Raw genomic sequence first — 72089 nt, 5'->3', positions numbered from 1 at the left:
TACCAAAACACTAAGTTGTGATCCCAAGAAGCCGGCTGAACCGGATTTCCCATATCCATTCCTATGGTAGATATGACCAGTTTGCTACCCGTTTTGATTTTGTTTTAGCTTAGATATATTGATATTGATAAATATGAACCACCAGCCACTGGACTGGTAGTAGCAAAAACTTTCAATGTAAATAGTTTCACCAGTTGTGCAAACTACCAGAGTAATACTGCAACACAGTCTTTAGAAGAGGACCCTTATTCTGCATCACAGTCTATCGAAGAGGAGACCTGGGACGCTGGGTAGTAGGTGGCAGGAGGGGTGCCTCATGTTTACATGTTTTATTTTACTGAAACGTTTAAGAAAAATGTCTCCCTTGCAATAGAAGGAAATTTCTAAGTTTTCTGCATATTAAAAAAATATGGTATTTTGTTTGTTTATGTCTGCAGCTCGAGGACGGGCTGAGATTTACCAAGGGGGAATGTGGTGCCCCTGAGGTGTCAGGTGCCACAGGATATTGCATGCAGTAACAGGTGCAGTACTAACCCCGGGTTCCTGGAAGACCAGTGCCAGGAAATACCATTCAAACACACACACCCATGCCCTATTTCCCAGACTGGGTAACAGGCTAGAGATGTATCTGATGGATGGCCACCTATTGGTAGGAACTTATCCAATCTGCTAGTCAGAAAGGTCGTAGGTGTTTGAGTATACGATCACATCATCCAGGTAGAGCAGTACTATCTCGAAGTTGCGGTGTCCCAGACAACATTCCATTAACCTTTGAAACGTTCAAGGTGCGTTGCAGAGTCCAATTGGCATGCTGTTAAATTCGCACAGTCCCATCGGGGTGGCAAAGGCAGTTTTCTCTCGATCCTCTTCTGTGACAGAGACTTGCCAATAGCCACTGGTGAGATCAAGGGTAGAAAAGTAGTTAGCAGCCTTCATTGCAGCCAGGGATTCCTCTATGCGGGGTAGTGGATAGGCATCTTTGTGTGTTATCTGGTTGATCTGCCTATAGTCCACGCACATCCTCATGGTGCCATCCTTCTTCTTTACTAGAACCAATGGAGCTGCCCAGGGGCTACAACTGTCTCTGATAACCCCAGCATCCTTCATGTTCTTCAACATCTCTTTGGCACACTGGTAATGCTTAGGTGGTATAGGTCTGTACCTTTCTTTAATAGGAAGGTGATCCCCTGTGGGTATGTGATGGTGTGCCCCTTTGATTCTCCCAAAATCTAGTCGATGTTTACTGAAGACCTGCTCGTATTCCTGTACTACCCTGTAAACCCCGTGTTTCTGGTGTGTAGGGGTGGAATCAGTACCTATATGCAATTCCTGACACCAATCCTCTAACTGCTTTTGGGGGTTGTCAACCTCCACTTGTTCTGGTGGGACCAGGAATTCCACTGTCTGGACGGAGTCGTCTGTTACTATAAACAATTTGGCAATGGTGGCATACCTGGGCAATTTAGTTTCCTCCTCCCCACAATTTAACACTCGCACGGGTCCTCTTCCCTGGCAAACATCAACCACTCTCCTGGCTGTCAGGACGGTGGACCAATTTTCTGAAAAGATGGGCTCCACTATTGCCTGGTAGTCCTGCCCTCTTAAGCTTATGGCCACCCAACACCAGATCATTGTTTCACTTCTGGGAGGTTTCATAATGGGACCGGAGTCTATCATCCGTACATTACCAATTTCTCCACCAGACAGGGTTACCTGTTGTTTCTGCAGGAGGGCTCGGATTTCTCTTTGCAGGACCCTCTGCTGCCCAGCACCTGCAGTTTCAGCAATCTGTGGTTGTAAAAACAACACTTCCCCCAAACAGTTTTCAATCACATTGGTACCCAAAATCACCTGCGGATTCCTGTCATATACATCAGTTTCGACTACAATTAAGCCTTGGCCCTTTAACTCTACCCTCCCAACTTTTATGGTAACTTCCTTAATCCCAACCTGAGTTACTGGTAGTCCATTCACAGCTTAAATAGTGAGGCCCGAGTCTGGATGGGTAAGTTTAGCATCTGACCAAAACCTTTTGTAAAGTACATATGGTATGGTGGTTACCTGGGAGCCGGTGTCCAGAAATGCAAAAGTGGGGATTTCCGTCCAGGGTGATGGACAGAATTGGTCATCCTCTTACATACTGGTCTGATGGGCCTTGTCGTCTTAATCCTGGGGTTTGGCCCTTGGCCCCAGGGTTTGCCGGTTTAAAGGACACCTGTGTGCAAAATGACCGGCCTTGTTCCAACGACGGCAGATGGGTTGTCCAGATGAGTCATAGCGGTCGCTGCTCCTCCCTCTGGATTCTCTGATTCTCCTACTTATCATCCATGGGACGTCCACAGGGCAGTCGGCTAGCAGGATCTTCTCCACTGGCTTGGATTCCGGCTTGATCTGCATCACTTTCAGGATCATAGCAACATCCTTGATCAGCTGCTGTACCTTGGAACATAAGTCAGTTGGAACACCAGGGGGCGCAGCCTGCTCATTAGCTGCTGCCACAGTTGAGGAAGGGGGTTTCATCCTCACAGGCAAGGTGCTCACTTGCCAGGACTGGGAAACAGAGTCTGTGGTTGCAGGGGATTGCAGGGCTTTTATGGCTCGGTCTATTAAAACATCAAAGTCCAAGTTCGGGTGTTCTAGGACCCACAGGCGCAGTTGTTTATGGTCCTTCACGGATTGTAACCCCTGCAGGAATAGTTTAACCATCTTTTATTCACTGCAAGATCACCAATGGGGTTTACGTGTTTCAAGGCCCGCAGTGCTGCTTGCAATCATAACGCATAGTCTCTGATGCTATCGTGGGGTCTCTGCCTGCAGTTATAAAATCCCATCCTCAGCTCTGCTTCTGTACGGGTCTCAAAAGCAATCTTTAATTTATCAAAGATGGTAGTTACTGACTCCCGCTCCACATCTGACCAGGTTTCTACTTCCAGCACTGCTGCACCCGTTAACTGTCCCTTCACAATAGAAGTTCGTTGCTTGCCAGTCCAACATGATGCATATTTTCTTTTTAAACTCGGGTAAGGCATCTGGTTTGCCATCATACTGGGGCAGCCATGTCGCGCCTGGGGCATACGGCAGGGTGATCGGCATGATCGGTGTCCCCTCACTGGCTCTGGGCGCTGCCGCTTGCCCTACCAGAGCAGACCCTGCTGCATTCCCGCTATCAGGCGCCTGCATTTTTCCGTTCCCCCTTGGTGTTTCTCATTACTCTCTCGCGGGACTGGAGCACCTCGGGAATTTCCGGGTGAGGTTTCTGCCCCCTTCCACCCGCGTTTATAGGAGTCATGGGCGGGGTTTCTTTTCGCGCCTTTCTCAATGTTGTGACGCAGTTACTTTTTACACCAAAATGGCGGCGGTTTTTCAAGCAATAAAACACAGTCCATAAAACACAGTCTTTAAGGCACATGTCACCCGGTTTGACGGTGTCCAGTTCAATCCTGTTCGTGATGCCAGGAAAAAGCTGTGTCCCCCAGGAATATGGGGTACTCAGTCCCGGGTGGTGTATAACTGGGGAATGTCTCTTTGTTGGCCATTGCACAGTTCCGTGCCCTGGGTGCTTTTTGAAAAGGGGAATATTTACAGGGGATTGTTGAATAAACTTTATACGTGACGCCACTTGCGTTTTGCGGCTATGTGGATGGAGCCACCGCTGCACAATGTTCACTACTGGGGCTGGTGTTAATGGCAGCCTGAATGTTAGATCCTCCACAACCAGGGCCAGGAACCCAGAGGATAGGTGATGTAATGGGTGTTGAAAGAAGGTAGGCCACAACGGGAGTTTCAGTGTAACTGGTTCTTTTTACTCACTGCAAGCTGGTAACTGGTCACCCGAGGCTGGCTGGTTTTAACCACAGTTCCCCGTAGTCCCAGTGCCGGGTTAGTGACCTGGTGGCTTCTTTCCCCTGCACCTGTCTTTGGTTCATGGGTCCCCGTAGCGTAGAGCAGCTGGGGGTCCCCTCTAGGTTGTCTTCTTCAGCAGTCCATGAGATGGTAGTGTGGCGCCCTGGACAAGCCAGGACGTCACAGGTACTGCAACAACACACCCCACACCCCGGCTAGGCACATCAAGGTCATACAAAAATCCTTGTAGCCTCCCTCCAGGGGCTGATGTCCACACCAGGGGGTGGAGCCAGGCAGTTGGCCCCACCCACCGAGGAGTTCACATTCCTGGAGGCGGGAAAAGGAAGAGAGAGTGTAGAAGAAAAAAGAGGAGTAGTGGAGTGAAGTGGTAGCGGAGGAGACTGACGGTGTCCGGGTGCGTGGCCCGGGCACATACAGCAAGGTTGGCAGACGGTGGTGACCGTCTGCAGGAGAGGCTGATTGACGTGAACCGTAAGGACTGGGGACGGGCGGTGGCCCGCCGGTACCGGATGGGGGAACGAAGAGAAGCCAGCACCATTCGGCAGGGCCTACGGACCCCAACCAGGCTTGGAGTCGCCGTAAAACCGGTCAAGTCCGTTAGTGAAGGGAACCTCCGGGGTTTCCCAGCAGTCAAGACCCGATTGAAGGCAACCGCTCAAACCGTGAAGGGAAATACAGTCACCGCCAAGGCTACAGTTCCCAGGGCCAGAGCCTGCGGGCAAAAGGGGCTCCCTCAGCCTCCATCCAAGCTGGGGAGCGGGTTACCGGTGGGAAGCCACCAGAACCGAGAACATAACACAGGTGCAGGGAAAGGCAGTCACCGCCAACCTACCGGGAGAAGAACCACCGCAGCCGTCTGTGGGACCCGTCCATCCAGCCGTTTGTTTTACCGGAGACTTTGAATTCATCATTGGCTGAGTGAGCACTGCCCCCGCGACCCTGCACCTCACCAGGCCCCGTAACCCGCCTGCCATCCCTCCCTCACCGGGCCCCGGGACAACCAACCCCCCTACCCACAGAGGGGAAAAACAACATCCAAGCTGCTCCCTGTCATCGCTCCCGGGATCCCTGTCCAGAGCAGCGGTGGTGTCACAACCTCACCACAACCGTGGGTGGCGTCACGGACAATATCCCTAAACCAAACCACCCCTTTCACTCACGGGCGAGGAGCGCCGCTCGAGTTCCCGGATCTGGCCCACCGCTCGAGCCACCGAGCAGCAAGCGAAGCAGCGCCGGACCCGAGCGTGGTGAGCGCAGCGTCCCCTCCCCGCCCGCGACAGTAGCGTGAACCCTGTGGGGTTGTAGTCTCTGGTCCTGTCCCAGGTTCTCCCTTTGCTACTGAGTCCCGAACTTCAAGGTCAGTGAGGTCCTTGATGGTCCCCTCACTGTGCAGATGTTATCAAGTCTGCTTGGAGTTGTTTCCTGATCTAGGATTCTGTACAGTTCCGGGAGTACTCCACCGCACTCCACCGGCAACTAACTTCAGGTCACTGTTCACTCCTGTCAGTCCAACTGCTCACTTGCACTATCTGTGCTAGACTCCTCACTCTCCACTGTCTGACTGTCCACTGTCTGCCCCTCCCACCTGGTTGTCTAGTGGACTGGAGTGGCTCCACCTCTAAGCGGCCATCCATTGGTCCAACCCTAGCCTTGTACCATTCTATGGGGGATGTTAGGGAAAGCAGGGATTACCTGGAGTGTTTGTGTGTGACCGGCACTGTTCTTCTGGGTCCCTAGGGGGTAGGCCCTACAGCCTGGTGGGGATGCAGTACCTTGTAGCTCCCTGATGGCTTCATGGGTGCTATATTAACAAACCAGTAAAGATGAGTGCCTGAGACCAACCCCAAGAAATTAGGCTAAGCAACCATGTAAGAGGAGGGAAGAAGAGAGTCCTCATGCATATCAACACGCACAATGGCGGCTTCACAGGGGGGATGGGGTGTGTGTGGTACAGAGGAGAGTAATAATTTTCTGAATATAAAAGAGGTTTTAAAATGTGGTTAAAAAATGTGATGCATGTAGTTGTATCACACATAGGCATAAAAACTCTTTTGTAACAATTTTTTTGTTATACACAACAGTGATTTTCATAGCCTGAAAATTACTCTCCCATTGAACAGAGTGCCATATTCCTTCTCTTGATTTAGAAATCTATTTAGAAGGGAAATGGTCTGGATCTTTGGTTCCTGGGGCTCATGAGAGTTTGTAAAGTCACACATGCCCTGTGCCCAATCACCGCTGGATTCTCTCACCCCGCCTTCAATTGTTGAGTGATCAACGAGAAGTGAGAGCAGCGGCTGGCCACTCATTTCATGTTACTTATATGTCAGAAGGCGGGGAGAGAAAAGCTGATTGGGTGCGAGGTTCACGTGACATCACAAACTTATGTGAGCCTCAGGAACACAAGTGCCGACATCACTGAAATTGCGCCGGAACAGAGTGCATGTATTTAATTTAAGGGCAAAAATGGGGAATGGGAATTGTTGCTTGGATTTCTCTGACTGCAGAGTGTGTGGATCTTTCCGACTGTAGGGTATGTGGTTTAGTTTAGTTTATTGAGGAGAGGCAGCGATCATATGTGCATAGAAGTTTGTTTCTGGTGAAAAATTTCACATGCATGAGGCGGGGTTAAAAGTTGCTCGCTCCCACCACAGAGTAAGTGTTACTATTTATTTTAAGTTGGGATACAGTTTGATCCATATTTTGGCTGTGTCTGCTGGTGCTCCTTTTTCCATTTTAGCTGGGAATTCGGTGTAAAGGGTTCTTTACACGAGACGAGCTATCGTGCGATGCATCGTCGTGACGCACATCTGGCATCGTTCATGACGTCGTCTCATGTGACACCTCTGAGCGACGCAGTATCGCTGACAAATCATGAGTCATGTACTCGTCGCTCAGTTTTAAAAAATTGTTTAATTAAAATGGCGCCGGTTGTTCATTGTACCCGGGGTAGCACACATTGCTCCGTGTGACACCCCGGGAATGATGAACACAGCTTACCTGCATCCCGCGGCTCCCGGCGGCTATGCGGAGGAAAGGAGGTGGGCGGGATGTTTACGTCCCGCTCATCTCCGCCCGTCCGTTTCCATTGGCCGGCGGCTGTTTGACGTCGCTCTGACGACGAACGTCCCTCCCCCTTTAGGAAGAGGATGTTCGCCGCCCCCCGAGGACGCTCAGCAGGTAAGTACGTGTGATGGGGGTTTCACGACTTTGAGCATCACGGGCAGCGATTTGCCCGTGACGCACAAACGACGGGGGCGGGGACGATCGATCGTGAAATCGCACAACCGGTCGTCTCGTGTAAAGCAGGCATAAGGCATTGAAAGTCTAGAACAACCGGGTTGGATGCAGCAGGCTGATTTCAGAATGGTTTTATAATCTATTGGAGTGTCAGACAACACCACTCACAAACTTTAAGTCCCCCTTATTGATTAATAGTTATTTATTGTTTTCATTTCCACTGCCTGATCAGAAGCACTCCAGTGTTTTTTTTCTGTGTTGTTTTAGTACTTTATAGATGTAATTTTTCCTGATCAGTTAACCCACATATATATTTTACATTCTTTAGATTATTGCATTCTAACAATACCAAAACATAATGCAAGAAACCTGCCAGACATAATTTTGCCATTTATGCCGGTATTAGAATTACAGCACTATGTGACTTAATGAATTGTTTAATAGATAATATGAATATTTAACTCATTTCTAAACTGATTTGTTGAACACAAAACACAGACATTTTCTATGCCTCAATAATGTGAGTATGGTCAAATGGTTTATTGAAATTGCCATATAGACATCTATGAGGACATTAACCTTCTGGCAAATGTGAATTTAAATGTTATATCTTGTTGTGCTCACTTAATTCTGCATCCAGCCATAAAGCAAGTCTGCACTATTAGCAGGAAAGCTTTGGTATAGTTCATTGGAAGCTTTTCAAAGACATTCTATTTAAAATTAACCTAATCTAATTTATGCTTAATTTTACTTATCATGCGACAAGCGTTTTCTAATATGTAACATATTTTGAACCTCTTATCTGTATCTTCATTATACTGCCATATTTAGTCTGATTTAAAAGCAGAAAACTAAAAATGTTGAAGAGCTGGATCCATCACAGAAAGGGCCCTAGTGGGTCCTGTTAAAGTAAGTAAAGATTGTTCAGGGGTTGTGGCTTAGCTGGGTGGTGCTGGGAGTGTCTTTCCTTATTATGCAGTTATGTATTCTACTATTTGCTATCATGTAAGGACCGCCTAAATTTTTGCATATATAGTAATATAAAAAGGCTGACCAGTACATCCACTAGGTATGAACAGGTGCACTCTGGAATTCAACAAAGTTATAAAATATGAACAGCAGCACTCTGAAAAGATAAAATATGTAAACATTAATACACAAAAAACCCAAGGCGCATGATTCTATGCAAAAATAGGGTCTGTGCCGAAAAATGTGGAAACAGCACCCAAAGACTACTCCATAAACAATATTGAGAAACAACAAGGAGTTTTTTTAGGTAAAAAATATTATTTTTTTTTTTAATGAAATTGAAAAAACTGACACGTACGGTCCAAGGACCTTATACCTGTGAACATATAGTGAAACACAATGACAGGATATACAGTGAGTACAGCAAAGAGGCAAACAATGTATGTTAGGTCTCAGTTATGTAATTTCCCCAGTCTGATCACCTATAATATATTACAGGCAAATAGTTGCATATTTTACCGACAAAGACTCACAAGAGATAATTTACATATAGCAGGGGTAAAACAAAATAGAACAGGGCACAGGGAGGCATATACAATGTTCATGGTCACACTCCCATGACATGCTATCAATTGCATATAAAGCAGAACCCAAGTGGTTCAATAGTGCAGCCTATAAATAATGCGACCTTAGCATCATAATTCCTAAAGTGCCAATGCTGTGATCAGGACAAAGACCCTCTGTATAGAGACCCCTGCCTCCTAAAGTGCCAGTGCTGCAAAGGTTGAGGGGGTGAATACCCTCTGTGTAAAGGCCTCAAATGCGTGTTTCGCGTGACTTTTTACGGCTTAAGGTGGCTTTACACGCTACGACATCGCTAAAGCGATTTTGTGACGCATATCCGGCCGCGTTAGCGATGTCGTTGCGTGTGACACCTATTAGCGATTTTGAATCATTGCAAAAACGTTCAAAATCGCTAATTGGCGACATCCCCCCCTAATCTCAATTATCGTTGCTGCTGCAGTAACGATATTGTTCGTCGTTCCTGTGACAGCACACATCGATACGTGTGACACCGCAGGAACGAGGAACCTCTCCTTACCTGCGTCCTGCCCGCAATGATCAAGGAAGGAGGTGGGCGGGATGTTCGTCCTGCTCATCTCCACCCCTCCGCTTTGATTGGGCGGCCGCTTAGGGACGTCGCTGTGACGCCGCGGTGACACCGAACGCACCTCCCCCTTGAGGGAGGGATTGTTCGGCAGTCACAGCGACATCGCAGAACAGGTATGTGCGTGTGATGCTGCCGTAGCGATAATGTTCGGTACGGCAGCGATCACCACATATCGGACGAACAACGGGGCGGGTGCTATTGTGCTTGACATCGCTAGCAATTGCTAGTGATGTCGTAGCATGTAAAGCGGCCCTTATTCATACACTTAGTTTACAAATTGGCCAATTCGTGTAAATGTCCCATCCTGGTCCCCTATTCTATCATTCCACACATGCACAAACGCACACAAACATGTACAAACACACACAAACTCACACAAACACATACAAACACACAAGCACGCACACACATGCACATATTATATGCTCACCTTACCTTCCGTTCCATCGCCGGTCTCCTGGGACTTGCTGTTCTGCGGTGCGGGCCGTGTATCAGGTAACCATAACGACGAGGGTGGAACTTCCTGCCAGAGCGCTGACGTCAAAGGCAGAGCTGCTTGCCTCTGATTGGCCAGCGCGCTGCCTTTCACAAGCGGTGACAGGAACCAGGAAGTTCCTGCTTCGTTGCTATGGATGCCGATGCCTGGAGTGGAGCGGAGCAGAGCGGCGCAGCACAGCGCACTACAGGACCCAGGAGGCCGGCGATGAAACAGAAAGTACAGATATTATATGCTCACCTTACGTTCCGTTCCACCGCAGGTCTCATGGTACTTGTAGTTCGCCGCGATGCACCCGGGAACTACAAGAACCAAGAGACCGACGGTGGAATGGAAGGTAAGGTGAGCATAATACTGTATGTGTGTGAGTGCGTGTTTGTTTGTGTGTGTGTTTGTGAGTACATGTGTGTGTTTGTGTGGACTGCAAGTGCGGGTTAGAGTGCGGTGGATGGACGGAACCGGAAGTGTCTGAGGTGAGGATTTCGCTCGTACAGCAAAGCTTTCTCGTAAAGCGGGTTACAAATTTACAGAAAGCTTTGCTTGTTAAGCGAAATTCTCATTAAGAGGGTTACTCGTTAAGCGAGGTACCACTGTATTTCTAAGGAATTTAAAAGATCTGATTGTCATTAAAATCATTTGGAGAGTTTTGGAAATTACATGCCTGTGTATTTCCTTTTATTCTCACTAGTGCCGTAGAATGAATCCCAGAAACTTTTAATTGGAGTAAGAGCTACTTCAACAGTTTGGGGGCTCATATGAGATCTTCAGAAAACCTAAAAGAACTGAAAAAAAGGATGTTTTTTGGAGATGAAGAGACATAGGACATCGCTGTTGGTAAGCCTTTGTCTTACATGTACTCGCCTTCTCCAGGAAACTTTTCCCCATTCAGGTTTTGGAGGTTAGTACAGATATTTAAGCTAAAATGTTCTGGGATCCATGCATGTATACATATATGTGATTAATTGACTATATGAATGTTAAAGTATTAAGACAGTGTCTTGTCTTGTCTCATTGTGAGTGTTCTGTTATTGTAATGCATAAATGTAATGCAATAATGTTATTGTAATGCATTTCCTGACCAATCAAGAAGTGATATATTTGCATCTGTAGAAAATCTTTGAACTAGTTTTTCTGTTTTTGTTGATAAAGTCTGAAGTCTTTTTCTTCCATAAAGGGTAGTGATCTTTGGACATCTGGCCTTGACCCCCCCAGTCACCCTCCTTCCTCCTGGAAGTGATTTATTGCCGCTAGATATAAGGTCCAGTCACATATAACGAGATCGTTAACGAGATCGTTACTACGTCACAGTTTCCGGATTGTTGTTAAATCGTTGGTGAGATCGTTGGTGAGATGTTACACAGTCATATTCCCAACGACTTTAGTGACGATGCAGCGACCTGTATAACGATCTCGTTGGTTGTTGGGACCCTGTCACACATCAGCTATGTAACAATTCCAACCTCGAATAGGGACATAGTGTTTGCCGCTGTAAGCCATGTAGGCGTGCATTTGCATCGCCTTTTCCACACCCCTCTGCTCCGATTGGTGGCCAATACTGTGTTCTGATTAGGCGGCCGGCCTGGAAGGCAACTTTGTATCGCTTCATCCTTTGTCCCTTTTTTGAGGCTTGCCTTGAGGATAGAACCTGCGACTCCACCTGGATTCATTCGTACTTTGTTCCCGGTTGCTTGCTTGCTTTTCAAATCAAAGCTGCATCTGCACCCAGATTCATCCCTCCTTCGTTCCCGAGTGTTTGCTTACTGTTCTCAGCGCCAACAAATCGGTGCAGAGGGGGGCGCGGAAAAGGTGACGCAACTACACGCCTACGTGTCACACTTTAAGTTCTCATCTAGGTTGTTAATGAGATCATTGGTAGGTGTCAAACATACAGATCCATCCTGCCCAGCAGGACTCCAACGAGCCAAAAATGGCCCAGGACATTCAGCAATGACCAACGATCTCACAGCAGAGGGTGGATCGTTGCTACGTGTCAAACATAACGAGATCACTGGTGAAGTCGCTATTTCGTCACAGAAACTGTGACGTAGCAACGATGTCGTTAGCGATCTCGTTATGTGTGAAGTGGCCTATAGACTAGGAAAAGGAATGCAGCTGCAGACAAGACAGGGTAGATAGAATGTATGCTGTATTTACACCATGATAGTTTAAAGTTTATGAAGCTAGGATGAAAAAGAAATATGAAAATTAAGTGAATGAAGCTATTACTATTTTAGAAAGGTTCTAAAATTAGGTGAGTGGACTAAAGATTGTGTTTTCAAATTTTTGTTCAAATTGTCTCTCAGCTTGGTTTGTCAGTCTCTGCAAGGTGAAAAGTTTTCCCCTTAGACTCCATATTTTTGTTTGCACACTACATGTGATCATGCTGTTGTTAACCCCAGTATGAACCATTCAAACACTGCAAGTGGCTCACACAGGGCTGAGCACCAAGTGTACCTTAGCACAGCGTTGCTCATGTGAGTTAAGTTCGCACTTAAATCATCCGAGCCCCAAGCCCTATGTTTTAAGTTGGTGCTCGGTTCGAAAACCGAACCTCAGGTTTGCTCATCTCTATTTGATATGCCTGAATTGTATTATTCAATGTATGACTTAACAAAAGAGTTACAATTTCACAAGTAATAAGAGCATATGAAAAGAAATAGATTAATGAGAATGTGATAGTTTGTGATGAGTGAAATTAATGTTATTATAAAAAGAATTGTAATGAAATGTATAAATGGGATAATATGATATCATTTTCATAATGTGAATTAATCTGTATGTTGTAAGGAATATAAACAACAAATATCTAACATTAGTATATGGGTTACAAAGTGTTCAAAAGGTCATACTGTATGTTATGCATATATAGATTGCTAGGGGATATTGATACACCAGGAGGATTTTGTGATCATTTTTAGAGAAATTATGAGGATTTATTGACGTTATTAAGTAATTGTTGCAAAAAAATAAAAAATATAGAATATGTTTAAAAAGTTGCAGGAAAATAGTTTTCATTTATCAGTTCAGGAGACTAGTAAAAGAGGTTATGTCACCCATCTTTCCATGGAATCTTGAAAGGAAAGAAAAGACTTGTTACATCTACCGTATGTGACTGTGAGTATTTAGGCCGACAACTGTTTAATGTGTAGTATGTTGGAAACTATTAGTATTGTTTCTTATGACATATTATTTAACAAAGTGACTCACTATTAAGATAGTCTTGTCCTTATTTTATTTGGGTTATTACAGAAGTAGATTCTTACTAAATATTTTGTGAATAAATTATATTGGTGCATTGAATAATTGTTCAAAAGATAAGAATAAATCACCATAAGACTCTCTTTGATCTGAGTTATAAATAGATATTGATAGCTAATTCCCATCTCTGCATGTGTTGTAGTCTCTTATGTACTGAATATTGAATGCAGCTACATTATTATTGCTGGGCTCAAGAGAGGGGACAGAGGAATGGGCAGAGAATGAATGGGGACAGAAATGGAGGATGGCCTATCAATCATTTCAAACATTTTCTGATGATGATAATGGTTTGGTACTAATGAAAACTGAGATGAGAACTTGAGGAACCTAAATTGCTATTGCAAGTTCAGAGCTTTGTGTAGATGGCTCCAGGTATTACCATAATGTCGTGGAAACCCCTTTCCTGGGAGAGCTAATTTAGGGTGAGATGCAAAGTGATCTCCAGATCTGCCAATGTTGGTCCAATTAATAGCGATGCATCGGAGACAAACACAAGAACACAGTCAATGTCCGTGTACCAGGCTTTGTCTGAATCTCAGATGCCCAAACAGTAGTTTATTAAAACCACAAAAGATAAGGGGACAGCTTAGTACATGACCAAAAATGGAATGAAAGTTGGAAATAACAAAATCGTAAATTATGGATCCTGCTGAATTCCTTAAAACCAGATCTGTCCAGTTTTCTGGATCTTCAGTAACAAAGAAACTTTAGACAAAGGCCTCTTTAAAGAGACTACACCCAGTGCTATTGCTTTTATGAATAACACTTATAAAACTAATACAAAAATACAAAATTATTAAACATATATAAATTGCTTAAATGATAATCAAAACTTAATATAAAATATTAACCATAACAATTCCTCCCTTTTTATTATTTACAGACAATTTATCCATCAGCTATATCCCCATGCTATGACAGCATGGAGGGGCCAACCCCGTTCACCGATAGATATCTTGTTTGTAAATTTCATCATATATATATTTACTAAGGGAGCACTGAGGTATTTTTCACATGTGGTAACTGACGGCCTGTGATACTTGATCTTACATGTCTCTTTTCATAGTGTTGTCATTACAAATATACCAATTCTAGCAGCTACATACACTAATAGTACCAATATTCCCATCTGTAGAATGCCCATCAGCCACCCAGTGATACCTGAGAACCAAATTGTCGGAGACATTTGTCTGCAGCTCGGTTATATAGGGAATGTTTGGATAAAGCACTTATATCTAGAACACCATGAGGAAATATGAAGGTAGCGGCATAAGTCGTGCAGAGGTGTCGATCCCCTCTGCGCCCCGGGGAAGTCATTTATAGGCCTGGTGACCACATACTAGATATAAATCCTTAGGAATTGTGCAGTGTATTATGTCAGTGGTTCTCCCAACACAACACATATAAGTCAAACGTCCTTTGCCTCGAAGGTTTGGCACACCAATTTCAGCAGTTTTTGAGACAGACCTCATTCCTTCAGAATGTCTTAGACTCAAAATGTTAGTTAAATTGGTTAAGTTGTTCACAAGTCTACACAGAATGTGTAAACCACAGTTCACTATTGCTCAAAACATCCATGGTCACTTTTCTGGAAACAACTATCATTACAAATAATCACGAGTAATTGAAGTACTCTCACAGTTTTTCCAGTCCTAAGAGTTGGAGCATCACAGGCTTAACTTATAGTCCTCATATAGGGTCAGGGGATCTGCAAGATATGGCGTAGAATTAGAAGATATTGGGCTCGGAGTGCATACCCAACAGTTCTTAGTGCTTTAGAGTCCATATCTTGGAACAGAACTTGGTGATGCTTTATCAGTTTGTTATCACAGTCCTCTTTTAGTGCCTCATTGATAGGACAAGAGGTACAGTTGCCATCAGCATAATCCAAAAGGCAGAGTGGTTATCTTTGTATCTTTGCCTTGGATCTTGACAGAAGTGGCAGTGGTTAGCATCACTCGAACCTGGATCTAGGCTCCAATGGTCTCCTTATGTGTCTCTTGACCACGACCCAGTCACCTGGTGCCGGTGTATGTGTGCCGCTTATAAACATGGGGTCTGGGATGGAGGAAAGAACACAGTTATGAGTAACAGTGAGATGTTTGTGCAACTCAGGGACATATTCAGTGAGAAAAGCATACGAGGCCTGCAATTGCTGTGGGAAATATAATTCTGTCTCAGGAATACTACCAAACATTAATTCATATGGGGACAGCTTCTTTATACCTCTTCGGGCAGTTCTCACTGAAAGCAATGTGATGGGCAAGCAATCTACCCAGGACAAGTGTGTTTACTCCATGGACTTTAATTTAAGAGTACCGTTAAAGCGTTCCACCTTCCCACTACTTTGTGGGTCATAGGGAACGTGGAAAGCATGTTCTATTCCCAAAGCAGCCATGATCTGTTTCATTTAATTCTCCATTGAAGTAAGCACCTCTGTTACTTTCTATAGTTTTGGGAAACCCATATCTGCAAACCACCTTACTTATTACTTTCTTGATGGTAATTGTGGTCTTTGTATTATCTTTCATCACGGTCTAAGCTTCAGACATACCAGGACATATTCATAAGTACCCACCTTAGGCAGCAGTATGTAGTCCACCTGCAGTCTCTGAAATGAATAATCTGGTTTTGGTGCTGAATTTCTGCGGAACTCAAATAGGCCTACCGGGGCTGTGTTTTGCACAAACAAGACATACTTTGCAGCCATATTCGGGAACCATGGGGCACATCAGTTTTGCAGCACTACCACACACGTCACACCTTTGCACTGGGGAATGTGCCAGGGCAACCATCATGGGGAACAGGCAGCGAGGGAGGCAAATCCGGGTGTTTACCTGCCATACCACTGACTCTGACTGTACAGCGCATTGCATTCTGTTCGTTTGAGGGGGCCTGGGTCTGGAAGACCTGAAACAGTTCACGATCAACGGCCACTGGGGCCGGTACGGTGCCAGCCTCCTTTGCTGAAAGGTGGCGCCCCGCACTCTCGGTCACTAAGCTCCCTTAGAGGGCTATGTCTGTTATGGCCAGTATTCCTGTCAAAGGTAGTCTTGCTGCTTCTTTAGCCGGCTTGTCGGCCAATGCATTCCCTACTGCAAGGGGAGTTTGTTCCCGTGCGTGTGCCGATACTTTGACTATGGCTGCCCTTTGGGGAATGGTGAGTGCTGTGAGTAGCTGCTCTACCTCCTGCGCATACTTTATGGGTTTGCCAAGAGAGGTCAGGAAATTACGGCTCCGCCAAATGACGCCAAAGTCGTGTGCTACCCCAAAAGCGTATTGTGAGTCAGAAAATACATTACTCTTCTTACCGTTTCCCAGACTACACATTACAGCGAATGCCTTCAGCTCAACCTCTTGCGCAGAGTAGCTCGAAGGGAATGGTTCTTACTGCCTTACCATTGTGGACTACTGCATACCCGGTGATGAACAGTCCTTGATCATTCTCCAAAGCTCTGGAACCATCTATAAAATACTCAGCAGAGGGGTTAGTGAGTGGTACATCAGTGATATTTGCCAAGTCCTTTGTTTCTGCCTCCACCAATGCCTGACAGTCATGTGTCATATCAAACTGAACTTCTTCATCTGCTAGTTTAAAAAACAGGGGCAAGTCTTGTCTCACGGTCCCTCCCACAGGGACATGTCTTGTCTCACGGTCTCTCCCACAGGGACATGTCTTGTCTCATGGTCCCTCCCTCAGGGGCAGGTCTTGGCTCACGGTCCCTCCCACTTCCCCATCCAAATATTCTCCTCTCTTTTCTACAATCTACTGTTAATCATGCAGCTGGATTTAGACCATTACAGTTTGAGAGCATTATGGGGGAATGTAAAGAGGGAAAAACGTAATATTTGTCCAGCCTTTATACTGAAGGATGGTGGGTCTGAGCCTGTTGTAGTCTTTCAGATACAGCATGAGGAGCTTGGAGTGAGGGGGAAGTTTAACACTATGTCCTCTGTCTTTCTAATAGAGTCCTGAAACAGCTGCCCAGCTCTTACACAAGCAGGGGTCACTGTAATAACTGAATGTAGTATCCCAGAGTAATACTCTGGAGGGTGCTGTCTGCCACCGTGTTCTTGGGTGAGGACGCCGGCTATATATCCAACCTGCTTGTGGCGGTAAAGGGTTAAAGGTTTTTCCCACGTCTATTTTGCTTATGTGACCACAACTCTCTGGGTTTATTCTCGAGTCAAACAACTAGCTTTGGGAATTGTCAGTCAGGATTCGGAGACTACACAGGGTGCCTTCTTTTAAGGGGGGTGTCACCTTGGGCCCAATTAGGGTAAATTCTATGCAGGTCCCAATTTTCTGCAACACGTCTGTCCTTAAATTAATAACTGAATATGAGAAAACTAAAACCTGGGTCACAAAATAGGAACAGTGAATGTAGTCCCCGGGTGATGACAATGGGGTTGTGGGAGACATCTGAATTGTCAGTTTCCTATGGTGGTGGGGGTCACGATAGTAGTTGTTGCCTTTTTGTCCCCTCAAAAAAACAAAAAAAAACCTTTTTGCCCACAAGCCCAACCTTTTACATTGCTGTAGTCTAAGCCTTTAAAGCCTCTAGGGCTGCGACAACCCCACACCCTGATGAAGGTGACACTAATCACAAAACCACACATTGGTTCTGGACATCACACACCAACAAGATGTCCGTAGCGAGGTACTATCCTCTCACACATTGTGTTATCTTCCTATGCAGCATGGCTGACATACCTTCAGTCTTTTTAGCTGACACATTTACCATTGCTACTGCTTGCACATTTTCTCATTATATTTTGGTGGGTTTTTTTTTTAAGCACCTTACATTTACACCATTTACTTTTGTATGGTTCTTCATACATTGCTGCTGTAATATACTTCACCATCATTCCATTCTGTTCTATAAACTCATTGCCTTACATACACACGCAGCATGTTACTTTTTATAACTCATGCTGCTTTTTGTATCATTATAGGTCAATACGGGTCTATTCACATTGCTGCTTGTGGTCATCATTATAAACATTCCTTTATAATCCAACATTATAAATATTCCTTTTACATATTTTGATTATTGTGATGCCGCCCTTTCTCGGTTGTACCCACTGCACCATTTTACTTGTTATCAATAAAAATTATTGTGTTATTTCTCCTCTATAATGGTTACATATAGGCTATTTTTTTCTCTTCACTCTTTTGTGTATTCCTGTAGTTTAGTCTCTTATCTCCTTCTTGTGGTGGATTCCCCCTCTACCCCTCCCTTTTCTTCTACTTGGCTGCAGGGGGGCCAAATTAACGCTTTCCTTTCTAGTTCAGCTCCCCAGGGGATATTTCCCTCAAATACATCCATTTCATATTGCTCCACTTTGGGAGACTGGTACAGCGCCCTGGACTGTAGGTCTATGGGCATTTATAACACACCGCAGCAATAGTCCATGATTCTTATCATTATGTTCATACCCAAAACTGAGTATGGTCCTATGCTACAATCTGCAACAGATCTTGTCGCTTATTCTGCCTAAAACCAGTGTCTAATCCTCTGTTAAACTCCATTCTCTGGAAAGTTACCAAGATTAGGTTTTTCTATGTGGCCAGATATACCTCCTGAATACCCTGGAGATATGTTCTAAATGTAAGGGTAATTTTACAGGAGATTCAGGATCTAGGTAGCAAGGACAATATGCCTGGGCATGGGGAAACACAGGACACGCAGTATTAGCTCCAGAGGGACTGTGTTGGCCACAGTGTCTGCAGGTCTATCCTAATGATCCTGCATATGGCAGGGGTGCTGAAGGGGGGAGGCAGCGCAGGTTTTACATCACTTATAGAGACTGCAGGGTTCCCTGGGCCTTTATACTATCATAGATTACATATACATCACCATGAATGGTTTAATCTGATTTATGGTCACTCAGTGAGAGACGCTTGGATACTTTACCACATTCTAACCTGTTTGTTTTTATCTTTCAAACAGTCTTCACATTTGCAGAAAAACGTCTCCCAAAACAAAAAAAATTCCAATAACATGTTGCATCAATCCATTGCTTCATTCCCTTTTCGTCTTTCTTCTATATCCTTTGTAGGGACATGGGTGGTACCTCTGAGGCTGATTACTTCCTATAGCTGCCAGTCCTCTGACTGCAACTTCAATGCCCGCAGTTAACCGTAGAACTGAAATGGGCCATAGAGTCTTAACCGCAGAAGACTCTACTCTTCTCCCAGCACCAATTTGCTCTCAAGAGAAGGATTTCTACTCCCAGAACCACTGTTCTCGCAAGAGAAGAATTTCTAGGAAGCATGAGGTTACCAGCCCTTTGTACCCATACAATTCTGAGACAGAACCAAACAAATAACAATTCATAAACTCTACTACCAACAGTTATTGGGATTACTTCTACTTCTCAATATAATATATCATGGGAGACTAAGCTAATTTCCTACAAAATCTCCATCTACCTCTGACTCAAACAGATTACATCAAACACAAAAGAGACAGTGTATCCAGACCAGAGCATATCAGATTTCAACTACTCAAACAAGATCCCTTTCTTGTCCTGTAGAGGGCGCAGCTCCAAAAATAAAATCTACAATAAGTTTTCCCTCTCTGGCTATATGTTTCTTTGTCTGGATAAACTGGATGATTAAAAACTACAACTCCTATTAAGCCAATTCCTATCTTAAATGCAAATGCAAGAGAACATAAACGCCAGCACAATGGTTTATCAGATTTTTACAATACATCCGTCACTCAAAGATCAATCAGTCCCACATTAAAGGATCCTCATAACTTAAAATATAATTCCAGACATAACAGTCATATAGAAAACACAGGACAACATATAATCTTTCAACTGCTGAGATGATATACTCTTCATTCAATTTCCTTCAACAATCATTCGCACATTTAAAAACACATTGAAACATATAACAGATCACAGATGGCATATCTCTATTATTTCAATCATACACACAAAATCCAAACACTGGCAGAGGTTTGATAAGAATGGTCTTGTTGGACCACTACATACCCGTCTCGGACCTCCAGAAAGCACTGAAACATTTGTAACACAATGGGTTACTCACCGCGGATTTTGTTCAGTGGTTCCTGGGAAGGTCTTTGTAGTCGGGTCACAGAGAGGTCCAGTTAACCATCCCGGGTTTCTGAACCATGTTCTGTCGTGGAAACCCCTTTCCTGGGAGAGCTAATTTAGGGTGAGATGCAAAGTGATCTCCAGATCTGCCAATGTTGGTCCAATTAATAGCGATGCATCGGAGACAAACACAAGAACACAGTCAATGTCCGTGTACCAGACTTTGTCTGAATCTCAGATGCCCAAACAGTAGTTTATTAAAACCACAAAAGATAAGGGGACAGCTTAGTACATGACCAAAAATGGAATGAAAGTTGGAAATAACAAAATCGTAAATTATGGATCCTGCTGAATTCCTTAAAACCAGATCTGTCCAGTTTTCTGGACCTTCAGTAACAAAGAAACTTTAGACAAAGGCCTCTTTAAAGAGACTACACCCAGTGCTATTGCTTTTATGAATAACACTTATAAAGCTAATACAAAAATACAAAATTATTAAACATATATAAATTGCTTAAATGATAATCAAAACGTAATATAAAATATTAACCATAACAATAATAAGTGTTCATGCAGTCCATATACAGTGACTACTTGGTGGAAGATTTGTCAATACGAAAACCACTCTTACCCTCTGAATCAGCACAGGAGACATAGCTGAAGGTACTTGCTATAGTGTGTACAGTGGCAAAAGATCAACAGTGTTCATTTTCAGAGTGGCACATGACTATAGCTCACCTGGAGGAGCAACAGGAAGTTCATTCAGTCCTCAGATATAATTACATGTAATGGGTGAAAGTATCAGGCAGTTCAATAGAGCTTTGGAGCTACCTAAACAGTGGTTATTATGAAAGTCCAGGCACATACAAAGTAAACAAGACCATGGTAAAGCCCTTGCAGAAACCGCTGTTAAATCAGGTGCCATTATGACACTACCAGAGAACTTTGTGTGTAGTGTGCAGCAGGATACACCTGTGGACTTTGATCTGTTAGGTAAGATGCAGCAATAGTTCTCACTTAAGGAGAAATAAAATTGGAAAAGTAAGGGAGCAACATGTGTGTGTGTATGTGTGTGTGTGTGTGTGTGTGTGTGTGTGTGTGTGTGTGTGTGTAGAGATCAGGTGAGAGGTGCTGTTTTCCCAGGTCAGTCTTCCCTACAATGATCTATTCGATGCATGGTCCAAATGAATGAGCTAATGGAGCAATAGTAAGTCTGTTGAGTTAACACCAAGCTAGGGTTTAATCAGGATGCTGCTGTATATGCTTATGTATTGTTTTGTATTGTCTGTGCACTCCACAACGTAGAAAAAACTGCGAGAAACCTGTAAGAACACAGAATATTTCCATTGTACTAATTTCAACAACTGCAGAATGATTTCATATAGATACCAAAAGTGGGCACATTTGAGTATGTCCTTATCTGTGTGGATCTATTTTCAGAATGTTTGACCCTGTGTAAAAGTACCAAAAAGAAAAGTAGTAATCAGAAAGCTGATGTCAGAAATGATATATTGATAAGAGATAACAGAAAGTAACAAAGGACATATTTCACAGGAGAGGTATTGAGGAATATTTAGAGACTACAGCAGTCATTGCACAGCCCATACCATCTTGAGAAGCTGAGTGGGACACAGAAATAAAAGATTCAGAATTGATTGCTCAAACAAGAAAATGGTGGACTGCATGTCTGCCAATAGTATTATTTTCACTCAGAACTAAACCCATTGGAAAGACACTATAAGATTCTTTTTAGGAGTCCTGTTAACACAGGCTGTTACTTTTGTCAGCAATTACAGCACTCATACAGAGAACATGACACGATAAGTCAGTGCACTACAACAGACACTGCCATAAATGTATTTTTTTGTTTATATCAGATACAAAAGACTTAAATGACTAGAAAAGCAATGTGGACACTGGAAGAAGCATAGGGAAAAGTTAGAAAACTAAAGTTGAAGGGACATTCTAAATCCAATTAATAACCCCACCTTAGTTAAATTGGAAAGAAAGCTATCTTGTATACACACCTCTCATTGTAAAAACGTTTCAGTAATGACTAAGGGGTACTTCTCACATAGCGAGATCGCTGCTGAGTCACAGGTTTTGTGACATACCAGTGACCTCATCAGCGATCTCGCTGTGTGTGACACTAAGCAGCGACCTGGCCCCTGCTGTGAAATTGCTGATCATTACACACTGTTCTGGTTCATTTTTTGCTTGTTGGTCTCCCGCTGTGCAGCACACATCGGCGTGTTTGACGGCAGGAGACCAACGACCACCGACTCTGTGTAAGCAGCGTACGCTGGTAACCAGGGTAAATAATGGGTAACTAAGCAAACCGCTTTGCTTGGTTACCCGATATTTATCCTGGTTACCAGCGTACACCGCTTAGCGCTGGCTTCCTGCACACGTAGCCAGGGTAAATATCGGGTAACTAAGCAAAGCGCTCTGCTTGCTTACCCAATATTTACCCTGGCTACGTGTGCAGGGAGCCAGCGCTAAGCAGTGTACGCTGGTAACCAGGGTAAATATCGGGTAACAAAGCAAAGCGTTTTGCTTAGTTACCCATTATTTACCCTGGTTTCCAAGCGCAGAGTCGCTGGTGGCTGGTGAGATCTGCCTGATTGACAGCTCACCAGCGACCATGTAGCGACGTACCAGCGATCCTGACCAGGTCATATCATGGTCGGAATCGCTGGTACGTCGTTTAGTGAGGCGGTACCCTAACTCAAATTAAACCTCATCTCTACATGAGCTTTGATAATTGCTTTTGTATTAGTTATGAACATCATTCAGTACATGCTAAAATACATTCAAGATGAGTGGTTTTAATAGAAAAAAAGGGTACAAATTATAAGACATCTGTGGTGGTGGAATATTGTGGATTGTGTACCATTTTGTGTGGGTTAATGTTTGGGCGTTGTTTACTGTTCATTCTGTGTTCCTTGTGTGTACATTGTCCCATTTGCAGGTTTATTCCTCCCCTGCCAGGCTTTTGTTCCTAAGTCGGGGGAGGGGGCGTGAGATCCACCTAAACTCTCTGTTTACCTGAAGAATTTGGGCAGTCTGTTTGAGAACTTCAAGAGTGAAGCAGGAAGATTGAACCTCTGGGAGAAACTGGCTTCTGAGAGAGACCTGGATATTTAGCGGTTACCGGACTATATTTGTGTTACTGGACTAATTTTACCCTCTGTTTTGTGGATTATGTTATGGACCATTTAATTTGCTTGGAATAAATGCTCTTTGGATTGTACCGCCATCTCTTGCTCTGTTGATTGTGTGACATGGGAGAAGGACCCCTTGACAACATCCATCAGGTTATAGTTGACCTAACTAATAGCCACTTAAATGCCCTACCTAGACAGCTTTTGGGTGTAAAGGGACTTTGTACGTAACTGGTAGAACATGTAGAACTGAATTCAGGGGTTACTACACTTAGAAACATAGTAGTATCACCCCCAGTGGTGAGTGGGTGAAGAATTATCTTGACTGAATCCAACTAATTGGTTTAACAAAGAGGTTGATTTTCAGGAATATCACCGTTGGTAGTAGTAACGTTCACTTATATAGTTATGTATGTAGTGATATGCATAATAAAGATCTGTGTACTAGCGTGTGCAAAAATAAAAAGATTAAGCTAATCTTTAAAAAGATGTAATGCTATATTTTATGTTCAAGCAAAGAGAGTTTGTACTTCTGATTTTCGGCATCGTGACCAACTGGCCAGCACTGTAGCAGCATCTCCACTACATTTTACAAATAGATGTCACAGCTGCAGTGAGCCAACTCCCAAAATGTCACAGAATGCATATGTTATTTTATGTAAAATTCAAAGTTAGGACAGGGAAAGGGATGGGGGTGGTGATGCGCACCCTGAATAGTGTACCAATGTGGTTAAGGACCTATCCCTTTTCTGCAGGAAGAAAAAAGAACAGAGGTGCTTCCATGTGTGATGGAGAAAAAAGGGAAAATCGCGTGCACCTCACAAGCCCTGGAGTACACTGAATCAGGTGAGCTGAAATCTTTTTTTGCTTCTGCTACCATGTGTGAGCCTGCTCAGACTGTAGTAATGGAGCCAGATGATGGAAGGCTCACCTGAGAGAGTTGTGCAATCACAGGCACAACTCTCATAAAAGTAGACTGCTGCACTAACCAAGCAAGGTGTCATGGTTTTGTCTCCCCTCAGCCTTTCCCTGGGCCTGATTTCCGGTGCCTGGACCCTTTAAATGGGATCATCTCTGGTGAACCGATGCCAGCTATAAGCTGAGCTCTGCTCTGCTGTGATTGCTGGTCCCTGTAAGTGTTTGATAGTGATCCGTTTGCCCTGTGCTCCCATCCTCTGTCTGTGTCTTGTCCCCTTGATGTCCGTGTGTCTCCCCTGACATACTTTCGTTCCTTCCTGCCCGCTTCTTGTCCTCTCCCCCTCCTACCTCCCCTCCTCGGTTGCTTTCTCTGGTAATGACCTCGGCCTGACCACGACCTTTCTCCTGCGCGTCCCTCTGATCTTCTTCTGCTTCTCCTGTGTTCGACCCGGCCTGTCTGACCATCCTCCACACACCTCGTGGCATCTGCTCCCCCTGCTGGTGCTGTAAGGTATTGCATCAGCCCACACTGTGCTTCAGCTCCCCGACTGATGTTTGCACAGTACTGTTTTTATCCATCAGGACTCCAGCTCCACCTACTGGTGTCCTGACACAGGAATAGGAAATCCAAAGGAAGTGAACAGAAAATTGACAATGTAAAGGCGATGTCACTCCACTCCAATTAAAATCGATATTCAGTGTTTAAAATGATGTGTTTCTAGAGTGGACTGTTCTCTTCATCTTGTACAATTGCAGTGGGTGAGCAGACCCCCTGCAAAAGGGAGCATAGTTAACCCGGAAATGTTATTAATAAAAATGTTTTATTTGTATGTGCATGTGTATTGTGTTAGGGTACCCCTAGTGGCCGGGTGGGACGGCTGTCACCACAGTGGGGAGGAGGAGCCGGCAGAGACAAGGGGAGGAGAGAGCAAGGGTGTGAGGAAAAGATTAGATCAAGGGAGCAGTCGTCTCGGGGACAGGAGCGGAGCAGCAGAGCCGGGGCAGAGTGTGGGAGCTGGAAATCAGGGAAGCCGGTGAGAAAAGGAGCGGGCGGAACCTCATAGTGTGAAGCAGTCCGGTGTGGGTCCGGGCTGTGGGTAGCCAGAAGTGGGAGCCGGGCGAAGTGGAGTAGCCAGGCACATCCCCACTGGAGGGGACGCAAGGACAGGCTTCCCCCAGCTAAGAAAGCGTATCATCACCTTTATTGCTTTGTTTGGGACTTTGTGAAGAATAAAAGCATGTTTGTTCATTGCATCGAACCCTGCCTGAAGAGTGTTTGTGCGCCGGATAACATCTGCATCACCACCACACTCTGCCCCACCAAGTCATCTCCTGTCCCCATAGTGACGGTGGAACCAGGGGTAAGCCTGATTGCAAGGGCCACGACTACAAGGCCAGAGGCACCCCTGGCACCCCGTTACATGTGGCGTAGTCGGCAGGATGCGATTCCCCTGCCAGGAACCCAGGAGGCTGGAGATCGGGTCGTGCCTGAAGCACAGGATCCGGACCGTGATACAGGATTTCCAGTCCCGTGGTGGGGAGAGAACCTAGTACCCGTAGCGTTGGACCGGGTACAAGATGGCGGCAAGGAGGCCGTTATCTGTGAGGAAGAAAAGGCGCGGAAAGTTGGCGCCGAAAGAAGAGCCTGGGGCTGGCCGGTGCCGAAGAGAAAGCATGGAGTACTCCGCCCAAAGAGGGGAGGCGCCAGCTCCAGGGCATGGAAGAAGAAGAAAAAGAAGTACCTCAGCGGAGGAGTCAAGATGATGCGTGGGGCTGGGGGTGGAGTCTGTTTAAGAGCGGGAAACGAGGACCCGCCTCCACTCTACCCAGTCTCAGCATTGACACCGCCGCCGTTACCAGCAAGATTGTCAGGGGCAGCGACGCCTTCACCACCGAGAGGAGCTGCAGCAGCTGCGCCTGTGGAGCCACCCTACGCCCCTGCGTCCTTCCAGAGGATCCGTCGGCAGCCGGGACAATCCCTGGGGGCATACATCCAGGCCCAAGCAGAGGAATGGAAGAGGGTCTGACCCCCAGAGTAAGTCACCACTGCTGATCTGTTGTTTAAGTCCGGCGCCGTTTAGCCGGCAGAAGTTCTTTTAAAGTTTCACGGGACGAGCTCCCTTCTGTGTGTTTGTACGGGCAGTCGCCCCATCTAAGACCGGGAGCGCTGTTGCCAAGCCTCCGGGCGCCCATCTAAGACCGGGAGCGCTGTTGAGCCTCCGGGCGCTAGTTGAAAGAAGGACCGGGAGCGCTGCAGAAACCGCCGGGCGCGGGACTGGTGGCCGTCCAGAAGAGGAGAACTGGGCACACTGGTGGCCGTCCAGAGGAGGAGAGCTGCGCACACTGGTGGCCGTCCAGAGGAGGAGAGCTGCGCGGGACTGGTGGCCGTCCAGAGGAGGAGAACTGGGCACACTGCTGGCCGTCCAGAGGAGGAGAGCTGCGCACACTGGTGGCCGTCCAGAGGAGGAGAGCTGCGCACACTGGTGGCCGTCCAGAGGAGGAGAACTGGGCACACTGGAGCCCTCTGTGTGGGTGCTGCACCTATTGTGGACGGTATTGCAGACTTTACGTGCTTCTGTGTGTTTTAAGTAAGAGCCGTGCCGGGAGGCTCGGGTTTTAAGAGGGGAGGTATGCAGTGGGTGAGCAGACCCCCTGCAAAAGGGAGCATAGTTAACCCGGAAATGTTATTAATAAAAATGTTTTATTTGTATGTGCATGTGTATTGTGTTAGGGTACCCCTAGTGGCCGGGTGGGACGGCTGTCACCACAGTGGGGAGGAGGAGCCGGCAGAGACAAGGGGAGGAGAGAGCAAGGGTGTGAGGAAAAGATTAGATCAAGGGAGCAGTCGTCTCGGGGACAGGAGCGGAGCAGCAGAGCCGGGGCAGAGTGTGGGAGCTGGAAATCAGGGAAGCCGGTGAGAAAAGGAGCGGGCGGAACCTCATAGTGTGAAGCAGTCCGGTGTGGGTCCGGGCTGTGGGTAGCCAGAAGTGGGAGCCGGGCGAAGTGGAGTAGCCAGGCACATCCCCACTGGAGGGGACGCAAGGACAGGCTTCCCCCAGCTAAGAAAGCGTATCATCACCTTTATTGCTTTGTTTGGGACTTTGTGAAGAATAAAAGCATGTTTGTTCATTGCATCGAACCCTGCCTGAAGAGTGTTTGTGCGCCGGATAACATCTGCATCACCACCACACTCTGCCCCACCAAGTCATCTCCTGTCCCCATAGTGACGGTGGAACCAGGGGTAAGCCTGATTGCAAGGGCCACGACTACAAGGCCAGAGGCACCCCTGGCACCCCGTTACACAATAAAAACACATATTACACTGAGACCTACATTGCACTTTTATAAAGCCATAAACAAGGTGTGGATAATCAGTTCACTAATTAATTCATTAACCTCTTCCACTACCTGTAATCTTACTCCACTTAATATCACATATGAGAGGTTTGTGGTATTAAATTGTGTCCAAATGCAGGTAGTGAAAGAGAGCGGTTCGCTCTGGAAATGAGTTGTTTTAAACAATAAATGTTGATTTTCTATTCACATCCTTTGGTATCCCTTTTCTCTGTGACATAGGGCTCGGTTAACAAACCTCATCTATTAGGAAGGGATAAACATTTTTTGACAGGCATAAAGAATAACAGGGAAATGTTAAAATAAGAAAGGAGTTAATGTCTTCAAGCATGCCAAAAAGTTCTTAGGGTGTGGGATTTTACTTTTGGAACAAAGACTTGTTCTGGGGATGTGGCTTAACTTGGTGGAAGCTGGGAGTGTCTTTAATTATTATGCAGTTATGTATTCTACTATTTCTTATCACGTAAGGAATGCCTACATTTATGATTGGTATGCCTATATTTCAGAGGACTATAAAAGATCTAATTCTCATTAAAATAATTTGGAGAACTTTGGAAATTACATGGCTATGTATTTCTTTAATTCTCACTGGCGCCGTAGAATGAATCCCAGAAACTATTAATTGGAGTAAGAGCTACTTCAACAGTCCAGATAAAACATTTGTTTTACAGAATAATTAGTGCTGTAGATTTTGCTTTCTCCCCCCCTAGAAATGTGTTCAAGTGTACAATGAAGAGTCTCAGTGGTTGAAGACAGCCTTATTGGGATACAGATCTATAAAGTTACAGTATCTCCTATAGATAATAATGGCTGTAATAGATATTTAATTGAAAAAAAATAAAGAAAACAAAAATCAAAACTAAACTCTACTCAGCTCATCTACAATGATCCTGTGTATTAAGGATACATTGTCAAGGAACCATAAAATGTAACTTCAACTACCATTACTTAGAGTTTAGGTCAATAACTGATAGTTTAAAGCTCTTTTTTGTTTTTGCTCCTCTTCACGCAACCATTGCAAGAAATGATAAAATTCTACCTCCCTGATGCAGCCATTAGCATGAGCTGATGTGTTTTCTGCATACAAATGTGTTTTTTGAACAGTAATAATTCACATGCAAAGGCATTCCATTAAAGAAGACTTGTCACTTACTTAAAAATCAGTAATCACCGTTAAGTCCACAATAAGATAAAATCTCCCCAAGTAACAAACAACGTATTAAATAAACTGTATCAAAGATGATAATCTAAGAAAAAATGCTACTGAGAGAGAAAATGAATAAAAAAAACTAGTTTATTGAAATATTGTATTAAAAGAATATAATTAAAAATATAAAAGCTAAACTACAATAATAGGGACTATCGCTACTATACCATAATGACGAAAGTCTTGACCAGCAGTGTGTCATAGAAAAATAATGCCTAGAAATAAAAGTATACAAATTATAAATAGCTTGGGCAATTACGGTAGTCGCCATACAAGTTGTTGAAATGTATCAAAACAATTATGCTAAGATAATTGCTTTATGTCCTAGTATAAAGTGCCACATGAATAAATGAAGAGTAACCTCTAAAAAAAGCTGCACAAGAGTACTGAGGATGATGAAGAAAAGTCTGACTATAACGTATGTGAAGGATTTATTGCATAAAGCCCAAATGTTTTGGAGTGACCATCACAAAGGCCTGATTTCAATCCTATTGAAAATTTATGGGCAAAACTGAAGAGGCAGGTGCGAGCAAGGCGACCTACAGACATGGCTCAGTTACATGAGTTCTGTCAGGAGGAATGGGCCCAAATTCCTACAAATTATTGTGAGAAGCTTGTGGAAGGATATCCAAAACGTTTACCTCAAGTCATACAGTTTAAGGGCAATGGTACCAAATACCAATGAAATGTATGTAAACTTTTGACTTTGCAGAAAGTAATAAAAATGCATTAAAACATTCTTTGTCACTCATTATTCTGGCATTTGGCAAATATAAATAATTTTTATAATCCTAATTGACCTAAAATGGGAAAGGTTTATTCGGATTTCATGTCAGATAGTGAGAAAAACATGCATATGTGTCTTTTTAGATAGTGTATGTAAACTTCTGGTTTCAACTGTATGGAAGCACATATATAAGGTATTTTGACGTTATAATCAAGAAAAAATAGTATAAGGTGCTATGCAGTGACATAGTCAATGCAAAATTAGTATCAATGCACTGTAATAGTGCTATATGGTGCCATACTGTACATCTGTGAAGTACATAGTTTGCAAGTTGTTTCTCTGAGATCTATGATCAGCATAGGTGGACGCGGGCATCGACCCACAGGCTTAGGCAGACTAGCAAGAGTTTCTTTCCTGGGCTGCTTGTTTGGCTCACCAACAACATGTGATCAAAGAGACTATCACGTTTGCTCCCCTCCTATAAATGCTGACTGGACTATTTCATTAATTATCTATTTTACTAGCTATTGTTTACTTATACTGGTCTGGTAAGGTGTTGTGATCCAAACTTACTGGCGGTTGTTGTGCATTATTGCTGTGAGCAGTTGTGGTGATAACCTTTGTTGTCTTTTTCTTGCTACTTTCTTGCTCTTGCTATTTTCCTTAGTTTCTTACTGTTTGTTCCTGTGAGTTTGCAGTGTGTCTGATTTTTGATTTTCTCCATCTATCAATCTGTTACCATCATACTCCTGCCCCTTCCTTTCCTGGGTTGGTAACAGATAGATCATTAGGGGTAACCCTGAGGTTAGGGATAGCCTAGGGTCCCCTAGCATGAGACTATAGGAGGCCCCTGTCTCTCCATGTCTTGCCGTCACATCATGCCACACATACTGTCAATCACAGCTCAGTATCCTTGAGACTGACAAACTACTACATTCAATACCAAGCTGTGATTGGCAGTATCTGGGAGAGGTGAAAGCGCTCACAACCAAAGAAAACTGAAGAAACGCCTAATTAAACTACAAGCAGAGTCCACATAGTACACTCCAGAAGAAATAGAGAGAAAATGCAAAACAGAATGATGCTGCACACATTGTAGTTGGTGATGAGTGAGTGTAATCCTTACTAGTTGCAACTCGCAAGAATAGTATGATATTCGGGGTACTCGTTATATTGTGAGTTTTTGTGTACTTGCCTCGGTATATTTGTATGTCCCGCCCTGCAGGTTTGGCGCCTGATTTTCAGCCACTAAACATGCTGGGATTCTTAACCAATCACAGTAATGATGTAACCATCTTGGTTGTGGCATTACTGTGATTGGCTGGTCACCAGCGTCATAGGGTCTATAAAAACCCTTTCACCGCCATTTTGCGCATATTGCATCCGGAGCCAGCACGTTGTATCACTATAGGGACAGAGTGAGTAGCTGCTAGGGAGAGTGTTAGGCCTCTTAATAACATAAAAGCCCTTTTCAGGGCTACCTGCAGTGTATAGGTCAGTGTAGTGTAGGGAGGGACAAATTTTTGAGCAGGGACAGAGTTTAAAGGAGTGTGTCACTACCTCCATAGTACCGTCCAGTGTAGAATACAATAGCTCTTTTAAGAGCTGAAACCACTGTACAAGGTCACAGTAGGGAGGGCGAGATTGTGGATTAGGTAGGGAATCGGGACCCATATCCACAATATTTAGTGGTTCACAGCCTGGCTTGTGGCGTCCACATCAGCCACATTAATACATTGTTACTGGCCTTTGCAAATACAAAGCAGTTCTCTAGCATTTAGTGCTGCCTGATGCACTAAAGGCACCGGTCCTGTTTCCACAATATTTAGGGGTTCATAGTCTGGCTTGTGGCGTCCACATCAGTCACATTAATACGTTGCTAGTGGCCTTTGCAAATATAAAGCAGTACTTTAGCATTTAGTGCTGCCTGATACACTAAATGCACCGGCCCTGCTTCCACAATATTTAGGGGTTCACAGCCTGGTTTGTGCCGTCTATCCACATTAGCCACATTAATATTAGTGCTAGTGTGCTAGTGTGCTTTGCAAATACAAAGCAGTACTCTAGTATTTTGTGCTGCATGGTACAAAGTACTCACTTGATCTTTTTCCAGAATATTTTTGGGGTCAAAGTTGCTTGGCTTGGGCCATCAACATCTGCAAATATGGCACCAAAACCCAAAATGACAAAAAAGCCAGTTGTTGAGGGACAGGGACGTGGATGTGGGCATGGCATTGTCAGTGGTGGCTAACAAGGCACTGAGTCTGTGACAGATCAGAAGAAGCTTGGTGCATCCACTATGTTTCTTGCCAAATCTCCCACTCTGGAACATAAACGTATCTGGAAGCCAGAAGAGCGAGAGCAGATTCTGCCTTCAAAGGCTGAAAACAAGGTCTCTTCGCATTTCTCAAGCAACAACAAATCTTCCACGTCTACACAGTCTACTGTGGAGACACAGAAGGCTGGCCCATCCAATCCTCAACTTGGTCCTCCTTCTTTCCCCATCATCAGTCACAGGAGACATATGACCCCAAGCTTGGCTACTCTCAGGATCTGTTTTGTATGTATCTTTTGGTTGGCTCTGGCCTCTCACTGTGCAGCATTGAAGAGGGATGTGGGAGGTGGCATGCGCTGATGCGCAAGTATTTGAGGACCTACGGCCAGAAGAAAGCCAGTTTGAGGAACCTGATTTACTGTTTCCAGAGGTGGAGGCTGATGATGATGAGACACAGTTGCCGTTAGGTCAGCCTACAGTCTCAACTGGGAAGGAGGATGAGATGGAAGACGAGGTGGTCGATGATGAGTCCACTGATCCGACCTGGTCCGTTGACATACATAGCCAGGACAGCGATAGAGAGGAAGATGGATATGTAGCACCAACACAGGAACCAAGGGGTAGTGGTTTGCCCAGAGTGAGAACTGGGTGAACTGTTCCGAAGACCACCCCCATTTTAGCCCAAGTCAAGGCAAGGGGGCATTCAGCCGCTGTCTGGAAGTTTTTTTTCTGAAAGTCCTTCAGAGAAAAACATTGTAATCTGTAGCATCTGCCATACCAAGTTGAGCAGAGGCCAGAGCAAAGGCAACCCGAGCACCACCAGTATGTGTAACCATATGGCAGCCAAGTCTCCCAGTAGGTGGGCAGAACACCAGGGTACCAAATTTTTGTCTACGGGTCAAACAACTGCCATGTTGCCTGTGCTACATCCTTAACAATTTGCTGTCCAGGAAGCAGACGCTCATACATCCTGCCCACAAGTTGCAATTACAGATACACCGCAAACATCAACCACATCCACTTCCTTGTCCCAGCGAAGCGTTCAGGTGTCCATGCCTGAGAGCTTGGAAATGAAGCGTAAATACCCAGCCACGCACGCATAGGCACAAAACCTAAATTCGCACATTGCCAAGTTGCTAGCCATGGAGATGTTGCCGTTTAGGCTTGTGGAAACACAGTGTTTCCGTGATCTCTTGGCTGTTGCTGCCCCACGATACAGTGTTCGTAGCCACCACTATTTTGACCGGTGTGCTGTCCCCGCTTTACATAAGCACGTGTTAAGAAATCTCATCCATGCTCTGACCAATGGTGTAACCAGGGAGGTCCACCTAACAACAGACATGTGGACAGGTTGTTGTGGACAGGGATGATACATATCTGTCACGGCACACTGGGTGAACCTGGTGGGACAAACTTGCAAACTGGAACATCACACATACTACCCACGCTAAGAATAGCGGGCCCAACTACTATTACAGTTTCCGCATCATCAGATGCCACTTCCTGTATCCCCACCTCCTCCTCCTGCTCCTCATCCTCTGTTTAATTACACTCACCATCATTGCCAAGCTGTGAGATGTGAAGAAGTGCATCAGCAAAGCGGCAACACGCTCTGCTGAAGCTGATCTGTTTAGGTCAGAAACCACACACTGCAGCAGAGCTGTGGCAAGGTATAAAAGAACAGACCAATCAGTGGCTCTCCCCTCTGCACCTCCAAGCTGTTCTGGTCGTCTGCGATAATGGGCATAAACCTGGTGGCAGCTTTAAAGGTCGGCAAGCTGGTACACATGCCATGCATGGCTCACGTGCTGGACCTAGTTGTTCATAAATTTCTCAAAACATATGCTGACTTGTCATACCTACTTGAGGAAGTGCACCGTATTAGTGCCCATTTCAGCCATTCCTCTACCACTTTTGCTGGTCTTACAGCTCTGCAAAAGCACTTGAATTTGCCAAGTCATCGACTCATGTGCGACCTGCCCATGCGATAGATCTCTACATATCATATGTTGTCGAGGATTACTGAACAGCAGAGGGCAGTAGCTGAATAGCAGCTTTAACATGTCCGTCAGACTGAGAGCCAGCCACCACACATAACAACTGTCGAGTGGGTGTGGATCGCTGAAATTTCTGAGGTTCTTGAGAACTTTGAGTACTGCTCCAAGCTCGTGAGCGATGATCAGGCTATTATCAGCTTAACCATTCCACTGCTTTGTCTGCTGAAACAATCATTGAATACTCTCAAAGAGGAAGCTTTGAGTGCCTAGCATGTGGCTATGAAGCCAGATTTCCCAATGGGTGATACTATCCAGCCCAGCCAATATTCTGAGGCAACATTCGGTGATGATGATGGGGAGGATGAGGAGGATGGGGAGGGAGAGGACTTGTTATTCTGTGCTATCGAGGGGACTCCCAATGCTACAGAGGGGACTCTCAACCTCAGCTTCATGTCTGTCCAACATGGATGGGCTGGAGAGGAGGAGGCGATTCAGCATGAGGAGAGGATGGGTATTGTTCCTCATGGTGGGATACAGAATCTTTGCCTGTTTGCAGCTTGGCTCAGTTCATGTGTAAAGGGCTGTGGGAACACCCTCGCGTGATAGACATTTTATCCAACAACCTTTACTGGTTGGCCACCTTTCTGGACCTACAGTACAAGGAGAAATTTCCTTCTCTCTTTTTGGAGTCAGCAAAGGGTTGCACAATGGTATACTTCAAGAGAGTCGTTGTAGATCAGTTGCTGAAAACATCACCCTCAGACAACGCTAGGAGCGAATTACCGGCCCTTTTCAACACCAACTATTAATGGAGAGAGATACGAACACCAGGTTTAACAGAGGTGGGGGGAAAATGTGCGCAAACTGAGCCATTTTCAATAAGCCAGCACATCAGCAAGGGCTATTTGTGCCTGTAACAATGCCAAGAAGGGAGAAGTTGCACAACATGGTCAAGGGGTATTTAAGTGACCATACCTGCCTCCATTATGACACTTCAGTTGCCTTTAATTATTTTGTGTCCAAGCTGAACACTTGGCCTGACCTCTCCTTATACACCTTGGAGGTGCTGGCCTGCCCGGCTGCTAGTGTGATGGCAAAGCGTGTTTTTAGTTTTGCTGGGGCTATCATCACTGATAGGCGCTCACGCCTCTCCACAGGAAATGCAGACAGACTTACTCTGATTAAATTTAACAAGGACTGGACTTCTCCACAGTTTCTAATCCCTTCAGATGAGAGAAAGCCAAACTAAAATCCCCCAAAATGTTGATTTTGACTACTGCCGTTAACGTCCACCCCTTCCAATATAAAGCCGTTTCCTTCCTGCATCAACCATAATTCAGGCCATAGGGCTAATTTTTGTAAACACTATGCACATTGTGAAGTAGACAAACCAGGACAGTACTCCTACTCCAGCCTAACTACTATTTGTCATTGGAGGCCCTTGTGATGGTGACTCCCTGCATCAAACATGACTCAGACCATAGGGCTAATTTTTGTAAAGACTAAACACATTGTGCAGTGGACAAACCAGGACAGTACTATTATTCCAGCCTAACTACTATTTGTCATTGGAGGCCCTTGTGATGGTGACTCCCTGTGTCAACTATGACTCAGGCCATAGGTCTAATTTTTGTAAACATTGCACATTGTGCACTGGACAAACCAGGGCAGTAGTCCTACCAAATTAATATTTGTCATTGGAGACCCTTGTCACGGGTTGTCCACATTGTGACTGAGATAGGGGATACATATTCAATAAAAATCTACTGTCAGACAGTCACCATAACTGGCAAAAAAACATCTCTGAGATAGGGAATACATATTTGATAGTAATTTACAATGACTGTTGACAAACAACTGATGGCCCCCCTGAAAACTTGAATTGAGGGCCATTTATGACACAGCCCCCAGGAGTAATTTTTAGAAATCCAATGCACATTCTGCACTGGACCAAGTATTAGAATATCAATCAACAAGTCTTCTCTTCCTATATAACTTGTGGAATATTGCCAATAAACATCTCTGAGCTATTTGGAGGAGCTTCACCAACCCATCCAGGAAGGGGGCACCATATATCCTTTGTCCATTCACTTGAACAAGTGATATATTTGAGCTCATCATCCAGCTGAGTAGTGCAGCTTTATTTTTTCTGTTGGCAGAGTTCAGCCCAACATGAGACTCGCAGGCTGCAGTTGTCGCGGGCGGAGGGGACGCGTTCGCCACGCTCGGGTCCGGGGCTTCTGCGGCTGCTGCTCGGTGGCTCGAGTGGTGGGCCGGACCCGGGGACTCGAGCAGCGCTCCTCACCCGTGAGTGAAAAGGGGATGGTTTGTTTGGGGAGAGAGTTCGTGACGCCACCCACGGGACGTGGTGTTGATGGCACCACCGCTGCTGGTGACAGGGATCCCGGGAGAGATGGTAGGGAGCAGCTAGGATGTGGTCCCCTCCGTGGGTAGGGGTTGGTGATCCCGGGGCCCGGTGGTGTAATGGGTAGGCTGGATGGCTGGGGTGCAGGGTTGCAGGGACAGCGTGGTGCGGTGCCGGACGGCACTGGTGTAATCACTCAGGCAATCAATGACAGAGTCTCTGGTAAACCAAACGGCCGGATGGACGGGTCCCGCAGCCGGCTGCAGTGTTGTTGTGCTCTCCCCAGACGGCTGATGGTGGCTGTCTTTCCCTGCACCTGTTAGAATGTGGTTGCCCACCGGTAGTCCGCTCCCCGGCGTATAGGTGCCGTAGGAGCCCGTTTTGCCCGCAGGTGCTGGCCCTTGGATCTCTAGCCTGTGGCGGTGGCTGTATATCCTCTCGGTGTGGACTGTTGCCTTCTGTCGGGTCTTGGTTGTTGGAAAACTCCTGGGGTTCCTGTCACAATCGGATTTGACTATTGTCGGCGGCTCCAAGCCTGGTCGGGGTCCGATGGCCCTGCCTGTGTGCTTAGCTTCACTCCGCTCCCCGGTTCGGTACCGGCGGGCCAACGCCCGACCCCGGTCCTACGGCTCTGCAGAGTTCCGCTAACTCCTGCAGACGGCCACCACCGTCTGCCAACCTTGCTGTTAGTGCCTGGGCTCCTACCCAGGCACACGCAGACGTTTCACTCCTCCCGCTTTCAACTCCTAAACTCATCTGTCTGTTTTCCCGCCTCCAGGCCTGTGAACTCCTCGGTGGGTGGGGCCAACCATTTGGCTCTGCCCCACCTGGTGGGGACATCAGACCCTGGAGGGAGGCAACAAGGGTTTTTGTCTGACTGTTGTAACTGCCTAGGGTAGGGGGTGTGTATGTTGTTATGTCTGTGACTACCTGGCTAGTCCAGGGCGTCACACAGTCACTGCTCCCTTTTTGCGCACCATGTCGCTTGCCCTTGCTCTCTGTAGTCTTTGGCCTCAAATGAGTTAAATGAGCAAGTGATGGCCATATGATATAAATCAGTGAGGGCACGCACCATCAAATGTACAGGACAGGGCACTCTAAAATCTATAGAGGAAGGCCCTTCCAAACTTGGCTCTTCCAAACTTCCATCTCGGGGCCATCACCAAACTCAGGTTTCCTGACTACCGCAGGCACTCTGAAAATTAGAATTTAGGGGCGCAGAATGACATGGAGGAGGAGGAGGGTAAAGCCCAACTCTATATGTATTCCACTATCTGAGTCTCAATGAGGGAGGGACCGCCCAAATGTATAAGTAAGAGCAGTCCCTCTCAGACATATGTCAATGGGCCACCTCTTGCTGCTCACCAAACTCAGGTTTCCTGACACCTGCAGGCCCTCTGAAAACTTGAATTGAGGGCCGCAGGTTGACATGGTGGAGGAGGAGGAGGAGAAGGAGGAGGGTAAAGCCCACCACCACAATGAGCACATTGTAAACTGCTATGGAATATGTATTCCACTATCTAAGTCTCATGAAGGGAGGCCCCTCCCAAATGTATAGATGAATGCCCTCACAAACGTATGTTATTGCACCACATCAGGGCCCTCACCAAAGTCAGGTTTTCTGACACCTTCAGACCTCCTGAAAACTTGAATTTAGAGCCTTAGAATGAAATGGAGGAGGAGGAGGATAAAGCACATGGGCACATGTGAATGCCGAACAGTGTGTTGTCTGCCGGGTGCTCGGGTTCGGCATATTGTGGATCGGATAGACAGATTGCTGGGTGGGGCTGGGGAAAACCCAGCGGTCATGGTGCACATTGGTACTAATGACAAAGTTAGAGGCAGGTGGAAGGTCCTTAAAAATGATTACAGGGAACTAGGAGAGAAGCTGAAGTCCAGGACCTCCAAGGTGGTGTTTTCAGAAATACTACCGGTGCCACGAGCGTCACTAGAAAGACAGCGGGAGCTTAGGGAGATAAATATGTGGCTTAGAAATTGGTGCAGGAAGGAAGGGTTCGGGTTCATGGAGAACTGGGCCGACTTCTCAGTCGGCTACAGGCTCTACGGTAGGGACGGGCTGCACCTCAATGGGGAAGGTGCAGCTGTGCTGGGGGAGAAAATGGTCAGACGGATGGAGGAGCTTTTAAACTAGGATGGGGGGGGAGGGAGGGTAGTGGAGCAAATAAGGGGATAGATAGAGCAGATAGAGACAGGGAGACGGTAGGGGTCAATGAAGGATTAGGGGGGGATGGGACATACAAGGAACGTAGGGAGGCTAGGAGTAATAAAGGTGTTAATAGGATTAAATGTCTACTGGCAAATGCAAGAAGTCTTGCAAACAAAATGAATGAATTGGAGACTCTTATGTTAACCATGGATTATGATGTGGTGGGCATTACGGAAACCTGGCTGGATGAAAGCCATGACTGGGTGACAAACATACAGGGTTATAGTACATTTAGGAAGGACAGGAAAGGCCAAAAAGGTGGTGGGGTGTGTATATTTATTAAATCTAACCTAAAACCTGTGTTGTATGATGACATTGAGGGGAACAGCAACAATGTAGAGTCAGTATGGGTAAATGTACATGGGGAGGGGAATAATGGAAAAATGCTAATTGGAGTTTGCTATAAGCCTCCTAACATACCTGAACAAATAGAGGGTGAAATGCTGGAACAAATTGAAAAGGCAGCTAATAATAATAATCGGGTTCTTATTATGGGGGATTTCAACTATCCAGACATTCAGTGGGACATAGAATCTTCTGGTTCTGCTAAAAGCTGTAAGTTCTTATCTACCATTCAAGACCATTTCCTCTCTCAGATGGTAGGTGAACCGACCAGGGGAGATAATTTGCTAGATCTGGTCCTGTCAAATAGACCGGATACAATTTCAGATCTACAGGTCCGGGAGCACTTGGGCACCAGCGATCATAATATGGTAAGCTTCAACATAATATTCAATAGAACATTTCAAAGGGGGAATGCTAAAACCTGGAATTTTAGGAAAGCTGATTTCAACAAATTAAGGGAAGAGCTTAAATGTGTAGATTGGGACAAAGTCATGGTAACTGGGGATACCGAACATAAATGGGGTAAGTTTAAGGATATACTACTAGAGTCCTGTAAAAAACGTATACCCAGTGGTAATAAAATGTCCAGGAATAAAAAGAAACCACTATGGATAAATAAGACTGTACAAAGTATAATAAAACAAAAACAAAGGGCATTTAAAATCTTAAAGGCTGAGAATACAGAAATAGCATTGCAGGAGTATAAAGATATCAATAGGAAATGTAAAAAAGAAATCAAACAAGCAAAATTAGCTACTGAAACAAAAATCGCCAATGACATTAAAATAAATCCCAAAATCTTTTATAAATACATTAATGCAAAAAGGAAAACAAAGGATAGTATCGGCCCCTTAAAATATAATAACAAGTTAGTTATAGAGGACAAACAAAAGACTGAGATATTAAATAGACATTTCTCATCTGTATTCACCAAGGAACTGACTGTACCAGGGATCATTCAACAAGTGAAAAATCAAAGTCCACCACCCGATATAATTAATTTAACACAAGATGAAGTACGCCTACGTCTGAGTAAATTAAACATTGACAAATCCCCAGGACCAGATGGCATTCATCCACGAATATTGAGGGAATTGAGCTCCATAATCGACAGACCGCTGTATCTCATCTTTTTAGACTCACTTGTAACAGGGTTGGTGCCTCAGGATTGGAGGATTGCTGATGTGGTACCGATATTTAAGAAAGGTAAGAGGGTAGATCCAGGCAACTACCGTCCAGTAAGCCTGACATCAGTAGTATGCAAAGTTTTTGAGGGCATTTTAAGGGATGACATGCAAAAATATATTGCAGAAAATAATATGATAACTGACAAACAGCATGGATTCATGAAAGATAAGTCGTGTCTAACCAACCTGTTGGGGTTCTATGAGGGGGTAAGTTCAAACCTGGATATTGGTAATGCAGCTGATGTGATTTATTTGGACTTTGCAAAGGCATTTGATACTGTACCACATAATAGCCTTATACTAAAGCTCCAGAAGCAAGGACTAGGGGACACAATATGCAACTGGGTAAGGAATTGGCTAAAAGATAGGAAACAAAGAGTAGTCATAAATGGTACATTCTCTAAATGGGCTGTAGTCAGCAGTGGGGTGCCGCAGGGATCTGTGCTTGGACCGATTCTTTTTACTCTCTTTATTAATGACCTTGTGGATGGAATTGATAGTACAGTGTCAGTCTTTGCCGATGACACCAAACTATGTAGGATATTAAAAACTGACCTGGATAGTACAATATTACAAAAAGATCTGGATAAGATGTCAGAATGGGCAGATACTTGGCAAATGAGATTTAATGTTGATAAATGTAAAGTAATGCACCTAGGACGGAGTAATCCTATAGCTGCATATACATTAAATGGAAGTAAACTCGGGACTACAGAACAGGAGAAGGACTTGGGTATTCTCATTACAAATAAGCTGAGCAGCAGCACTCAATGTCAAGCAGCAGCTGCTAAAGCAAACAAGATTTTAGGGTGTATAAAAAGAGAGATTAGATCCCGTGATCCCAACGTATTGTTACCCCTCTATAAATCACTTGTAAGGCCACATCTGGAATACGGGATCCAGTTTTGGGCTCCACATTTTAAAAAGGACATTCAGAAGTTAGAGTCAGTTCAAAGGCGGGCAACTAGACTATTACAAGGAATGGAAGGCCTCCCATATGATGACAGGTTGAAAAAGTTAGATATGTTTAGCTTAGAAAAAAGACGTCTCAGAGGAGATCTCATTTATATGTATAAATACATGTGTGGTCAATATAAAGGACTGGCACATGACTTATTCCTTCCAAAGACAGTACTAAGGACTAGGGGGCACTCACTGCGAGTGGAAGAAAAGCGATTCCGAAACCTAAATAGGAAAGGGTTCTTTACAGTTAGAGCGGTCAGACTGTGGAATGCCCTACCACAAGAGGTAGTAATGGCAGATACTATAACAGCTTTTAAAAAAGGGCTGGATGATTTCCTCAGTACACAAAACATTGTTGGTTATAAATGACTTAGTGACTAAATGTAGAACTGGTGGAGGAAGGTTGAACTAGATGGACCTAGGTCTTTTTTCAACCTAAGTAACTATGTAACTATGTAACATTGTAAACTGCTATGGAATATGTATTCCACAATGGGGGAACATGCCAGGATGGGGTATATTTACCAGCATGGGGGAACATGCCTGGATGGGGTACATTTACCAGCATGGGGGAACATGCCTGGATGGGGTACATTTACCAGCATAGGGGAACATGCCAGAATGGGGTACATTTACCAGGAAGGAGGACATTTCCCAGGATGGGGTCATTTACCAGCATGGGGGAACATGCTAGAATGGGGTACATTTACCAGGATGGAGGACATTTACCAGGACTTGGACATTACATTTATTGATGAACTGTGTCGTTTGTAACATTTGCCAATTTATTCACAGACGAGGAGCCAAAAGATATCAGCAATGAACTTTTCATGTACAAGCTTATCATGGAAAGAGGTGTGCAGGACGCTTTCCCAAATATTGAGATAGCTCCAAGTATATAACTAATTTTGATGGTAACAAACTGCAGTGGTGAGCGTTCCTTCTCAATACTCAAATTAATTGAAAACCGATTAAGGACATCCATGAAGCAGGACCGACTTGTAAATTTGGCTATCATGAGCATCGAGTCAGATATACTGCGTGAATTGGACTTTAGTGACATCATTAGTGATTTTCCAGCATAAAAATCAAGGAAAGTGCCTGGATTGTAAAAAATGAATGATTTTAACTGAATTACTCTGCGAATCCGGCCCTGACAATAATATACCTCATCATTAGTACAAATTCAATACTGGTCATTGGTTACAATTAAGGGTGCTTTACACGCTGCGACATCGCTAGCGATAGCCCCTGTCGTTCGTCCGACATTTGGTGATCGCTACCGTAGCGAACATCATCGCTACGGCAGCATCACATGCACATTCCTTTACAGCGAAGCCGCTGTGACCGCCGAACAATCCCTCCTTCAAGGGGGAAGTGCGTTCGGCGTCATAGCGACATCACTGCGGCGTCACTAAGCGGCTGCCCAACAGCAGAGGAGGGGAGGAGATGAGCGGCCGGAACATGCCACCGACCTCCTTCCTTCCTTATTGCTGGTGGACGCAGGTAAGGAGATGTTCGTCGTTCCTGCAGTGTCACACATAGCGATGTATGCTGCCGCAGGAACGACGAACAACATTGTACCTGCAGCAGCAACGATATTTGGAAAAGGAGCGACGTGTCAACGAGCAACGATTTTTCATGTTTTTGCGCTCGTTGATCGTCGCTCCTTGGTGTCACACGCTGCGATGTCGCTAACGGCGCCGGATGTGCGTCACTAACGACGTGCCCCGACGATGTATTGTTAGCGATGTCGCAGCGTGTTAAGCACCCTTAACCTATTGCACACCAACCACAAAAAAATGGGATCTGTATGTTAATCCACCATTCAGATTATGTACAGGGTAATATTCATCATACAAGGTACGTTAAATACAGATTCAATGTTAATCATTAATTACAATATCATATTGCACACTAGCCACAGGGAAATGGGATTTTGTGTGTTAATCAACCTTTTCAGTTACATGCAGGATAACATTCTTTATACAGGGTACATTTGATATATATTACCTGACACACAAAGTAAATGTTGCACGCATCAACCGGTGACCAAGTGGAGGTAAAAGAGCACCCAACCTAGGACGCATGTTTCGTGTACCCTTTTTCAACCAGGCATAGATAGAGTGGACAGATCAGGTACGGACAGGACCTTTTTAAACTACTAGGTCACATGCAATCATGTGACCAATCCCGATATACTACTGTGCACATGCGCTGTTGAGACCGCATGTCCTTCTGCATTTCAACCCTAGTCTAAATATCACGTGCGGGGTGGGAGGGGGGACGCGTCACCGTCCCTCCCACTCCTGCATCACTGCGCGACGTCAGACACCGGGGAGACACAGTGGACTTGGGCTCACATGTAATACCGATATGGTTCTGCAATGTGTAGATAGGAGGCACATGTGATTATCACCAACGGATATGCCATAACCATAAGTGCTGTGTATGGGAATATACCAACCCTATAGAAATACAAACATACAAACCGCAATTTGAATACATCATATAAAAATGCCACAATATACACATTTTACAGAGACCAATGGCATTCAAATACACAATTTACATAACTCGCATATATGCACAAGAAAAAACACCCATAAAAACCTCAGGAACATGATTATAAGTATAAACAATTATGAAATAAAAAATATGGAAGACGCATCTGCCAAGTATGCGTTTTCTGCAACCAAGTAACCAAGCAACTTTAAGGAGCAGCTATGTATGGTATCTATGAAGCCTGTCTTATGATCATCAGTGAGGCCTTGGCTTGGAGTATATGTGAGTCTGAATTTGGCGAGACCGTTCCTTTTTTTCTTGGCAGGATCCATTTATTTTGAAAAATGGTATCTTAGACTATAAAAATTGTTTTTTGGCTCTATATTTTGTCCCATTTTGTGATTTCTAAATTCTCCTCCTGGGGGCGGTTCCTCTATAGGGGAGGGTTTGGACACTATACAGCCATAACACATGGTGGTATAGTATGTGTATGGGAATTTGTGTGCCTCATATGCAGGGCCGGATTAAGGTTGGTGGGGGCCCCTGGGCAGAAAATCTGGTGGGGGCCCCATAAACGTTAACATTTTTAGCCATAACAGTAGAGCGCGAACTGTAGCATTTAGATATAAATTTAATGAACATTTATCTTCTCCTGTTCTGCCACATTCAGATTTACAGGACTACAATACAGATACAGTCCAGGATCATTCACAGCAGTCACTTATACACACACAGTACAATACAGATACAGTCCAGGATAACTCACAGCTGTCACCCATACACACAGTACAATACAGATACAGTCCAGGATCACTCACAGCAGTCACTTATACACACACAGTACAATACAGATACAGTCCAGGATAACTCACAGCCGTCATTTATACACACAGTACAATACAGATACAGTCCAGGATCACTCACAGCCGTCACTTATACACACAGTACAATACAGACACAGTCCAGGATCACTCACAGCCGTCACTTATACACACAGTACAATACAGACACAGTCCAGGATCACTCACAGCCGTCACTTATACACACAGTACAATACAGATACAGTCCAGAATCACTCACAGCCATCACTTATACACACAGTACAATACAGACACAGTCCAGGATCACTCACAGCAGTCACTTATACACAGAAAGTAGAGTTACTCACATATTTTTTTATTCATCCCAATGTTAATGCAGACAGGGCCAGCTCCAGGTTTTTGTGGTCCCCGGTTGAGTTTCAGTGGGCCCCATCCACACAAAGACACGCACATACACATACAGGCATACGTACATATACATATTTGAAGACAAATTCACAAAAATACATTTAAACAGACAAATATATGCACAGTCATATACACTGACACACATGCAGACACAGACGCATTACAGGTGTTAATATGGAGAAGTCACAAGCAGCATCACTCACCTCCCCCGCTTGTTTCCGTCCAGCTCCTCCAGGACATGTGGCTGTGTTGCATGATGGCCATCACTAACAGACATGACTGCACACCATGCACACTGACACAGCACTTCTGTATATACATCACAGGAGGGGCTAGGGCCTACAATATATACATTACAGGAGGGGCAGGGGGCATAGACGTTACTGGGGGGGCATAGATGTTGCTGGAGTGGCAAACAGCTCTGGTGGCGTACACATTACTGGGATGGGTGGCTTAGCGCTCTGGGGTGCCGCACAGACTGCTCTGATTCATATATACACACACACAGCTCTGCTTCACACACACACACACAGCTCTGCTTCACTCACACACACACACAGCTCTGCTACACACACACACAGCTCTGCTTCCACACACACACACACACACACACACACACACACACACAGCTGCTTCACACACACAGCTGCTTCACACACACAGCTGCTTCACACACACAGCTCTGTTTCACACACACACACACACAGCTCTGCTTCACACACACACAAACACACAGCTCCTTCACACACACAGCTGCTTCACACACACAGCTGCTTCACACACACAGCTTCTTCACACACACAGCTTCTTCACTCACACAGCTCTGCTACACACACACACAGCTCTGCTTCACACACACACAGCTCTGCTTCACACACACACACAGCTCTGCTTCACACACACACACAGCTCTGCTTCACACACACACAGCTCTGCTTCACACACACAGCTCTGCTTCACACACACAGCTCTGCTTCACACACACACAGCTCTGCTTCACACACACACACAGCTGCTTCACTCACACAGCTGCTTCACACACACAGCTGCTTCACACACACAGCTGATTCACACACACAGCTCTGCTTCACACACACACACACACAGCTCTGCTTCACACACACAGATCTGCTTCACACACACACACACAGCTCTGCTACACACACACAGCTCTGCTTCACACACACACACACACACACACACACACACACACACAGCTGCTTCACTCACACAGCTGCTTCACACACACAGCTGCTTCACACACACAGCTGCTTCACACACACAGCTCTGCTTCACACACACACACAGCTCTGCTTCACACACACACAAACACACAGCTCCTTCACACACACAGCTGCTTCACACACACAGCTGCTTCACACACACACAGCTCTTCTACACACACACACAGCTCTGCTTCACACACACACAGCTCTGCTTCACACACACACACAGCTCTGCTTCACACACACACACAGCTCTGCTTCACACACACACAGCTCTGCTTCACACACACACAGCTCTGCTTCACACACACACACAGCTCTGCTTCACACACACACACACAGCTTCTTCACTCACACAGCTGCTTCACACACACAGCTGCTTCACACACACAGCTGCTTCACACACACAGCTCTGCTTCACACACACACACACACACACACACACACAGCTCTGCTTCACACACACACAAACACACATCTCCTTCACACACACATCTCCTTCACACACACAGCTGCTTCACACACACAGCTGCTTCACACACACAGCTGCTTCACACACACAGCTCTGCTTCACACACACACACACACACAGCTCTGCTACACACACACACAGCTCTGCTTCACACACACACAGCTCTGCTTCACACACACACAGCTCTGCTTCACACACACATACACACACAGCTCTGCTTCACACACACACAGCTCTGCTTCACACACACACAGCTCTGCTTCACACACACACACAGCTCTGCTTCACACACACACAGCTCTGCTTCACACACACACAGCTCTGCTTCACACACACACAGCTCTGCTTCACACACAGCTCTGCTTCACACACACACAGCTCTGCTTCACACACACACAGCTCTGCTTCACACACACACAGCTCTGCTTCACACACACACACAGCTGCTTCACTCACACAGCTGCTTCACACACACAGCTGCTTCACACACACAGCTGCTTCACACACACAGCTCTGCTTCACACACACACACACACAGCTCTGCTTCACACACACAGATCTGCTTCACACACACACACACAGCTCTGCTACACACACACAGCTCTGCTTCACACACACACACACACACACACACACACAGCTGCTTCACTCACACAGCTGCTTCACACACACAGCTGCTTCACACACACAGCTGCTTCACACACACAGCTCTGCTTCACACACACACACAGCTCTGCTTCACACACACACAAACACACAGCTCCTTCACACACACAGCTGCTTCACACACACAGCTGCTTCACACACACACAGCTCTTCTACACACACACACACAGCTCTGCTTCACACACACACAGCTCTGCTTCACACACACACACAGCTCTGCTTCACACACACACACAGCTCTGCTTCACACACACACAGCTCTGCTTCACACACACACAGCTCTGCTTCACACACACACACACAGCTCTGCTTCACACACACACACAGCTTCTTCACTCACACAGCTGCTTCACACACACAGCTGCTTCACACACACAGCTGCTTCACACACACAGCTCTGCTTCACACACACACACACACACACACACACACACACACAGCTCTGCTTCACACACACACAAACACACAGCTCCTTCACACACACAGCTGCTTCACACACACAGCTGCTTCACACACACAGCTGCTTCACACACACAGCTCTGCTTCACACACACACACACAGCTCTGCTACACACACACACAGCTCTGCTTCACACACACACAGCTCTGCTTCACACACACACAGCTCTGCTTCACACACACATACACACACAGCTCTGCTTCACACACACACAGCTCTGCTTCACACACACACAGCTCTGCTTCACACACACACACAGCTCTGCTTCACACACACACAGCTCTGCTTCACACACACACAGCTCTGCTTCACACACACACAGCTCTGCTTCACACACAGCTCTGCTTCACACACACACAGCTCTGCTTCACACACACACAGCTCTGCTTCACACACACACACAGCTCTGCTTCACACACACAGCTCTGCTTCACACACACACAGCTCTGCTTCACACACAGCTCTGCTTCACACACACACAGCTCTGCTTCACACACACACAGCTCTGCTTCACACACACACACAGCTCTGCTTCACACACACACAGCTCTGCTTCACACACAGCTCTGTTTCTCACACAGCTCTGCTTCACACACACACAGCTCTGCTTCACACACACAGCTCTGCTTCACACACACACAGCTCTGCTTCACACACACACAGCTCTGCTTCACACACACACAGCTCTGCTTCACACACACACAGCTCTGCTTCTCACACACACACAGCTCTGCTTCTCACACACACACAGCTCTGCTTCTCACACACACACAGCTCTGCTTCACACACACACACACACAGCTCTGCTTCACACACAGCTCTGCTTCACACACACACACAGCTCTGCTTCACACACACACACAGCTCTGCTTCACACACACACACACACAGCTCTGCTTCACACACACACAGCTCTGCTTCACACACACACAGCTCTGCTTTACACACAGCTCTGCTTCACACACACACAGTTCTGCTTCACACACACACAGCTCTGCTTCACACACACATCTTTCTTCAGCTCTGCTTCACACACACACACAGCTCTGCTTCACACACACACACACACACACACACATCTTTCTTCAGCTCTGCTTCACACACACAGCTCTGTTTCACACACACACACACACACACACACACACACACACACAGCTCTGTTTCTCACACACACACACAGCTCTGTTTCACACACACACACAGCTCTGTTTCACACACACAGCTCTGTTTCTCACACACACACACACACAGCTCTGTTTCTCACACACACAGCTCTGTTTCTCACACACACACACACACACACACACAGCTCTGTTTCTCACACACACACATACACACAGCTCTGTTTCTCACACACACACACACACACACACACACACAGCTCTGTTTCTCACACACACACACACACACACACACAGCTCTGTTTCTCACACACACACACACACACACACAGCTCTGTTTCTCACACACACACACACAGCTCTGTTTCTCACACACACACACACAGCTCTGTTTCACACACACACACACACACACACACAGCTGTTTCTCACACACACACAGCTCTGTTTCTCACACACAGCTCTGTTTCTCACACACACACACAGCTGTTTCTCACTCACACACACACACACACAGCTCTGCTTCACACACCACACATCTTTCTTCAGCTCTGCCCTTACCTGCTCTGATGCCATCCTCCTGCTGCTCCGGTATAGGCCGCCGTCCTCCTGCTGCTGTTCCGGTGCCGCGGCCATCCTCCTGCTCCGGTGAGTCTCCTCTCCTGGCCACGGCACCGGTCTTCTCATCCGCGGCGCCGGTCTTCTCATCCGCGGCGCCGGTCTTCTCATCCGCGGCCGCGGCGCCGGTCTTCTCATCCGCGGCGCCGGTCTTCTCATCTGCGGCCGCGGCGGCGTCCTGCTGTGACGGCCGCGGCGGCGGCGTCCTGCTGTGACGGCCGCGGCGGCGTCGTCCTGCTGTGACGGCCGCGGCATTGGACCCCGCAGCAGAGCAGGGAGCAGGCATACCTCTAACCCTGGAAGTAGTTTGACCCCGGAAGTACAAACTACTTCCGGGGTCAATCAGCGTCCTGCACCCGCAGTTTGTTTTTGCGTCTTAGAGACGCAGATACAAATAAATGTAGGTGCGCGCACCTCTCCCCCCCCCACCACCGAAAACACAGCTGATTTATTAGACTTTACGGAGGGGGAGAGGGTGTGAAGAAAAAAAAAAAAAATTGCTGACGGGTGGCAAGTATGGCCCTGGTGGTGGGGGCCCCCTTGGAAGCTCTTATGGTGGGGGCCCCGGGGCTGAAGCCCCGCCTGCCCCGCCTATAATCCGGCCCTGCTCATATGTGGTGTTGGTCCATTTGAGCTTACTGACCAAGAATCATATGTGTCAATTTTTAATTGCACGATTTTAATCAGTGATCTTTCATCACTTCTTAAAGAGCACTATGAAGGCCTAAGCCACAAGGCATGAAAATTGGTTCCACTTGGACCAATATTAGCCTATGTGTCAGCACCCATGATTTTCTCAGCCCTAAGCATGCTGCGACTGTAATGCGATCCTGTTTTCTCTCGCACCCATTCAAGTCTATGGGGCAAGAGAAAAATCGCACTACACTCGCGGTACACTGGTGTACCGCGAGTGCAGTGCGAGAATGGCAATAGCCGGCTACGGAGGAGAGAGGGAAATAAATCCCTCCCTCCCCTCCTCAGCGCCGGCCCGCCCCTCCACAGCACCGGCCTGCCCCTCCTCAGTGCCGGTTCACCCCCTGCAGCTGAGGTCTGCTCGCACGATTGGACCTCAGTTTTCAGGGACACTCGCATGACACTTGGCTCTGCAGTACTGCCAATGTGAGTCGAGTGTCATGTGAGGGGATCGCAGTAATCGCCGTGTGGCCCCAGCCTAAAGGTTAAGTATTAGTATTTGTTTTTTCAAAAGAAAGTTAGAAATAATCCCGTTCTGCTAATGATTGCATTCTATTTATAATAGAAAATGTATGGTTATTTCCCGTCAAGCCACTTTTTGTGTTTTTGGGGAAAAAAATACTATGTTATGCCTTGGTAATTTTGTTTTAGGGAACATTTTTTTGCTAACTTGTAATATACTACATCACTTCATTCCCATATAATACACATGTAATATACTACATCACTACACCCCCATATACTACACCTGTAATATACTACATCCCCATATACTACACCTGTAATATACTACATCCCCATATACTATACCTGTAATATACTACATCACTACACGCCACATATACTACACCTGTAATATACGGTATTACATCACTACATCCCCCATATACTATACCTGTAATATACTACATAACTACATCCCCTTATACTACACCTGTAATATACTACATGACTACACCCCCATATACTACACCTGTAATATACTACATCACTACACCCCAATATACACCTGTAATATACTACATCACTACACCCCTGTGGCGCCCCTGACCTGGTCAGGCGCCACTGAGTACTGCACCCCTGCTGGGTGAGTGCAAACAGGTAATATGGAAGGCTGGAATAGGGTGTGTACGCACAGACACATAGTGACCAGGTCTCACACACCATTGAGGGGACCCCTGGGCAGACCCAGGAGGGACGTGCCTCCACATCCAATCAAGGAGTGCGGTAGAGAGGCTGGAAGCTAGGTTGCAGTGGCAGTCAGAAAGAGGAGCTGGAGGTAGCCAGTCTGAAGTGGAGACGCACGAGAGCGGACACACTAGTCAGACCCTGCACGTGTGGTGGCCGTTGGCGGGGGAGACGGTTGTGACAGAGTCAGCCTGAAAGACACCTGAAGAGAGAGGACAGGCAGTTGAGTACAGGGACTCCTGGTAACAAAGCATGCACGGGGTCCCTAGAGCCAGACATCCATTTAGTGGTCTGCTAAACCTGCAGGTGGAGGGACTAGAGGTTCCTCACCAACCAACATAGAATCCGAGCATCAGCAGCAACGAGGGGACCAATAAGGAGGATCGAACCTGGAGCCATCTTCCTTGGTCCACGCTGCCAGCAAATGGGCCAGAAAGGGGAGAGAAGGCAGTTGCGACTTCCCTGGATGACTCCCACGGTACTTTAAGTCAGGGGTTGTCCGAAACAAGAAGTGCTAGGAAGGCGAGTCAGCGGTTACCCTTATGCCAGCCTGAAGGATACCTGGTTTCACCTGGTGTATCTCAGCATCGCCCGGGTTTCTCACAACAAAAACAACCAAAAGTGAGTAAACAAGTTGAAAGACTTTCTGGACTGCGACTGAGTTATTCTGCGACCTGTTGTTCCACACACCCGAGTCCCTGGAGCCAGCCTCACTCACGGGAGGCCATACCATCTGACTGCAGACCCCATCAGCCCCAGACGCTCGTTAAACCTACAGTGGCGGTCACCCATAACCCTGACCGCACACCGTGAGTGGCGTCATGTCTCCCATGTAAATAAACCTGACATACAGTACCTGTTGTCAGCGGTAATCAAGTGGAGCCCCTGTGGCGTCCCAGAAGGTGGAGTGACGTCCCTGAGGTGACCGCTACAGGTGGGCGACACATTCTGGCGGTCACCCATAGCCCTGACCGCAAACCGTGAGTGGCGTCACGACTCCCATGTAAATAAACCTGACATACCTGTTGCCAGCGGTAATCAAGTGGAGCCCCTGTGGCGTCCCAGAAGGTGAAGTGACGTCCCTGAGGCGACCGCTACAGGTGGGCGACACCCCCCCAATATACTACACCTGTAATATACTACATCACTACACCCCCATATACTACACCTGTAATATACTACATCACTACATCCCCATATACTACACCTGTAATATACTACATCACTACACCCCCAATATACACCACCTATAATATACTACATCACTACACCCCCATATACTACACCTGCAATTTACTACATCACTACATCCACACAATATACTACATCTGTAATATACTACATCACTACACTCCAAATATACTACACCATTAATATACTACATCACTAAATCCACACCATATACTACATCTGTAATATACTACATCACTACACTCCCAATATACTACACCATTAATATACTACATCACTACATCCCCTATATACTACACCTGTAATAAACTACATCACTACATCCACCATATACTACACCTGTAATATACTACTTCACTACACCCCCATATACTACACCTGTAATATGCTACTTCACTACACCACCAATATACTACACCTTTAATATACTACATCGCTACACCCCAATATACTACACCTTTAATATACTACATCGCTACACCCCCAATATACTACACCTTTAATATACTACATCACTACACTGCCATATACTACATATGTATTATACTACATCACTACACCCCCACGTACTACACCTGTAATATACTACATCCCCATATAATACACCTGTAATATACTAAATCACTACACACCCATATACTACACTTATAATATACTACATCACTACATGCCCATATACTACACCTGTAATATACTACATACCCATATACTACACCTGGAGTATACTATATCCCCATTTACTACACCCCCATATACTTCACCTGTAATATACTACATCACTACATCCTCATATACTACACCTGTAATAAACTACATCACTACACTCCAATATACTACACCTGTAATATACTAAATCACTAACCCCCCCCATATATTACACCTGTAATATACTACTTCACTACACCCACCATATACTACACCTGTAATAAACTACATCACTACATCCCCATATATTACACCTGTAATGTACTACATCACTTCACCCCAAATATACTACACCTTTAATATACTACATCACTACATCCCCATATACTACACCTGAAATATACTACATCACTACACCCCCATATACTACATCTGTAATATATTACTTTACTACACCCCCATATACTACACCTGTAATATACTAAATCACTACACACCCATATACTACACTTATAATATACTACATCACTACATGCCCATATACTACACCTGTAATACACTACATCCCCATATACTACACCTGTAATAAACTACATCCCCATATACTACACCTGGAGTATACTATATCCCCATTTACTGCACCCCCATATACTTTACCTGTAATATACTACATCACTACATTCTCATATACTACACCTGTAATAAACTACATCACTACATTCCCATATACTACGCCTGTAATATACTACATCACTACACCCCCATATACTACATCTGTAATATATTACTTTACTAGACCCCCATATACTACTCCTGTAATATACTACATCACTATACCCCCAATATACTACACTTTTAATATTCTACATCCCCATATACTACAAATACTACTCACCCCCCCTCATTGTCCCCTTTTCAGGTTATTAATCACTACTCACCTTTCAACGTCAGGGCGTGCGCATGTGAGGATAGCTCACTGCGTGTGATGAGGGCAATCTGGCCAGGGCTCCCCGGAGCCTGGAGCTCTGGAAAACAGGTCAGATAGCCCCAGCCTAATGCACGTCATAAGTTTGTAATGATGAGACCATATAATGCAGTGAGTTCCATGTGTGCTGGTCTATATTACAGAGACCGGAGATGTGGCACACAGTGATCAGACTGTGGCTGAAGAGGTCAGCGGTGAGGTGAGTGTATTAGGGTTGTTTTTTTTCACCATCCAACATTTGACTAGGAGGCTTGCCACAAGGTTTTTGATGAGCTGGGTCATGTCACCTCTGCAGCATCTTCTCTCCTCAGACTGCAACAAGGAGTCTTATGTATGCCGGGATTATGTTCATTTCTACACCATGTCTTCGAAGCTTGGTTGGAATAATGAGGCTCTGGTAGCAGCCTTTTGGGAGGGACTGACAGGAAGAATTAAGTATGAACTTGCTTGTCATGATATTCCCACCTGCTTAGATGACCTAGTTTTCCTGGCTATCCAAATCAAAACCTCAGGTTTCATGAATGCTTCAGAGAGGTGACCTAAGAGAGGAACTCTATGTGTCTGGCTCCGACATTCCAAAGGCTGATATTTATGCCGTCTTCATTTTCCACAGTTCCTCCTAAACCAATTCAATTAGACTGAGTGAGGCTAGCTAAACATTGCCAGGAGGTCCATCGCTCCTAAAGGAAATGATTCTACTGCGGCAGTCCTGAACATGTAATCCTCCTCCTGTCTCGAGAAGCTGGGAAACTCTCAAGCCTAGGGGCAGTTGGAAAGGCAACCCTGGGCAAGAGCAACTCCTCTACGTCTCTGTCAGTATCCATATCCTGTAATAACACCTGATTTATTGTGCTGGCCTATCTGGACTCTGGTTCCGCCGGAAACTTTGTGGAACAGGCTGTAGTGGATTGGTATTAGATTCCCCAGGACTTCAAGCCCCCCCTATGGTGTCATCTATTGATGGGAGAGCCCTATCTGAGGGCATCCATTTCATCACTGAGCAAGTGGAGTTTCAGGTGGAAATGCTGCACTTAGTGAAGATTGCCTTCTACGTGTTACCAGGTCTGTCACATCCACTGCTTTTGGGCCTGCTGTGACTTCAAATTCATGTGGTTCACCTTAAAACACATGCGTTGCAAGGTTCTCCTTTTGTAACCCAGGTGCTGCAAGTTTCTCCTTTTATAACCCAGGTGTATAGCTTGTCTTAAACTAGAGATCTGGGTATTTGCTCCGATGGGATCAGTGCTGCCATGAGATGTCTCCTTCCTGTCCATTCTGCCTGACCAACAGAGACTCTGTCAAATTTTGCGGGCCTTACTCCTAATTATTGGCCCTACAGAGACATCTAAGGCCAATTTTTATTTCATAGAAAACATCCAAATAATAGCTGTTCGTTTAGTCCATGTGAGTTTACTATCTGGAGTCTATGGATCCATTTTGTTTCTTTCTGTACATTTTTTTATTCCAATCTCCACCTCTGCAGCTCAGATTTTTTACTTCTATTGCTTTATATGCACAAAAATTTCGATTCCCACTGTGTTCAGAGCTTACATGTTTTGAAATGGGGGTTTCTCTTTTATTCTGGATGTCTCCTAAATGATCACCAATTCTTCTCTTCAATTCTCTCGTCTCACTAACTGTCTCCACTCTGGGACTTGTTGTGCAGGTGACCGGATGATACATGTCACTAACTGTCTCCACTCTGTGACTTCTGCTGCATAGTACCAAGTTTCTCTACTCTCACCTGCACAACAAGTCCCAGAGTGGAGACAGTTAGTGACATGTAGCATCCGGTCACCTGCACAACAAGTCCCAGAGTGGAGACAGTTAGTGACATGTACCATCCGGTCACCTGCACAACAAGTCCCAGAGTGGAGACAGTTAGTGACATGCTCTGCTCTGACACATAGTGTGCTATATGTCACTATCTTGCTCCACACACATGTACTGTCTATATATGTGTGTGTGTGTATATAGATTATATATAAACACACATATACACAAGCATACATAGCCATAGAGAAACATATGTGTGGAGTTAGATAACTCTATATATATAGCTTATAAATATATACTGAAATAGATACTATGAAATAGATCAGAAAGACCAAATGATAAAAGCTCTATTACCATGATTAGGCAGTGCACACAGGAAGGAGGAGAGGGAACAGTTTTGGTGGAGATCTGAGGGGAGGGAACAGTTTGGGTGGAGCTCAGAGTGGGTGTGAGATAGATTGCTAGTTACTGCAAAGGATTATGGAAGTTGTAGTAACTGAACCTAGGAAGTCAAGAGAGCGATTAACTCTATCAGAGCTGGAGCCAGAAATGAGGATGTGCTGCTAGAGCACGATAAAAGGTAATATTGCTAAAATAACATGATAGATGTGTGGAGAGGCACATGTTAGCAAGATTTATGAGAAAAAAAAACAAAACAGTTTTGGTAACTGGACAACTTAACCTGAACTTCAGTAAGTCAAGAACAAATCTATTATGGTATTGGAATTGTATCCCTCTCGCCTTTAAATAGAAATGTGTGGCTTGTAGGCCTTTATCATGGGGGATTGAGCTATATAAGGCTTCTACATCTATAGACACCAAATTAGTATTTTCATTGATATGGATGTCGTCTAGTTTAGTCAAAAGATCCATAGTGTCTCTTATGTGAGATGGGAGTGATATAACAAAGCTTCGTAGAATCTTATCTAGATGTATGCTACCATTCTGAGTTACTGAGTCATTTACAGACACTATCGGTCTTCCCTTCATAGGGTTGGTACCCTTATGTACCTTAGGTACTACATAAAAAATGGGTATTGTTGGGATGCCTGATCTAATAAAGTCTCTTTCTCTTTTGGAAAGGACTCTATTTTCCAGGCCTTGGCATTAGTTCTAATTCTCTGATAAACGAGTTTGTAGGATCTTTTTTGATATGTGTATAATTGAGAGTAATCTTCAAGATATTTTGGCGCATTATTTTATAATCATTATTTTCATAATGATTACGTTTCCCCCTTTATCAGAAGGTTTCAATATAAGTTCGTTGTTGCTAGCTAGGTTATCCAGGACCTTTCTCTGTTCAGGTAGGAGGTTATTATAATGCATTTTGCATTACCACTAGTGATGAGCGAGTATGCTTGTTACTACTCGGTACTCGCACGAGTATCACTGTACTCGGGCTACTCGGCGGGGACCGAGTAATCTCGCGATACTCGTGCTGTACTCGTGGTCTTCATGTTGGCGCTCTTTTTAGAGCCAGCCCTTATGCAGGGATTGGCTGGCAGACCAATGCAATGCCACAGCCCTGTTGTCGAATTGCAGTGATTGGCCGGCCCTCACAGAATGACCGTGCCTTTAGCCCGACACTTCCCCGCTCGGCTACGGCCCCTCCCGCACTCCACTCCGCGTGTATATTTATATGCACGCTTACACACACACGTACGTTTTTTTTTTAATTTACAGTTTTATGGTTTCTACATGCTGCCGGTGGTCATTTCACAAAAATACTCGGGTCTCCCATAGGATAACATTGGGCTCGGTGCTCGGGCCGAGTACACGAGTATCTTGGGAGGCTCGGCCCGAGCCTCGAGCACCCGAGCTTTTTAGTACTCGCTCATCACTAATTACCACATGTCAAACAATTTACCAGTTGGTGGAGTAGATACTTAGAAATCCACCAGACTCAGCATTCATGATCTGAAGGTTTTTGAGTCTGTGATTTTGAAAAATTAATTGAAAGGGGCTATGTTCAAAATAATAGCAGTGAGTAGTTAAATGAGTGTGGTCAATCATTCTGTGAAGAAACCGGTGTGAATCAAGTGGCCCTTATTTAAGGGTGAATCCAGCACATGTTGTATATGCATTTCTCCTTGAAAGCCTGAGAAATATGGGTCGTTCGAGACATTGTTCAGAAGAACAGCGTACTTGATTAAAAAGTTGATTGGAAAGGGTAAAATGTATAAAGAAATGCAGACAATAATCAGCTGCTCAGCTAAAATTATCTCCAATGCTTTAAAATAGAAAGCAAAGACGACTTCCGGTTCTGGCGCTGAGCTGTGAAGAGGAGGAAGGAGAAGCTCTGTAACAGCCCCTGAAACATACAGCGACATTAAGGAGTGACCGTCACCCCAGACCGACATTGGGAGGTTGCACCAACTCACCAGCTGCTGCTGCATGGATCGCTATCTCCTGATGAACGCCGTACAAGCCTGGAGCGGAGCAGAGGGAGGAGGTGGTGAGCGATCACAAGATGGCGCCGACAGTGAGGAGGGAGGAGGGAGAAGAAGAACAGCAACGGCAGCTGCGCGACAATCAGGAGGCCAGGATAACAGAAGAATTCAGAGAATTCAGAGCGGTACAGAGACACTGGGCCTGGGCGGAGGGGGTGAGATCAATTACCCTAGACTGGCAAAAGAAGTGGCAGATCATCTGGCTGCAGATATTAGGGAGGCTCTAGCAGTCTCAGTGAAGGAGGCTATGGCGGCGCTGCAGGAGGATGTGGAACATCATGCCTTGAGGCTGACAGAGGCATAACAAAGCGTCTCTGATGCTGAAGAGACTCTGACAAGGCTGGAGAGTAGATTTAAGGAACGAGACACTAATGTTCAGCTCATGAAGGATAAAATCGATGACCTTGAAAACAGGTCTAGGAGGAATAACATAAGGATAGTGGGCCTGCCTGAGTCAGTGACGGCAAGATATTTAAGACTCAATTTGTGAAAAAGAATTATCCCAGGCCCTAGGCCTACCCCATAGCTGCCATGTAGAAAGAGCTCACAGAGTGGGACCCATGAGGGAGCAAAGAGATGGACACAGTAACAATGACAGTATCTCCAGGCAAAGTGAAATATCCAGAGTAAGACAGGTTATTATCAAGTACATGGAATACAAAGATAAAAAAGAAATCCTACGGGCCTTCAGGAACAGGAGACAGACCCTACGCATTCAGGGACACAAGATTCTACTATTTGGTGATTATTCTGCTGAAGTCACACAAAAGAGAAAAGCAATTAGCCAGATCAGCACTGCCCTCCATCACAAAAACATTAAATTTTAGCTTTTATACCCAGCAATACTAAGAGTAAGAGGGGCAGATGGGGTCACAAAGACTTTCCGGGATTGTTCAGAAGCAGAGAAGGGGATACTACAGGAGGGGAGCTCACACCGACAGGAAAAGAATGGAAAAGAAGAGAGTTCCACTGATCCGAAACAAAAAAAAAAAGACGCAACAGAGAGGCGATCATTGGTTCAACTCATTTTTATTTTTATATATATTGTGATAGAGAACATGCAGAGAGGTGATGGGGGAGAGAGGAACGGTATACATCACCGCAGACACTACAACAATGGCAACTATGTACTAGTTGAATGCAAAGAAATGGTATATTGTCATATGCAAACAGGGAATAATGACCCACAGATCAAAAACGCATGCTCACAGAGATGGTGCACCAGGGAAACTCTTAATATAAGATATAATAAAGAAATAAACTAGAAAACCTAGTATATATATAAGAGGAAACCATGGATAACAATATTTCACCTCTCAATATAGAGAGAAATGTATCATATACAATACACCATGTGAGCATATATCCATGCTGGTGGTGGAAAACCACAACACAACGGGAAAGCACAAGGACCACAATGACTAATTATAGAAAGTGAATAAGATAATACAATATATGTATATTCTCACATTAGGGTTAATGTGCTTTTCCAGGAGCAGTGGTATAGACCAGCACCAACAGGGGCATGAATAGCTACTAGTTGTTGAAGCACACAATACACTTACAGCATGAAGATACAAAGCAGCATGCAGTCATCATTTCAAGGGTACTAACCACTGATTGAAGCAAGGCAATCATGCGAGAATAACATTACCTAGATAAAGAGGACTGCGGAGGGAATGCGCCCGATGCGCATTTCGGAGTGTACCTTCGTCAGGGGCGTGACCGGAAACAACGGGGGTGTCATTAAAATAGGCCTTCATCACCCTGCATGCGTCATCCCCCTTCTGGCTGTGTGGCTGACGCATGCGCCGTTTGCCTGGATTTCCTTGCTTTCCCGGGCGCGTCTCTATGGCGACGGGGACGCCGGGTTTAATTACCCGGCATTCTGTGTGGCCATGACGTGTCCATGAGGCGGGACTTCCGGTCGGCCGGCGGTGGATGCGTCTGATTGTCTGCCCAATCAGCAGGGGGATGAAGGCCTATTTTAATGGCACCCCCGTTGTTTCCGGTCACGCCCCTGACGAAGGTACACTCCGAAATGCGCATCGGGCGCATTCCCTCCGCAGTCCTCTTTATCTAGGTAATGTTATTATCCTTTTTATAATGTCTTGGTGCTTTTTTCTTGATTTTAATATTGTTTTAATTTTTTCCAGGCCTTGTGTGTTGTATGTGTCAGCATATGCTACTTGCACTGTTGATTCGTTATCTTGGCTATCGTCTTCCTTGCATACAAGATGCTGACATGGATTGGATCATTGTGAACTGTGAAGAATTTTCATTTAGTCCATATATTTTGTTTTCTTCTCCCCTTCCCCTTTTTGTCTTTTTTCTTTTTCTTTTTTTCTTTTTTTCTTTCCTTATCTTTTCATTTTTCTATTTTCTAACTACTCTTTATTTTTATCTTTACTTATTCTTACTTTTTTATTTTTTATTATTCCCTATTTTTAATTTATTATTATTTCATTATTTTTTTTTTTGTATATATTGTACTACATGCATACCTGTACAATTTCATGTAATTAACGCATAGATGTAATTTTTGCATTTAATAGCTTTCTTATGTGTAGTATATAATTGAAGTTGTGATCATGATATGTATGTACTACTAGCTGTATATATATTTTTTCTTCTTCCCTGTTCAGATATATTTTCTCATTCATGAGATTGTGTGATATATATCTTCTTATCATGATCCGATCACTGTGCGGTGATCTTTACGAGCCTATTTGCTTCTATAGCAATGTCTATTTTCTATTTTCATCCCCCTTCTGGCTGGGTGGCTGACGCATGTGCCGTTTGCCTGGATTTCCTTGCTCTCCCGGGCGCGTCTCTATGGCGACGGGGGCGCCGGGTTTAATTACCCGGCGTTCTGTGTGGCCATGACGTGTCCGTGAGGCGGGACTTCCGGTCGGCCGGCTGCGGATGCGTCTGATTGTCTGCCCAATCAGCAGGGGGATGAAGGCCAGTTTTAATGGCACCCCCGTTGTTTCCGGTCACGCCCCTGACGAAGGTACACTCCGAAATGCGCATCGGGCGCATTCCCTCCGCAGTCCTCTTTATCTAGGTAATGTTATTATCGTATGATTGCCTTGCTTCAATCAGTGGTTAGTACCCTTGAAATGATGGATGCATGCTGCTTTGTATCTTCATGCTGTAAGTGTATTGTGTGCTTCAGCAACTAGTAGCTATGCATGCCCCTGTTGGTGCTGGTCTATACCGCTGCTGCTGGAAAAGCACATTAACCCTAATGTAAGAATATACATATATTGTATTATCTTATTCACTTTCTATAATTAGTCATTGTGGTCCTCGTGCTTTCCCGTTGTGTTGTGGTTTTCCACCACCAGCATGGATATATGCTCACATGGTGTATTGTATATGATACATTTCTCTCGATATCGAGAGGTGAAATATTGTTATCCATGGTTTCCTCTTATACATATACTAGGTTTTCTATTTTTTTTTTTATTTCTTTATTATATCTTATATTAAGAGTTTCCCTGGTGCACCATCTCTGTGAGCATGCGTTTTTGATCTGTGGGTCATTATTCCCTGTTTGCATATGACAATATACCATTTCTTTGCATTGAACTAGTACATAGTTGCCATTGTTGTACTGTCTGCGGTGATGTATACCGTTCCTCTCTCCCCCATCACCTCTCTGCATGTTCTCTATTACAATATATAAAAATAAAAATGAGTTGAACCGACGATCACCTCTCTCTTGCGTCTTTTTTGTCTGTCATTAGCGATTTGGTTCACATATTACAGTCCTTTTCTGCGTAACATATGATGTGTATATTTATGCATATATTTTGGTATATATATCAATAACTTTATAATATGCAGTTGTTTACGCCATTACTTATTCTTGATCCGAAACATGCAGATCCTGCAAACATTACATCTGCAGGTAGACCCGACCAAGAGCCAGAGTGGAGTCAAGTGGGAACCAGACCAGCCAGTCCGAAGGAAAAGCGACAGGTGGCAACTTCAGCTGGGAAAAGAGGAGGAAGAGGCGACAGCTCATGACCGAGCAGGAGAAGAAGACCTAATTTGGGACTGCTGAAGGGAGCCGTACAGTGATAAATGTGCCTTAACTCTCCAAAGTCTCACCTGCCTCCCTTTCTCTATCTCTATTTCTTCCTTTTTCTTTGTCTTCCTTTTTCTCTCTCTCTTTCTCATGCCTACTCCTTTTTCCCTTATATCATTTTCTAATGCTCTTTTTTCTACCTCCCTTCTCTTTCTTTTCTCATTTGTCCCTCTATTCTATCTCACATTTCCCCCTCTTCCCATCTTCCTTTTTATCCCTTCATCTTCTTTTATCCATTCTTGCTCTTCTTCTCTACCTTTCCTTTTTTGGCTCTTTATCTCTTTTTCTCCCTTTCCCATTTGTTCTCTCTTTCAGGTTATTTCTTTGTTTAGGGACTTGCCTATTTAATAATGCATGTTTTTTGTTTGTTTTTTATGACCAGTGTAAGTGGTTTTAGAGTTTTGATAAATTTATAAAGGCTGTTTATAGATGAGGGGCTAATAGCTGATAGAGAGAGTGGGGTGACAGTGGGGTGGCTTCGTGGAGAGCTCGACTTGAAGCAGGGGTTTGAAAGGAATTTAAATCATCTCAGAAAAAATGGAAGATGCTAATTGTTGATTTTGGGGAATATGGTTAAGCTCATTACGTGGAACGTCAAGGGACTAAGATTGCCGCACAAACAAAATATGATACTGCATCATCTCAAGAAGCTTAAGGTGGATATTGCTTTATTACAGGAGACTCACTTGCAAAAGGATGAGTTCTTCCGTATGAACAAGATGTGGGTGGGAAGGGTGTACGGGTCGGCTTCGAAAGGTAGGAAAGCAGGGGTACTTATTTTGATTAATATAAACTTTGTACATGAGGTGGAATCACAAGATTCAGATGAAGAAGGAAGATACATACATATGAAGATTTCAGGTACTTTTTTTGAAAATATAACTAATAAGATTTTGATGGACGAGTAATTGTGTAAACTGGTGGAGGGAGACTTCAACACAGTGGTTTCTCAGGAAGAAGACAGGAGGAGTCAGGGGAAGCAGGGGAGGAGTACGCAGGGGTTGCTGAGAGCAATGCTAAAAATAACGACACTACAGGATTGCTAGAGAATACATCACCCACAAGAGAGAGAATTTACACACTATTCCCATCCACACGACTCTTGGTCATGGATTGACCTCTTGCTGACAAGTGAGAATTAGTGATGAGCGAGTACTAAAAAGCTCGGGTGCTCGAAGCTCGGGCCGAGCCTCCCAAGATACTCGTGTACTCGGCCCGAGCACCGAGCCCAATGTTATCCTATGGGAGACCCGAGTATTTTTGTGAAATGACCCCCCGGCAGCATGTAGAAACCCTAAAAATGTCACAAAAGTCTCAGAAGAGTGCTCAAATGACATGGCATCAGCATGGGGAAGACCCCTTGAAGCATTTATCACTCAAAAGTCACAGCTGTGAACAATTTTGTCCAAGTTTTACGCCATTTTTACGGACTCACCAGAAAACCTTCCAAAATGACACCAAAATGAATTTTCATGGCGGAAATGTTAAGGGCACATACCCAATAGTGAGATAGAGCTAATGTATGTTACTTTTTGAGATTAATACATGAAAGATTTTACATGAAAACCTTGTGTGGCACTCCGATGTCCAAAACGCACGTTTTGTGCTTTTTACTAGCGATGTCGGTCATTTTTTTTTTTTTATTCTATCTCCCTCAGTCCGTCGGTCTGTCTCTCTCTGTCTTGTCTGTCCCCCTCTCACAGTCTGTCGGTCAGTTCCCCCCCCTCTCTCTTACTTACCGTTCCCCGATCACTGCCGCGGCGCTGCACAGCTGTTCAAACTCCGGTGGCTTTTCCTCTTTTGAAAAAGCCGGCCGCTCATTAATCAATCTCCTATTCCCTGCTGTCCTGCTTTTCGGCGCCTATGATTGGTTGCAGTGAGACATGCCTCCACACTGAGTGACAGCTGTCTCACTGCACCCAATCACAGCAGCCGGTGTGTGTATACTGTGCAGTGAAATAAATAATTAAATAATTAAAAAAAACGGCGTGCGGTCCCCCCAATTTTAATACCAGCCAGATAAAGCCATACGGCTGAAGGCTGGTATTCTCAGGATGGGGAGCTCCACGTTATGGGGAGCCCCCCACCCTAACAATATCAGTCAGCAGCCGCCCAGAATTGCCGCATACATTAGATGCGACAGTTCTGGGGCTGTACCCGGCTCTTCCCGATTTACCCTGGTGCTTTGGCAAATCGGGGTAATAAGGAGTTAATGGCAGCCCATAGCTGCCACTAAATCCTAGATTAATCATGTCAGGTGTCTCCCCGAGATTCCTTCCATGATTAATCTGTAAATTACAGTTAAAAAACACACACACCCGAAAAATCCTTTATTAGAAATAAAAAACACTAACAAAGTCCCTCATTACCAATTTATTAACCCCGACAAACCCTCCATGTCCGGCGTACTCCACAGTCCTCCAGCGTCGCGTCCAGCTCTGCTGCATGGAAGTGACAGGAGCTGCAGAATACACCGTCGCTCCGGTCACCTCCACGCAGCTAATGAGATGAGTATAGCAATCAGCTGAGCTGTCACTGAGGTTACCTGGATCCAGCGGTGGATGCAGCGGTGGCCGCGGGTAACCTCAGTGACAGCTCAGCTGATCGCGCTACTCACCGCCGCTCCAGTCAGCTCCATGCACCAACTGAGGTGAGTATAGCGATCAGCTGCTGTCACTGAGGTTAATCGCGGCCACCGCTGGATCCAGCAGTGGCCGGGAGTTACCTGACTGACAGCAGCTGATCGCGCTATTCCCTTCATTAGCTGCGTGGAGGTGACCGGAGCGGCGGTGTCTTCTGCAGCTCCTGTCACTTCCATGCAGCAGAGCTGGACGCGACGCTGGAGGACTGTGGAGTACGCCGGACATGGAGGGTTTGTCGGGGTTAATAAATTGGTAATGAGGGACTTTGTTAGTGTTTTTTATTTCTAATAAAGGATTTTTCGGGTGTGTGTGTTTTTTAACTGTAATTTACAGATTAATCATGGAAGGAATCTCGGGGAGACGCCTGACATGATTAATCTAGGATTTAGTGGCAGCTATGGGCTGCCATTAACTCCTTATTACCCCGATTTGCCAACGCACTAGGGTAAATCGGGAAGAGCCGGGTACAGCCCCAGAACTGTCGCATATAATGTATGCGGCAATTCTGGGCAGCTGCTGACTGATATTGTTAGGGTGGGGGGCTCCCCATAACGTGGAGCTCCCCATCCTGAGAATACCAGCCTTCAGCTGTATGGCTTTATCTGGCTGGTATTAAAATTGGGGGGACCGCACGCCGTTTTTTTTAATTATTTATTTATTTATTTTACTGCACAGTATAGACCCGCCCACCGGCTGCTGTGATTGGGTGCAGTGTGACACCTGTCACTCAGCGTGGGGGCGTGTCTCACTGCAACCAATCATAGGCGCCTGTGGGCGTGGAAAGCAGGGAATATGAGATGGCTGTGTACAGAGCACAGCGCGCCGGCCGGTATAAAGGCTCGGTCACGCTGTGCAGGCCAGCCAATCACTGCAATTCCACAACTAAGAGGGCTGTGGCATTGCAGTGGTCTGCCAGCCAATCCCTGCATGAGGGCTGGCTCTCAAAAGAGCGCCAACATGCAGAAATGAAGACCACGAGTAAAGCACGAGTATTGCAAAATTACTCGGTACCCGCCGAGTAGCCCGAGTACAGTGATACTCGTGCGAGTACCGAGTAGTAACAAGCATGCTCGCTCATCACTAGTGAGAATTTATTGCAGAGGGTAGAAGAGATAGCTATAGAGAATATGGTAATCTCAGATCATAGCCCAGTGGCAGTCAGTGTAGCTGATAAAGTTCAGAGAGGACAGGATTATATATGGCGCTTCCCCTCATTCTTGACTTCAGATGAAAACTTTCATAGAATACTGAAAGAGTGGTAGGTAGATTATACATTGACGAATCAGGACCACAATGGGGAAACACTATTGTATTGGGAGACGGCTAAGGCAGTTTTGAGAGGAAAAGTGATAGGATATACGACAAAGGCGAAATGACAGGTACAAGTATGGTTCCAGGAGGCTAGCCGGGTAATTAGGGAAGAGTATACTGACTTTTTAGAAAAACCATCAAGGGTGACAAAAGCAAAGTGAGTGGAGGCGAAGGGCAATTTTGAAAATTGGGTAGAAACGAAAGAGTGTGTACAGGACACAACAAGAGGCATGTTTACTGAATATTGTTTCAGCTCAGTTTTTTTGTGTTTTTTGCATGTTATCTTGCTTTTTTGCAAGTTGGGGGCGCAGCCCTCCTAATACTGAGACTGAACAACTAATTGCGTCTCACTTCACTGTGTATTTAATCTGGGACACAGCTGACCACTTGCCACCATTCATATTGGAGTTTGACATGACACAAGTCAGGTATTGATAATGTTTTTAACTTCAGTAGGTTAGGGACTGTCTCAGATGGGTACACCTTGGCGAGGTGAGACAGCTTTTTACCTTTTTGCAAAAATGTATACACTAAGTACCCTGTTATTAAGCACTTGCAATTTATTTATTTATAGTCAGGGTATTTTTCATGCAATTTTCTCTTTGGTTTTTTTCTAGTCTTAAGGCTGCAATTCACATGCTTAATGTTGCATGTTTACTGAATATTGTTTCAGCTCAGTTTTTTTGTGTTTTTTGCATGTTATCTTGCTTTTTTGCAAGTTGGGGGCGCAGCCCTCCTAATACTGAGACTGAACAACTAATTGCGTCTCACTTCACTGTGTATTTAATCTGGGACACAGCTGACCACTTGCCACCATTCATATTGGAGTTTGACATGACACAAGTCAGGTATTGATAATGTTTTTAACTTCAGTAGGTTAGGGACTGTCTCAGATGGGTACACCTTGGCGAGGTGAGACAGCTTTTTACCTTTTTGCAAAAATGTATACACTAAGTACCCTGTTATTAAGCACTTGCAATTTATTTATTTATAGTCAGGGTATTTTTCATGCAATTTTCTCTTTGGTTTTTTTCTAGTCTTAAGGCTGCAATTCACATGCTTAATGTTGCATGTTTACTGAATATTGTTTCAGCTCAGTTTTTTTGTGTTTTTTGCATGTTATCTTGCTTTTTTGCAAGTTGGGGGCGCAGCCCTCCTAATACTGAGACTGAACAACTAATTGCGTCTCACTTCACTGTGTATTTAATCTGGGACACAGCTGACCACTTGCCACCATTCATATTGGAGTTTGACATGACACAAGTCAGGTATTGATAATGTTTTTAACTTCAGTAGGTTAGGGACTGTCTCAGATGGGTACACCTTGGCGAGGTGAGACAGCTTTTTACCTTTTTGCAAAAATGTATACACTAAGTACCCTGTTATTAAGCACTTGCAATTTATTTATTTATAGTCAGGGTATTTTTCATGCAATTTTCTCTTTGGTTTTTTTCTAGTCTTAAGGCTGCAATTCACATGCTTAATGTTGCATGTTTACTGAATATTGTTTCAGCTTAGTTTTTTTGAGTTTTTTTGTGTTTTTTAAGTGAGAATTTATTGCAGAGGGTAGAAGAGATAGCTATAGAGAATATGGTAATCTCAGATCATAGCCCAGTGGCAGTCAGTGTAGCTGATAAAGTTCAGAGAGGACAGGATTATATATGGCGCTTCCCCTCATTCTTGACTTCAGATGAAAACTTTCATAGAATACTGAAAGAGTGGTAGGTAGATTATACATTGACGAATCAGGACCACAATGGGGAAACACTATTGTATTGGGAGACGGCTAAGGCAGTTTTGAGAGGAAAAGTGATAGGATATACGACAAAGGCGAAATGACAGGTACAAGTATGGTTCCAGGAGGCTAGCCGGGTAATTAGGGAAGAGTATACTGACTTTTTAGAAAAACCATCAAGGGTGACAAAAGCAAAGTGAGTGGAGGCGAAGGGCAATTTTGAAAATTGGGTAGAAACGAAAGAGTGTGTACAGGACACAACAAGAGGCAGAGTTGACTCATTTCGGGAACAAGGCAGGGAAATTACTGGCAACTCTGGCAAGGGGACGACGACTGATGACACATATTACGACAGTGAGAAATGCTGTGGGAAGTAAAACAACGGATCCCAAAGAGATAAACAACATTCTTGGAGACTTCTATGCAGATTTTTACAAAGAGGAGGGGTCAGCTGATAGGAGAGAAGGAAGTGAGTGGTTAAAAGGAACGAAAATGCCTACGCTTATGGAGGAAAATTTACAGGTTTTGAACAAGGAGGTGATGGAGGAGGAGGTGTTGCAAGTCATAGGAGAGTTAAAAACTATGAAGGCTCCGGGCCCAGATGATTTTAGCGGCAGGTTTTTCAAAATTATGAAGGAACAAATCTCACCTATACAGACAGAGGTATTTAATAAGATAATGGGCGGGGAATTAATATCGGGTACTCTTAACACAGCTTATATAACGCTCATTCCTAAAGGAGGAAAGAATTTGGAAGATCCATGTAGCTATAGGCCGATCTCGCTAATTAATCAGGATCTAAAAATTTTAGCAAAGTTCATGACAAATAGATTAGCGGCAGTATTGCCAGAAATTATAGATCTCCAGGCTGGCTTTGTTATAGGGCATTCCAGCCTTGATCATCTTAGATGCAGAGAAAGCCTTTGACAATGTGAGGTGGTCATGGCTGGAACAGGTGCTGGATCACCTGGGCCTGCACGGAGCTTTTAGGAATTTTGTGAGGGTTCTTTATGCAAATCCTCAGGCGGGAGTTCTTTCAAAAACGTTTCCTTTGATGAAGGGAACCAGGCAAGGATGCCCAATGTCACCACTGCTGTTTAATTTGGCTATTGTACCACTAGCTAGACGTTTGAATGGGGGGGGGTTGAAGGGATTAAGGTGGGGGGAAGTCATTGTGCTCGGCCTTATTTGCTGACGATATCCAGTACAGACCAAAAGTTTTGACACACCTTCTCATCTCTAGAACAACTGTTAAGAGGAGACTTTGTGCAGCAGGCCTTCATGGTAAAATAGCTGCTAGCAAACCACTGCTAAGGACAGGCAACAAGCAGAAGAGACTTGTTTGGGCTAAAGAACACAAGGAATGGACATTAGACCAGTGGAAATCTGTGCTTTGGTCTGATGAGTCCAAATTTGAGATCTTTGGATACAACCACCGTGTCTTTGTAGAAAAGGTGAACGGATGGACTCTACATGCTTGGTTCCCACCGTGAAGCATGGAGGAGGAGGTGTGATGGTGTGGGGGGGGTGCTTTGCTGGTGACACTGTTGGGGATTTATTCAAAATTGAAGGCATACAGAACCAGCATGCCTGCCATAGCATCTTGCAGCGGCATGCTATTCCATCCGGTTTGCGTTTCGTTGGACCATCATTTAATTTTCAACAGGACAACCCCAAACACACCTCCAGGCTGTGTAAGGGCTATTTGACTAAGAAGGAGAGTGATGGGGTGCTACGCCAGATGACCTGGCCTCCACAGTCACCAGACCTGAACTTAATCGAGATGGTTTGGGGTGAGCTGGACCGCAGAGTGAAGGCAAAAGGGCCAACAAGTGCTAAGCATCTCTGGGAACTCCTTCAAGACTGTTGGAAAACCATTTCCGGTGAATACCTCTTGAAGCTCATCAAGAGAATGCCAAGAGTGTGCAAAGCAGTAATGAAAGCAAAAGGTGGCTACTTTGAAGAACCTAGAATATAAGACATATTTTCAGTTGTTTCACACTTGTTTGTTAAGTATTTCATTCCACATATTTTAATTCACAGTTTTGATGCCTTCAATGTGAATCTACAATTTTCAGAGTCCTGAAAATAAAGAAAACTCTTTGAATGAGAAGGTGTGTCCAAACTTTTGGTCTGTACTGTAGATGTGAAGCAGTTCTAAAAAAACTGTGGTTATACAACTAAATATTAGGTTAGTGATTCACAAGAGTGCTAAATCCGAAATAAAAAGGAGTACATAAAGACAAATGCAGACACTGCTATTTTATGGAACAGCCCAATGTTCGTTTTTTTATATTTTCTGTAAAGTAGTTAAACATTATATAAATTTCTCTGCATGTTTTGATTTAGAATGCAAAGTCCAACGTTCCCAATGCATGGAAATAACAACTATTATAAAGATTTTGGGCTTTACTCATGTTTTTGTACACACTGCTATTATTTTGAACACAACTTTATCTATCTATCTATCTATCTATCTATCTATCTATCTGTTTGTCTGTCTGTCATTTATCTTTGTAACATTTTTCTAGCTTTGCACATCTTTTCCATTTAAAAAAAAACACTCATTACAGTATCATGCATTTTCTTCCGGTTTGGGTCACACGGATATTACACGGATGTCACACGGATGGCATACAGATGACACATGGATGACACACGGATAACACACATGGACACATGTAAACATCCCGCCCACCTCCTTCCTTCCACATTGCCAGTGGGACGCAGGTAAGCTGCAGTTCAGTTCATCGTTCCCGAGGTGTCACATGTAGCAATGTGTGCTGCCTCGGGAACGATGAACAACCGGCGCAGAGAAGGACGTGCGATTTTTAGAAAATGCGCAACGTGTCAACGAGCAACGATGAGGTGAGTATTTTTGCTCGTTAACAGACAATCGTAGCTTTCACACGCTACGATATGTCAAACGGCGCCGGATGTGCGTCACTTATGACGTGACCCTGACGACATATCGTTTGATATATCGTAGCGTGTAAAGCCCGCTTAAGTGACATGTGAAATAAGTGACATCCTGTGGTTCATGGAGACAGACAGACCTTTCTATAGCATATAGAAGAGCACATTCACATATTTTTCAGTATCTTACTAGCTTTAAACCTTGTTTCTAGAGTTCAGTTTGGTTTAGTTTTTATAGAAATGTATCAATTTATTACATAGAAAATAAATAAATAAAAAAAAAATGCTTTTCCGCAATAGCAATTCCAGATCTGTTTTTAATTAGAAGAGAAAAAACACAAGTTTGAATACATCATAATAGATAAGGATAGGATAAGGATAGGAGTACAATGCAGAGTCTGTAATAAATAAATAAATAAATAGCACAGCTGCACTATTTTTTTTTCTGGTAAAATGACAGACACCATAACCTAACCCGACAGATCTCATTAACTGCAATGGGGGCACCGTTGTTTTCATGTCATATGACGGATCCCGCACAGTACTAAATTTTGTTTTTCTGCTTTTTATGACAGAACAGAAAAATGGAATTTTTAATATAAACATAGACTCAAAAGTGAAATCATGGCAGCAGCTAAAATTAAAAGAAGCCTTTCCTAACAGCAAGCCACAAATGTAAGCCTGAACTGTGCAAAGGTCAATGCAATTATGTGATCTCATAAAGAAGTCAGATGAGATGAGATGGAAATTTGGGTTATTCAGCATTGTATAATTTTGTTTGATACATGGACTACATAGAAAGGAAACCTTCTGATATCTGCTGTCAAATATAGTGGTAGATCACCGAAGTGGCCAATGGGCTCTTGTAAACATAAATAGCATAATGAATCCCAAAATCTTTCTGTTCAAATAACCAAAGCTTATTCATGATTGAACCAGTCAAACAATATTTAACACCCTAAGTATCTACATTGCAAGGGATTTTCTCATCTTAAAATAGTGGTGCATCTAGGGGGTAGGCAGATGGGGCATTTGCCCTGGGCGCAGCTGGCAGAGGCTGCACCATCGGACCACCTGATGTGGCATTCCGAGGTGTTTCCCTGGTGTCTGAATTTTTCCCCTGTAGTAGGTGTCAGACATTATCTGAGCCAGTTGTCAAACTGACAGCCGGCTCATAGAGAGTGCAGTGTGCTGTCTCCCAGCAATCAATTGTACTTGCGTCTTTCAGGTGGGAGATCGATTGAAGCTCTTATCACTTCTGAGTCAGGGTGATGTCAGCAGAGTGATCTGGTAAGCTCAACACACTGCTGACATTGCTCCTTGGAGGCAAAAATTTAGTGTGGTAAGTGCTGCAGTGGAGCTGAAG

This window comes from Anomaloglossus baeobatrachus, chromosome 4 (genome assembly GCF_048569485.1).
Source record: "Anomaloglossus baeobatrachus isolate aAnoBae1 chromosome 4, aAnoBae1.hap1, whole genome shotgun sequence".
In the NCBI taxonomy this organism is placed as follows: domain Eukaryota; kingdom Metazoa; phylum Chordata; class Amphibia; order Anura; family Aromobatidae; genus Anomaloglossus; species Anomaloglossus baeobatrachus.
This window is presented reverse-complemented; position numbering follows the sequence as displayed.